Source organism: Triticum urartu, chromosome 4A (genome assembly GCF_056163025.1).
Source record: "Triticum urartu cultivar PI428250 chromosome 4A, HENAU_Tu73, whole genome shotgun sequence".
In the NCBI taxonomy this organism is placed as follows: Eukaryota; Viridiplantae; Streptophyta; class Magnoliopsida; order Poales; family Poaceae; genus Triticum; species Triticum urartu.
In genome coordinates, this window is record NC_141876.1 from 391,066,706 (window position 1) to 391,138,794 (window position 72,089).

Genomic DNA, 72,089 nt, shown 5'->3' on the forward strand with positions numbered 1-72,089 from the left:
TACTGGTGGGCGTCCGGTGGGTCCCTGCTGTCAGGTGGAGGAATAATTATTTTCCACGTAATAAGGAGGCACTTCCTTGCGGCTGCCGTGGACCTAGCTGTCAGCCTCTCCACGTACAACATTCTTCCGATGGAATTCGGTCGTTGACCACATTGACCACGCCGCGCCGACAGCACCACGGCGGTGGATGACGGCGAGGCCTAGGAAGGGGACGACGTGGAGCCAGGGAAGACGCGGCAGTGGATGCCCACGCGGAGAGGAGTAAGAGGGTTCACTGGTTCGGCTGCGCTGTCGTCGCCGCAGAATAACAGGGGGTGTGGGTGAGTGGAGTAGAGGGATGGCCTGGCCAGCGGTGGGAGTAGTATGGGGGCGGTGAGGCCTCCGTGGCAGCACAGCCGGCCACGGGAGGCAGGAGCAGGTGGCACGACCGGCGCTACTTTGGGTGGCTGGAGCAAGAAGGCCAGAGGTTGAAGAAGCACTACGACCGTTGGATGGACATCGTACGGTCAGTCGAGCTAGAATCGTGCATATTGACTAAGTTGACAAAGCCCTTCGTCCCCATCAACTTAGTAGGCCCACTATACTGGGTCCCAGCTAGCAGGGGGTCTTCATTTTTTTGTGCGTAATAAGGAGGCACTTCCTTGCGTGTGAAGATATAGCTGGTGGGTCCGAGCTGTCAGCGGCGGTAAAGTTTTTTCGTGAAATACAGAGGCCCTTTCGGTGGGTCCCGGATGTCAGCTGGAGGAATCATTATTTTGCGCGTAATAAGGAGGCATTTCCTTGCGTGCAGCCGTGGACCTAGCTGTCAGCCTCTCCACGTATAGTCCACTTCAGATGCATGTCGGTCGTTGACCACGTTGACCAGGCCGCGCCGAGAACACCAGGGCAGTGGACGACGGCGAGGCCTAGGAAGGGAATGACACGGAGCCAGGGAAGACTCGGCAGTTGTTTCCCACGCGGAAGAGTACGAGGGTTTACTGGTTCGTTTGTCGTCCCTGGAGAATAACAATAGGTGTGGGTGAGTAGAGGGATGGCTAGGCCAGTGATGGGAGTACGGTGGGGCAGTGAGGCCTGCGCGGAAGCATAGATGGTCACGGGAGGTGGGAGCAGGCAGTCCCGCCGGCGCTTGTTTGAGCGGCTGGAGCAGGAAGAGCAGAGATTGAAAAAGCACGACAGTCGTTAGATGGACATCCAACAGTCACTGCTCTCGTGTGCATTATTTCTAATAATGTACAGCCCATTTGCTAATTCTTAAGAATTTTTTTGGAGCCCATCTTCTTTTTGTTAGCATTAGACCCCATATTGTGGCCATGGTTAAAAAGTATACGAAATTTTGCATATTTCGATGCGGTCAACTGTTTTTAATCCCGAAATATCGATTCACATTCAAACTAGTTTGAAAAATAATTTAGATAAATATAAAATCCAAATAATTATCCACGCATAAAAATCAATGGAATTTATAATCTTGTAATGAAAAAATTGAAACTAATTCCCGGCTTGATGTGTTTTAAAAATGTACAACCTATTTCTGGGCAAACCGAATGAAACTCTCCTCGTCTTGAAAGATTTGCAGCCCAGCAGGGCTGATAAAGCAAGTAGGCCTCGTTTGGGTATTTCTTTAAAAAAAATAGAACTGGGCTGGCCATTTTCAGCAAGTAAAAAGCACAACTGGGCTCATGATGTGGTAAACATAAATAAAACCCTGGCTAGACGGGCCACAGCCTCCGCACAGCCCCGTTGTTACCCTGATCTGTCGCTAAAACTAGTATAAATAACAACTGCTTGTTCCTAAAAAAAATAAACCGCGCGACCTGCTGGGTCCCTGGTATCAGCCGCTCGTAGTGTAATTCTCTCGTTTATTGACTACGTTGACAATGGTGTGAGCCCCAGATGTCCAACCATTAGGAGGAACCATATTTTTGGGCTTGTAATATAGAGGCACTTGCTTACATACGTCCATGACGCTGGTGGGTCCCTACTATCATCCTCTCCACGTACAGTCATTTCCTTGTTCCTCCCGGTTGTTAACGATGTTGACAACGCAAGAGGGTGGCGAGCAAACCAAGGCCGCAAGGCGGAGGACGACGGTGAGGCCTCGGACGGAATGAATAGGAGCCGTGGAAGATGCACTGGTCCAGTCGCAGGCGGAGGGGAGTATGAGGGTTGACTGGTTCGGGTGCGGGTGCGTGTTGGGGCTGACGTCGCTAGAGAATAACAGGACGTGTGGGGGAATAGAGGGAGCGATTGGCCAACATTGGAGGGTACGTACGGTAGGGCGGCGGAGGCGCGGCTAGCCATGGGAGGCGGCAGCAGGCGGAGCCGACGGGGTCGTTTGGTTTGGGTGGCTGGAGGAAGAAGAAGAGAAGAGATAGAAGATACACGACAGATGTTGGATGTCAATCCAACAGCTGCTGGCAGAATCGTTTGTTGACTAGCTAGTAAGTCGACACCACCTTGGATAGGCTATTTCCTCGTGGGTCCCAAATGTCAGAATCCAAATCTGTCACGGTCATGCAGCCTTTCCTATGAAAATTTATAGCCCATTTGATGTGCTAGTTCGAAATAAGTTTGTGGGTGCTGGTGGGGGCTAATCACTTGGCTTCTGTAATGCACAGTGAGCTCAAGCAGCCGGCGAGAGTGATGTTATTTCCCTTGGTTTGGATTTGTTAGTTGTTACAATATTTCACTCTAAATTAAACGACTGGCAAGCCATTTTCCTTGCTTCAAAGAAAATATGACAGTCACAGCCGAGTTGAAAAGGGCAAGAACATCTAACTCCATCTTACAAACTGTACGAAAGCACGAGGGTTAATTGTTCATCTGGTTTACAAAGAAACCCAGGTTGAAAAGGGCAACAACATCTAACTCCAGCACTGTTTTCGGCAGTCACAGTCAAATGGATCGGTCAGGTCCATAGAATGAACATCTTGGGTCGTAAAATTTACTGGATTATGACCACAATATGTTGTAAATAGAAGCCCGGCACGTTCAGTAGCTCTTTTGCCCACCTGAAACTCCTTTTTTTGCTCTTCCACATACCCATCCGTCAAAACCATGCTGCTGATAAACTTAAGCCTGATGGACAATAGTAACCTCGCGTTCAACAGGAAGAATGTGACAAATCTAGTGTTTGCACGGTTGGCTACATATCGTTCTAGCATTATTGTCTTCAATCGAGTCTCATGAGAAGTGAGAAAATCCCAATGCTTACGAATCCATCGATTGGTTATAACTTTCTTACCCCGTCCTGTTGCCTAAATAGACATGAAGATTGAAAACAGTTAAAGTCTAAAAAAAGAGTGTCGAAAGAGCAACAGCTGACCGGTTAATTCTAGTACACTATATGCGGGCTTCCAATGTGTGTGAAATTATCACCTTTATATACAACTTCTCTAGACATGGAAAGCATTGTAGCAGGCCAATAATCTTGTTCAGATCAAAACTATTCATTTGGATATATAAGATCTTGACAGAATCCAGCACCATTGATAGGCCATCCATGGAAAAACTCTTCACTGAGCATAGAACATTATATTAGTACAAAATGTGTACTCCAAGATGACATATAACTTATGCGCAGAAATTTAAAATGCAGCTTATGGTTACAAGTGCGGATGATAATATAAAGTACCTGAAGAACTGTGGAGCCAAACACCATATTGAAATGAGCACAGAAATCATGTATTACACCCAAGGTCTCTAGTTTAGGATCAGAGAGGACGGTTATTTGCAACGGTGAATAACTAGAATCAAGGATCAACCTTTGAAGTGAAGGGGCATCTTGGATGATGAGCTGCCTTCCGTCAAAAGAAATTCCAATTCTTACAAGGTTAGGCGACTTTATTTGGAGACAACCGATTCTAACTGTGAAAACAAGCACCAAGCACTCCAGGGCGGGGCAACTAGAGTGGATGATGTTGTGCAATGAGGCCTCCGATATACGAACCCGCACAAGTGAAAATTTCTTGAGAAATGGGAGTCGAAGGTTTAGTACCAGATTGTCTGGTAGGTCGCACAACGCAAAGGTGGCGGTGTGGAGAGAGGAGGAAAACCGCGAGATGGACATCGGTGCTGAGGGCACAGGTAGATGGCGTTCGGTATCTGGTAGGTGATTTCCACGGGAATAGTAGAACTCAAGCAACTATAGTTCTATGAATTCAGGGGATTTCCGCCAGGCGTCCACCATGCAGGGCATGGTATGCTTGCTCAGGTAGCATGACGGGATGCAGAGGCTTTGAACGGAGCCCTGGTGGGAGGAGATGATGGCTCTAGGGATTTCAAAATCATTGAAGAGAGATAGCTGACAATAGTCGAGATTAAGGGGCACCCCGCGCCATAGAGGGCGCCACCGAATTGAGAGGACTTGGTTGCGGCAGCAATCCTTGGTGGGGAGAAGCGAGATTATCTCCCCAAGGACGGCGTCCGGGAGATCACTGATGTGGTCCACCCGAGATTCTACTGGTTCCTGGGAAACGATGGGGGTGGGGTCGCCGCTTCTCCCCGCGCTGCCGGGTGCGGGATATACAATAGGCATCACCGCTGGCGGGAGCCTCATCTTCTTGGCACTGGGGTTAGCCGACTCCATTTTCCTCGAGGGCGTCGCGTTCACGGATTTGAGCAGAGTAACGAATGACGAGCCTAGTTGTAGTGCGAGTGAAGAAGAAGGGGAGCTGTGGTTTTTCTGTAGTAGTGAGGAAGAAGGGGAGCTGGGGTTTTCTGTAGGAGTGAGGTGAGGAATTTGGGGGTACGAGTGGAGCGAGTTGACGTGAGGTGGGTGGGAGTGAGGAGGAAGAAGAACACCTAGGTTTTTTTGGGGGGGGGGGCGGTGTGCTGGGTGTGGGTAGCGCCTCTTATTCAGTAAATATATGGACTTTTGAATTGATTTTACTATTTACTAGGGTGGATGGGCTGTTTTGTCTTGGGCCTAGATAAACAATTACTACTAGTACAGTGGAGACACTCTACAGCTACCCAGAAAAACAATTACTACTAGTACAGTGGATACAATACCGCTTCTGGCTCCTCGTAGGTCATCGAAACGTCTCCCTCTGTTGAATGCCGTTATACTTTTGTTCACCGACATGCGGGCCATGCAGCGTGCGGGCCCAAATGCCATCCACCAAATTAGAAGGCAGTATGCAGGCGGAGAGTCACCCCGGTCGTAGCGCGGCAATAACGAGCTGTCGTATCACAAAACCCCACCTCCCCGTAGTCTAAGTTTGACGGACAAAGCAACCATCATTTCACTCTTCGCTGAATCCCCTCCTCCCGCACCGTCTTCAAGAAAGGCAACACTCGCATCTGCCACTGTTCTTCTCTCCCAACGAAGGGAAGGTAAGTGGATCTGTGATGTTGGTATATTTTCATTCAGAGAAAAAAAGAACTTTTGCAAAGCAGTAACCGATCCTCACTCTCTTTTTTGTTTCATTTTCATTGCGTTTGTGTTTTCCTTTCAGTGGTCTCCTAGTATTCATCAGTTTCATGATGGACCAAGGAGAACCAGGCAAAGATCTACCAATATTGGAGCAGACGCGGGAGGCTGATCCCCACGAGACAGAGAGCTCCAAGAAGATGGAGGCAGCCACCGTGGCACTGCAGGAGCAGTTTTCCCCCTTCGAGGATGTGTCCCCCCCCCCCCCCGCTGAGCTGCCCAAGGTGATTTTCTTCTTTGCCGATCTCAATTGTGGTTTTTCATTTAAGTATGTGGTGATGAATAATGCAAAAAAAATTTAGCTTCGAGGCCATGCTATACATAGTGGTTTAAATAACTTGTGTTTCTTATACTAGAAAGTAATTCAGAATTTGTTTCTGTTTCAATTAGAGCCTTGATGCAGACAAGGATTGTGTGGTTGTACATGTCACTCGCTATGAGGCGGATGACCTGAATATACGCACTGGGAAAACAAAGTTTTTAGGCTGTTGGATCCTGGAAGCCATTTGCGCTTATACCAATGAAGAGTTGTATTCCAGCCTCACTGTTGTCAGGCATGTTGTCCAGGGTGTACTGAAGCACAAGAAGTTCAAAGCTACTCCTTCATTTGTGAGGCATACTGTTCTTGTCAAGCTTACGCAGGAAGATGACGTGACAAGTTAGGCTCCTGAGTCGCGATACTCAGGAGTCCCCCTTGGCGCACGAATAGCAAGTAGGGAGGTATGATGTGGGTGGATCTACCATTCTACGTCTGCAGAGCCAGGCCGCGCGCATACCTCAACCGCCGTTAGCCTTTCGGAACTAAGGAGTGAGGGGCTACGTGACCAGTTAGGCTCCTGAGTCGCGATGCTCAGGAGTCCCCCTTGACGCTCAAACGGCCTTCGTACCTTGGCTCCGCTCGGGGAGAGACGCGCGATGAACCAGGCCCGGGGGGGCCTGGCTGGGTGGCGTGCGTCTGGGCGTGACCCAGGCGCAGCCCCCGTGCCCAGCCCCCTCGCGCGGCACTCCCGAGGGGAGGCGTTACGATGAGGCTAGACACTGAGCTTTGGGCTCCCTGAGGTTGATGCGGCCCGGGGGCCACCCTTAGTTGTTTATCACCAGCGGGGAGCATAGCGCTTCCGTATGTGTACGGGCATAGCCGCTCCTCGACAGTGTCGTCAGCCAGCGCAGAGCATGGTGCTTCCACTGGTACGTGGGAGGGGGCTCCCCTCCGGGAGGAGCCCCCGGGGCGTGTACAGCCCCGCCCTGACACGTGGCTGGCACGGTAGGGCCTGGCGAGGTGTATCTGGGTACCCGTGAGCCAGCGCGGGACTCACGGGGCCCTACCTCTAGGCGGGTTGCGCCTGGCACTGGGCCTTATCTTGTGATGTGTCCCTGCAAATTTGGTTAGGTGCCGGCACTCTACGTCCTCGGGTCCCGGCCCTCGAGCTGGTCTCAGCCGTCGCTGGTATGCCAGGTCGTGATGCCGTGAACAAGGCCAGAGGGTGAGGGCTGGAGAGCCAGTAAGAGCCCTGAGTCGCGATGCTCAGGTACCCCCCCCCCCCTTTAACGTGCAAGTGGTCGGCATGGAGAAGAAGAGGTGCCGTGGACAGGCATCAAATAATCAAGCATGGTGGGTCGAACGCATAGCCAGAAATAAACGCAAAAGGGGTACATGCCGCTCGGTCTGGCCCGAGCAACTTGGGGGATGATGCAGCCCGAGGGGCGCCCCCAATAAGGTAAGCTAACAACATGGAATAAAAGGGATACATGCCGCAGGGATGGAGCCATGCGGCCTGGGAATAATGCAGCCCTAGGGGGGCGCTCCCAGCTGGAAGTGAAACTTGAAAGATGTCACCTGATGATGTTGAGGACGAAGGAGTGTTGGTGTAGCAGACTCGGTGGGTTGCGGAAGCCGATCCTCACGAGCCCCCAGGCCCAGGGGCCTCGGGAGGCTCCGGAGGCGCTGGTGGTTCCTTGCGGACCATCTCCATCTCCGCCAGGGCTGTGGAACGCCTGGCCTCTTGAGCCTCCATGATGCCCCTCGTGAGGCGCTGGTATGTGGCAGCCGCGTTCGGCAAGCCGTAAGGCATGCGAACGTAGCTGTGGGGTGGACCTTCGCAGCGCCCCACTTGCGAGGGCCAGAGGCGCTCCAGAGAGGCGACTCGATTGAGCCCTGGTATGTCAATGCAGACGCGCAGCCCACCATCCTCGCCTGGATGGGGAGCCACAGCTGGTAGGCGGCGGCCGCCTCTCATGACCCTTGACTCCTGTAGCTCCTGAATGGCCTTGCTGACGAACTCCTGAGGGTCTGGCTCTCCTTGCTTTACTCCTTCCTGAGGGAAACGTGCTTCGAAACACGCCTCCATGTGGTGCCCAAGCGCCTCCCTCATGACCTTAGCCAGGTCGGTGGCCCTCCAGGGGAGAGCCCCCGAGCCCTTCCTGAGGAGGGCGCTGGGCGCGCTTTCCTATGCGATGGAAGGAGGTTCCCCCTGGGCAGGCGCGGGCCCTGAGGGGCCTGCCTCCTGAGGGGCCGGGCCGGATGATGTCTTCTTCTTCTTGGGGGCGGTCTCGGGAAGCCTCCTGCTTCCACGATCCGGGTCTTCCAGTGACGCGTCCTGAAAGGCTCGTTCCAGGGAACAAACCGCGTCCTTCTCTTCACAGGGCACCATGATGACTCCACCACTTCCTGGCATCTTGAGGACGTTGTAGCCGTGGTGAGTTACGGCCATGAAGTTGGCCAGCGCTGGGTACCCAAGGATGGCGTTGTACGGCAGGCGAATGTGAGCGACGTCGAAGTCGGTAGTTGTCGCATGTCCCGAAGGTGACTGGGAGGCGGACCTGCCCAATTGGGACCGTGGAGCCGTCGGTGACTCCGGAGAAAGGCTTGGTCGGCTGAAGCTGGTCGTAGGGCACTTGGAGATTGTTGAATGTTTCCACGGACATGACGTTGAGCCCTGCCCCGCCATCGATGAGGGTCCTGGTGACCACCACGTTGCTGATGATTGGGGAACAAAGCATCGGGAGGACTCCGGCTCTAGCTGCACACTTGAGCTGATCTGCTGAGCTGAACGTGATGGCGCACGCCGACCACCTGAGAGGGCGCGTGGCTTCCAGCTTGGGGAGGACTGCATTCACTTCGCGGGCGAACTACTTGAAGATGCGTTGAGAGGCTGGGGCTTGAGTCCCGCCCAGGATGCAGGTGACTGCGCGCGGCTCCTGGAAGCCCCCAGCCCCCTCATCCTGATGGCGGTCCTCGTTTCTCCTTGGCTGCGGTGGCAGCGGAGGGAGGCCTGCGTTGAGATGCGGGTGATCCTCGCGAGGCTGATCCCTCCGGTCTCCCTTGCGAGGTGGGTCTTGCCAGCGATCCTCGCGAGGTTGATCACGCCACCCTTGGCGCGGGCCGCGGTCTTCCCAGCGTCCTGCGTTCCTTCCTCCTCCTCGACCGTAGCCCCGGTCACCGCGGTCGGGGCGACGGCAGATCCTTCCTTCTCGCACGGCTCAGAGCTCTTGACATTCGTTGGTGTTGTGGGTGTGGAGGTCGTGGTACACACAGTACCGACTGCCCTTGGGAGGTTCGGGCAGATCTCTGCCCCGCTTGCTGTCTGGTTCTGCCGCGAGCACGGCAGCCCCCTTGCGCTTCACATCCTTGGCCTTGGGCTTCTTCTCTTCTGAGTCTGCGGCAGGCAGCTCGAGGAGGGAGAGACGCCCTTCCTCAGCCCCGGCGCACTTGGTTGCCAAGTTGAACAACTCCAAGGAAGTGCACAGGTCTTCATGCATCACCAGCTCCTCCTTCATCTTGACATCGCGCACGCCGTCGGAGAAGGCTGAGATGATGGCCTCCTTGGTCACCTTGGGAATCTTGAGGCGTGCATTGTTGAAGCGCTGGATGTACTTCTGCAGGGTCTCTCTGGGTTGTTGCTTGATGCGGCGCATGTCGCTCACGGCGGGTGGCCGGTCGCGAGTACCTTGGAAGTTGGCGATGAAGAGGGTGCGCATCTCATCCAGGGAGGAGATCGTGCCTGGAGCCAGGTTCAGGAGCCAGGTGCGGGCCCCGTCCTTGAGCGCCATGGGAAACCAGTTCGCCATGACCTTCTCGTCTCCGTTGGCAGCTTCGATGCCCAGCTCATAGAGCTGGAGGAACTCCGCAGGGTCGGCCGTGCCGTCGTAACGAGGAGGCAGGTCTGGCTTGAACTTGCCGGGCCACGCGACGCTGCGTAGCTCGGCGGTGAATGCACGGCAGCCTGCTGTGGCCACGGGAGGCCTTGGGTGACGAAGAGCTTGGTCTTGCATGCCCCCACGCGCTGCAGCTGGGAGCAGCGCGGGGTCTTGACGCGCGGGAGCAGGAGCATGGTCGCGACGTGCTGGAGCAGGGAGCGCCCGGGCAGCTTCTTGCGGGCGAGGGACTTCTTGGCAGCTCTGCTCTTGCCGCGCTGGCACCTGACGGAGCGGGTTCCGCCCAAGGGCCACGCACCTTGGAGCCATGGCGCCTTCTTGAGGAGGAGGCGGCCGGGGCGCCGCCGGAGCTTCGTCGCCCGCGCGGGGCGGGGTGTAGTGCAGCGGAACGGACGGCGCAGGAGAGCCCCCTGCGGCGCGGACAAGCTCGGCAACGCGGTCGACCCATTCTTCATAGACGTCGTCGACGGGACGGTAGCGCAGGAGCTCGTTTGCCGCGATGAGCGCAACTCGAGCCTCCATGGGTGCGCGGGACGAAGAACCAGCTGGGGTGAGCGAGGGAGTAGCGGTGCGGCCATCTTGCCGCACGGACGGATGCTGAGACGACGCTTGCTGCTCGTCCCCCGCCGGGCCGGTGGCGGCGTTGACGGCGGGTGACGGCGAATGGCGAGGAGGCCCGCCGACAGGAGCCGTCTGGGCGACACGGGAAGCGAGAGCGGCCCGGCGCTCGGCGCGGGCCCGACAAGCATCAGACATGGACGCGATGGTCGGAGGAGAACGGGGTGGTGGAAGACGAATTCCGGCGCACCCCTACCTGGTGCGCCAAATGTCGGATTTCGGGTTCCAGTAGACCCTTGAGGTTCGAACACTGGGGTGCGTGTGGAGATTTCGCCTTCTACCTACCTGCACCCCTCCGCCTCGCAGAGATCTAAGCTATGGGAAGAACAGTACAAGAGACACAGGGTTTATACTGGTTTGGGCCACCGTTGTGGTGTAATACCCTACTCTAGTGTGTGGTGTGGTGGATTGCCTCTTGGGATGATGATGATGAGCAACACAAGGAAGAACAGCCTCGCGAGGGTCTATTCTTGGCTGTGGGGATGAACTGCTAGGAGGAGTTCAGTCACCCTTCTCTCTCTGTGTGTGATGTTACTCGATCCGATTTTCCCTTCTTTTACCCTGTGGGTGGCTAGTCCTATTTATAGGCAAAGGCCCTGGGCCTCTTCCCAAATATTGAGCGGGAAGGGCGCCAACAATTGGCCATTTTGAAGGGGAACATCTGGTACACTTATCCTGACAAAAGTTAGTCCTCGCCTGCCAAAGACTCTGGTGGTGACGCTGGCTTGGGCTCCACAATGACTTCCTCCCTGCTGTTGGACTAGTCTTGGTCTCATTGCACCGAAACGGGTGCCTTTGCTTGATGCTCTCGCCTGCGCTTGATCCCTTTGCACCAAAGAGGAAAGGAGGACACTGCGCGGGCTGGCGCCCGCCTGGCGCCCTTGGTCGTCATGGCTTGCATCACGGGCACCTCATGAGGTACCCCGCCTTGATCTCTCCGCCTCCTCGCGAGCCAGCCTGATGTGGCCATGCCTGAGGAAGCTCCATGTCGTCCGCCCCGTGAGGCTTGGCCCCTCGCGAGGGTCTTGGGTCTGTGTCGATGAAGACGGGTCGTGCTGGGCCCCCTTTGAGCCACGCCGCAGGCCGCAGGCAGGCAAGTCTAGGGACCCCCGTTCCCAGAACGCCGACAGTGTGTGTGAGAGAGGGGGGCACATATCAATGCAATGCATGTGTCCGTAAATCATTATCCGACAAACGTTCACCACAAGCCTTTTCCTGACAAACGCCGTAAGAACTATTAGATCGGCATCCGACAGTATCAGTTTTGCCATGTCATTTAACGGAACAGCCACTCCTCCTACACACAAATCTTCCATGTGAGTGTTAGCAACTGCCATATGCTCCCTCCATTCCAAAATGCAGTGCATATAGCTTTATTGAAAATTCGAACCTCGCAAACTTTTTACCGAGTTTTTGTGTACCAAATTGCACATGTAGAATACCATGTATATATCATTTCATTCATCTTCGAGAGGTAACGGTAAAGATGTGGGAGGAGTCTACAAAGAAAGACCATCGTATCACTTGCAGCAATTTCAACCATCCTTTGGTGTGGAGGAATATCATAGGAACACTATATGATATGATTTTTATAGGATTATTTCCTTTAGAGCCAATTGTTTCATAGGAATAGATTTATATACTCCATATTTCAAAGGAAATAAACATGATATCATTTCTATAGCTTTAGAGCCACTTGGTTCATATGAATGGATTCCTATACTCCCATAATTTCAAAGGAAAATAAACATTAGCGTATATTCAATAGAAAAGTTCCTATGATATGAACCAAATTACATCTCTTTTTTAATCCCTCCTCATAGGAATTGAGATACATGTCATCTCTAGATTCAATAGAAAAGTTCCTATGATGTGAACCAAATGACATCTCTTTTCCAATCCCTACTCATAGGAATTGAGATACTCGATGTCATCTCTTTCCCTACAACTTCCATGTATACATCTTCTATTCCTAAATAGCTAGTACAAACCACTAGTAGCTTTTTTTCCAAGACATGCAACTATGGCACAAGAACTATATAGTGTGCGAATAACTTTGAAAGATGGTCGCTGGATGAAGCTAATCTGACGGTGTAGAGATGGCAAATCCGAGCACTACTGGTTGTTGGATATCATCAACATTCCACCAGATCTGCCACATGTACAATTTACAAGACTCCATGATTGAACTTAAGCATAATGCACAAACCTCAAAACACAAGCACTTCTCCTTTGTTCTAGAATCTTCCGTATCATAATTGATTTTTTTTCTAAATGAATTGCCATTATTTGTTTTTTATTTTATGCTTTCCAATGCACAACCCCATGAATCTTAACATTTTTATAAAACTAATTGATTTTGTATGAGATGAACTATAAGAACTAAACGAACATCTACATCATGCATATATGACTCAAAGCTTTACATGCTATAGTGTGTATTTTTTTTCATAATTTGGTTTCGAAATCTCATGCGTTCAATGCATGTGTACCTTACTAGTTTTGAGTAGAGTAGCAAATTTCACATGCCCCTGGGTATATCAAAATGCAGGGCCCATGCATCATTGCCTTTCGATCGAACCTACGTCCACAATTTTTTGTACGTACTATATCTCCATTGGTCCTCAAACCCAAAATGTTGCCTTGTTCCCCTAAAACCAAGCGGCCCACACATATTTAAGGCGTCGACTCGAACTCAATCCCTCTCCCGTTTACTACGACATGGCCCCGCACGCCATAGTAGTACTCCTACAAACCCTACCGCCGCACGCATCATCGGTTTTCTTCAAGAGGACGAGGGAGAAGCCGATTTGTAGTGGAGGCGCTTTTAAAAAAACAATCTGTACTGGAGACCCCTACCCTAGGGTGCCCTAGGTAGCTACCGCACGCATCATTGGTTTTCTCTTTCCTTTACGCTCTTGTGCCCTAGAGTGAAATGATGGTTGCTTCGTCCGTCCAACTTAATGCGGGAAAGGTGGGCTCTGTGATTTGACCCCTCATCGCTCATTTTCTACTACTGCGGCGCTACGACTGGGCTGCCTCCAATTCGAACCGCTGCTCCGAACTGTAATTTGGTGCAATGCACGTGGAATAAGACGGTGGATGAGCCACATGTCGGCCAAAGGGGTCCTGTTAAGTGTGTCGCCATTTCGTGTGCGGTCTGACCCTGCTTGAGTTGCTACGCCAACACGACAGGTGCAGCCTACCAATTGGTTTTGCTCCTTGGTGAATCCCGACTATATTGATCTAAAAAGATACGTACTGAACTACCCTCTCCGTCTCGTTTTTTAGGCGTCTCGGTTTATAGGGCGTGCACGTAGTTCTAGGTCATCCATTTGACTAACTAAATATGAGTTACTATGTCATAAAAAGTATATCATTGGATTATTAAGTGGATGTAGTTTCTAAACATATACTGTTCATCACATATATAGCCAGTTAAATTCTCAACCTAGAACGACGTGCATGCCATGTAAACCGATACGGAGGAAGTATAGTAGTAAAAATGAGGTGATTTTACCGAGCGATCGGCGAGGCAGCATGGCCTGTCATGCGGTCCCACGTGTCATGATGTACCAAGGCGATGCGTGTGTCCCTCTTGAGGTGGAAGCAATACTACGTGGTTTGAGATGATGGCGAACCGAAGTGTGAAATAATGGTTGCTTCGTCTGTCTGGGAAGGTGCGGCATTGTGATTTGACGTCTCATTGCTCATTACTACTACTACTGGGGCGGTACGACTGGGGTGCGTCCCCCCTGCTGTTCTGCACTGTTATTTGGTGCTTGACACATCGACCCGGTTGCTATATGTCCCACATGTCGGCGACAGGAAGTACAGAATTCATGAAAGCGAGCGTCGACGGAGGAGTACAAGACACGGCTTGGGTTTTTGCTACTTCGTGCGATCCATCGATACAAACTCAGACTAAAAAAGGCGAGGGCGGGTCTTTTCATGTGCGGCAGGCAGGGGAGTTTGGCATAGTCTGTTTGAGGCAAGGAGGCAGGAAGGGAAACAAGCAAATAAAGGTTTAGCGACTTAGTTTTGGGAAAACTGACTTTACGGAGTACGTACCCACTAGGGTTTATAGGGCTCATCTTAAAAACATTTGTTTTTCCATATTATAAGTCTCAATTCTACTACTAGTAGTAGTACCATCACATGTTCGATTTCGAGGTGCGTTAGATCACCCGATGCAAGCAGTGTCAAGAGAAAACTCACCAATGCATGTAGAAGTTCATGGAAATTTAGTGGTCATTCATGCATTTGTTCTAATTAATGCCTCGGTAACCATAACTTCTTGAGAAAAACGAGCGTACTAATTACTTGTGCAAACTAGGAGTACGAAATTAATTCGACCACTCACTGTCTACCTTGGTTGGAGAGATTTTGAAATTGAGCCATAAACTGGAAAGGAGGGAGTAGTAACTTTTGTCTCGATTACTATTTGTGGCCTTGTATAGATGCAAAATGTATTTTTTATAGTGGCATTGTATAAGTAAATGGAGGGAGTACTAAAGGACATATATATTCCAACCAATATGATAATCTCTCTAACCAAGGTAGTAGGGATGAGGAGTAAACGGAGGGACAAGTAAAATTTTCTCCTTGTCCTGCGAGCCACCGCGCGCGTGGGCGAGGGAGCGGGCGTAAGGCGTACAGTACTACTACTAGTAAGCAAGCTTCACCTCATCCTGCGAGCCACCCCGCCCGTGGGTGAGGGAGACGATGTACTAAGCAAGCTTCTCCTCGTTCTGCGAGTTGACGGGACACATCAAAAGTACTCCAGTGTATAGAGGCTTGCCTCTAAGGTAGGCCCCACATGGTTTGCCTGTTTTTTAACAGAACACGTCAAGTCGCAATTCGTTTGTTCACCCATGCTAGACGATCCTCCCTCCAACAAGTGGACAACCAGTACACGGTCAAATTACCACTTGCGCTGCCTTTTCATACCGAAATGAGCTCCACCGTGTACCCGCGCGGGTGTGGTTGGGAAAGAGATGGGAGTGCGTGCGCCGTGCGTGCACCTCTTCTCTTCATGCACGTCCCCCACCTACGTGGGTGTGTGTGAGGGATACAAACCTAGACAAATGGCTTGTGCGGAATAACTACTCTTCGTAAGCCATTGTAAGAGTGGACAAAATGGTGAAGGGGGGATATGGGAGCGGCGGAGGTGTGCGATTATTGGCCGGCGTTTGGCCTCGTTTAAATAGGAGGTTAAATAGATGGCGGACGGAACGAGCTCGGCCGGTGTTGCGTTTAATGTCGGACGTGTGTCCAGAGTGGGTTTCTCGGCTTCCACACGGGCGGGTTTCATGGAGGCGTTTGAATGCGGCAAGGAGGCGTGTTCAGCCCGGAGTACAGCGAGTGGCGCCCTCGACTCTGAAGTAGGACACCGCGCCGTTCTTCCACTGACGTGTGGGCTCTTTGGGTACATGGCCTGCATGTCAGTGACCCAACACAGGCAGCGCACAGCAAAGGAACCTTTGGTGGGCCAGGGCGGTCAGAAGCGGGCATTTCATAAACCGATGATTGTTTATTGAGTGTGATGTCATCCTTTTCATGTAGATAAGCCTACTATGTTGATAGCCCGTTCGATACGTTGTGGTTCATAAAGACCGCTGCAAACATCAATGTTCTGCTTATCACAGATAAGACTGATTAATACCCGTAACAATCCATGTCCTTAACAAAGGGTGCATGCACGTATAGGTTGAGCGTGTGTCTTGCGTCGTGTGCTGCGTGCATGCAGGCGTGCGAGTGTTGCGTGCGTGCAAGGGTACGTTTCAGTGTTGCATGCATGTGTGCGTACGTGCGTGTGTTCATGACTGCATGTGTACGTGTCAGTGTTGCACACCTACATGCATGCGTGTGTTCGTTACGTGTACGTGTCAGTGTTGCACGCCTGCATGTGTGCGTGTCTTGCGTGCGTGCATGTGTACGGGTGGGGTGAGGCTACACGTCAGTCGGCTGACTTTTTCATCTCTGGTCATTAGATTTTCCAGCCGCTGGATACGAAATCAAGGGCTTGTAGTTTATCATCAAAACTCCACCCCCTTGAGCAGCCAGCCACCACCGGCCGAACCGCCGGCCCCCGCCGCCCGCGGTCGTCCCCTGCCTCCACGCCGCCCCAAAACCACTCCCCACCGTCGGTCCACCGCCGCACCGGCCATCCCTCTTGGCCCCCCTGCGCCGAGCTTTTTCTCCGGCGATCCCCACCCCACCACCCAATCAACGCCCCCCCCACCGCCGGCGACTGCCAACTAGAGGTCTCACGACTTTGAGTACCCACCGACCACTAATTTATTACCATTTCTATCGTTCATATACGCGCTGACGGGTGGGCCATATGGTAGTGTCCGCTGCTGAATGTGGACCGTTTGACTAGTCAATTGATCGTGCCATCAACAAATTACGGAGTTGTATGGTGAGCCAGTGACCGTATGATCACCCTAAAATGTATTTTATTAACACAGTACAGACTCAAACTACCATTTCTTTCTTTCATATACAGGCTGACAGGTGGGCCCCACGGTTATGCGCCCCGATGGTGCAACACTAGTTGCGCCACGTGGAATGTTTGACTGGTCAATTGATTGTGTCATCAACAAGATACGGAGTTGTACGGGTGAGCCAGTGACCGTATAATCATGACATGTATTTTTTTAACACGGTACAGACGCAAGGGCTCATATATACGCGCAAGCACTCACCGCTATAATCGCACACACGCAGACCCTACCCCTATGAGCACCTTCGAGAGAGTGAGCCAGCATATGATCTTGAGATTTTACAAAGTCACCATAGGTGCCTCGTAGTCGAGTGGAACGTCTCCTCCCACTGAACGCACATCGTCGGGAAATACTGAAATTAACCCAGGATAAATACGAGCACCGGGACTTTAACCCTGGTTGGCTCGAGAAAGCACTGTCCTCCTAACCATCCAACCACATGTTGGTTAGCACGACAAAATGTATGTGGTGACCGTGATGAGCTTATTCTGAAGTCCAGTGACCATATCGTGCTTTCGCTTCAAATACAATGATCATAAGTGTCATCAACAAAATACGGAGCATGCATCAAATGCAAAGTCCGTCAGTGTCATCAAGAAAATATGAAGACGTATCGTGAGCTAGATACCGTATGATCACCACGAGAATGTATACGGTGACCGTAATGAGCATATTCTGAAGTCCAGTGGCCGTATAGTGCCTTATCTTGAACTACAGTGACCGTCGTGCGTGAATGTGTCATGGGCATCCATACTTTTAGAGGGCCGAGAGATAGTTTGTGTGCTTATGTGAAAGTGGTGTAGAAAGAGGGGGTGTCCGATGGAGACAAGGAGAGATATGCCCTTCGTTTCTCTTTCCCGTGACTAATATTTTAGGAGAATATATAAACATTCACAATGCAGAAAAAATATTTTTGGATGCACCATGCAATTAACTTTCATGTATAACATTGTACTATTGTATATGCTTATTTTCTTAGTGGCCTATTGCGTGTGTGGTGTGGTGGGCGCATCATTTCTAGTTGTGGTGGGTCAACATGAGGCTCATGGGTCGGTTCCATCCTGCGCCACATAGGTTGGACCAAGACGTGTTATACGAAGACCCATGTGGAGGACTCGACATACAATACGAAGCTAGCTACCAGAGTCGCGGAGGACTCTATCCCCACTGGTGATAAGCCAACTATATATGATTTGTAACCCTAGTCCCCCAGTATGTTATAGAAGCTTGGGGGCTAGTTCGTCGATAGTATACACACACGCATAATGCCTGGTATTCATGTGTACTTTGTACACACCCCTATCCCTTATATACAGTACGAGGAGTAGGCTTTTTCCTCAACTGCAAGGGTCCGAACTAGGGTAAAAATTTGCCCCGTATTACCATCCAGCCTAACAGTCAGGGATATCCTACCGAATGATATGATGGAATCATATCTGCCAACTACTAAGAGAGAGGTGTGTCTGGGGGGGCAATGTGTGCGAGAGAGGCCTAAAGATAATGTGCGTGCGGGAGACATGTAGGCACATATATGTGCGTATAGAGGGCTAGTAGAGACCGTGCGTGTGTATATATGCATGTGAGAGAAATACTGTTTTCCAACTGAGATTAGTGAAAAGAGTTGTACATAGTAGTCAGAAAAAGAGAGAGGGAGAGAGAGAGACAGATACAGAGAGAGCAAGTGCGTGAGACTCCCCGACACCCCGAGAGAGATTGTGAGCATGTGCGAAAGAGAAATTCCGATGCATATAAAGTGTGTGCACTTATGCGGTAGATAGAGAGATATATAGCGCGTTTGTGAGAACGGGCCGAGGCATAGTGCATCTACTTGTAAAAGGCAGTTCTACGCATTAAATTAAAATATAAATGGAATTATTATTTTTGGATGAGATCATGAATTTTGCAAATTGCGTATGGACGAAAATCGGTCTATCAGACACCCATACTCTATTGAATTCTAGCATGTGCATGTGTTTATTTCATATTATCGATCCATAGAGTGAGAGTGGTTTGAAATACAGGCAATGGATGCTTTTGCAATTCATAGATAAACATTAATTAGTGCACTCCATGTTGTTAGTGTGAAGCACTTTATACATTTGTCACTTGCATGGATACATTCCAAATTGCTAGCTACGAAATAGAATACATGTCGAATTCAACATAAAGGGGGTTTCGAAGATTCGAATTCATAGGAAGTGCGTTCATCTATTTGAACCCGAGATAATGGCATTTGTAAATCAAATGTAAAAGGGGGCATCAATCTTTGTTGTGCGTTTGAACATGCTATATATATTCATACGCATGTCTAACTTTTTTTTGCAACCAAGGAGATTATATCTGGAACCATGCATGAACTGAGGTAAGTTGCATATTTTTTAATATATACTCGTGTACAATGTATATTCAAATGTACCCCCTCCATTCCAAAATAATCGTAGCTTTAGGATTTTCAAGAGTAAAGATTTGTGAAGTTTGACAAATCCTGAAAGTTCAATTCAAGAGAATCGAAAATGTTAATGATTTTGCTCCCAAATATTGAATGAAGCGCCAAATAGGCCTCTGGTCAACCCAAACCGCGCGAGACTAATGTTTGGTGGTAGGAAATTACTGTCCTGACTCTGGCCCGTGTAGCCTATCGGCCCGATGTCCAAAAGTATAAACCGAGGTAGGTTTGTAACTTCACCACGACGCTAGTCTCAACCGCCTCCGAGAAGCATTCATATGCCGTGGGCGCCTAAACACCCATGCACTCGGCCGAAATCTATCCCGCCCACATTTGGGACACCTGAGATTACCATCCTACCCCCAACCCGCAATATGTCCAAAATTTTAGATGGGGGCAAAGTTTGTAACTTTCCCCAAATTTCAAACAAGCGCGTCCCAAACCGAAACATTGTTCCCCCTTAGTTCCTTGCCTCCCTCCGTTTCCCCATTCATACTCCGTGGGCGCCAAAACGCCCTCTCCACCAGTCGCGAAACACCAGCCTCCTCCGTCCTCCACCCCATAGCGCCCAATCCACCGCCGCCCTCCTCCATCACGCCAGAGCCGGTACCCCGACGTCGTCGTCCAATGCAACCGCAATTGCAACGCCCTCAAGGACTTAGCAGCTGAAGCCGAGGTAGAGCTGCCTCCACGACACCGACGCCGACGTGCGTCGTACCAGAACCACTCCGACCACGTCGTCCTGCGCCTCAATGATGTCGCTCCACTATCGCAACCGTCCACCGCACCGGAGTTGTTCTCGCTATGTCGTCGTTCGCCGCCTCGGTTCTGGTTCCCCGCCGCCGACAGACGGCCACTGCACCACACTCAACAACTTGGCCATGGGTTCGTCCAAGGCTCCACCGTCCTCCACAACTTCTCATTTCTAGCGAACCACAAGAAGATCGTTGGAAAAACAGAAGGAGGACACAACACTGCCAGCAGAAAGAGGTACTCCTCTTCCCTTATTCGTGCAAACCTTACGTCTCTGCTCACACCGTAATCATCCCACGAAAGAAACTAGTTGAGCGCTTCTTACTGCATCTTCTTCGTGATACTAAATGCACAAGGTTTCCCCCCTTTACTATTTCACCTTTGCTAGAGGTCAGTAGCCCGCCTGGATTTCACTCCAGGGTCAGTCGAACCGCAATTAAAAGAAGCAGCACCCGCTTAGGCGCGCGGAGCACCTAGTCCGCCTATTCGCCGGGGAAGCGACGCATCAGTGTCTATCATAGGGGTTTGGGCGCAGGAGCTGCTTGTGCCCGATCTGGAGGTCAGCGGGGCTTGAATGGATGGCCGGGGCGATGCCAAGCACAGCGGTGCAGTGAGGTCGAGGGGAGGGCGCAGGCAGGGGACTGGGCCGGTGGTCGCTGGTGTTTCGAGGAAGATCGTCAACACTGACTGGCTGGAGGTAGATGAAGGTGATCAGCTCGTTCTTTGTACATCGGACAGTGCAGAAAAAATGGACTGACCTATTTGTTTTCAGTCGACTATTATTTTCATAGAATCATGTAGTAATTTAGTGTGCCATGCATGTTGTAGAGCTATCATATGTCTCCCGTCATTTATTTCTCACCGACCTGCTATCTGCTACCTTTACACTGTACTATTTGTCCACACACCTCACCCATACTCACACTATTGTTTTTTATGCATGGGTATTTCAGACTCTGACGCAGTGTTGATGAATGCAGAAAAGAAAAGACAGAAGTCGCTCCAGTGTAATTCGAAGATAAGCACTAAGCGTTTCAGCGCTCTAAAGGGTGCAGTGTCAGCAGTTGGAGACAGTAAACGTAGCTCTACAGTTGATGATCTCAATTGCCACACACAACCATCCCAGGTGCTTGCTTTAACTTCATGCTGTCAAATGTGGTTGCATGTTGTATATGATGTCTAGCCTGTATTGCTTCCAATTTGGTTAAATTGCATCTGCTTACTTTACACATTATACCTTTGATAATGACATGCCTTCCTGTTTTTAATACATACTACATATGTCTAATAACCATGTTCGTACATCAAACTAATGCTCTTTTGTATCCCTCGTCAATCACTTATGATGAGACAGTCACCCCAGTGGGTTACTGTGAGACGCCATACTTGTTTAAAGAGTGTAGTGTCATCCTCCCCACATGATTCTCAAGAAACAGCAAGGCTAAATGAAGATAGTCAACATAGCTCTCTAGTTGATGACCGCAATTCCCTCACACCACCATCACAGGTGCTTGCGCTAACTTCGCAGTGTGATATGTGGTTGCATGTTGCATACGGTGTCAAGCTTGTAATGCTTCTAATTAGGGTAAATTGCATCTGCTTAGTTTACACATCATACCTGTGAATATGACATGCCTTCCTATTTTTGGTACACACTACATCTATGTGTTAACCTTGTTCTTACATGAAACTACCTCTCTTATGTATCCTGCATCAATCACTTACGATGAGTCACCTTTATTCGTTGCATATTGCATATTATTTCTAGCCTGTTGCCATGTATTGCTTCTAATTTGGTCAAATACATTTGTTAGGACACCCTTTTAATTTGGCAGAGTGATATTGGTTTCATCTTTCATATGGTTTCTAGCTTGCATTGATTCTAACAAGTTCGAGCACCTTGTGCTTAGTTTACACTTTATACATCATACATGTCAATATGTCACGCCGTCCTGTTTTTCATACATATTCCATCCTCCTATCATGCGGCTGCCTTACATGAAAGTAGTGTTCGTCAGTATCATGCATCAATGAGTTCTAAAGAGCAAATTTTATTCCTTTTTCTTGGGGGTTTGACTTGACAAGGCAAAATCAAGAAAGAGGAAGGAAAAGAGTAAGGAAGGCAATGATGGTGGTCCTCTGTAGCAACGTAAACGGAGCATCTGTACCGATTCTCCTTGTACTGATAGTGCATTACAAGGTCCAAGTCTCCGCTCCCCTACTCCACCATCCAAGGTGCTTGCTCTAACTTGGTAGTGTGATATCTGGTTGCATGTTGCATATGGTGTCTAGCTTGTATTGCTCCTAATTACTGTAAATTGCATCTGCTTAGCTTACACATGATATGTGTGAATATGACATGCTTTCTTGTTTTTGGTACATACTATATCTGTCTATCACACCATGTTCTTACATGAAACTACTCTTCTTGTGTATCCTGCATCAGTCACTTATGATGGGACACCTTTAAGTTGGTAGTGTGATATTAGTTTGCATCTTGAATATGATTTCTAGCATGTACTGCTTCTAGTTTGATGAACGCCACCTATGACGAGATAGTTTTAACTTGGTAGAGTGATATTGATTGCACCTTTCATATGGTGTCTAGTTTGCAGTGCTTCTAATTTGTTGAAGTTCCTTCTGCTTAGTTACCACATCATAGGTGTGAATATGTCAAGCTGTCCATTTTGTCATACATATTCCATCCTCATATCATGACTTTGCCTTTCATCAGAGTAGTGTTCGTCAGTATCATGCATGAATGAGTTCTTAAGAGCAAATTATATTCCTTTTTCTTGTCGGTTTGACCTCACAATGCAAAATCAATAAAGTTGAAGGAAATTGGCAAGGCATTGGATGATGGTGGTCCTTCCGAGAAACTGAAATGGAGGTTCTCTACAGATTCTACTCCTCCATCCTCCCAACAAGATTCGCAAGACAACGCAAGGCTAGACAGTCAACGTAGCTGTGTAGATGATGAGCATATCTCCCCTATTCCACCATCATAGGTGCTTGCTCTAACTTGGCACTATTATATGTGGTTGCATGTTGCGTATGATGTCCAGCTTGTACTATTGCTTATAACTTTGTTGAATTGCATCTGCTTACTTTACACATAATGCCTGTAAATATGACATATGTTCCTGTTTCTAGAACATACTATATCTGATCACATGATGTTCTTACATCAGACTATTGTTCTTGCATATCCCGCATCAGTCACTTATGATAAGGCACCTTTAAGTTGCCACTATGATATTGGTTGTGTCTTGCATATGATTTCTAGCATGTACTGCTTCTAATTTGTTGAAACGCCATACAGTTTGAACTTGGCAGAGTGATATTGGTTGCATCTTTCATATGGTGTCTAGCTTGCAGTGCTTCTAATTTGTTGAAATGCCTTCTGCTTAGTTACCACATCATAAGTGTGAATATGTCACGCCATCTTGTTTTCATACAAATTCCATCCTCGCATCATGTGTTTGCCCTTCATCCGAGTAGTGTTCGTCAGTATCATGCATGAATGAGTTCTGAAGAGCGAATTTTATTCCTTTTTCTTATCGGTTTGACTTCACAATGCAAAATCATTACAGCTGAAGGAAATTAGTCCGGCAGTGGATGATGGTGGTCCTTTGGAGCAACTCAAACAGGGGGTCTCTACAGATTCTACTCCGCCATCCTCCCAACAAGATTCGCAAGACAACACAAGGCTGGATAGTCAATGTAGCTGTGTAGATGATGAGCACATCTCCCCTACTCCACCATCACAGGTGCTTGCTCTAACTTGGCACTATTATATGTGGTTGCATGTTGCGTATGATGTCTAGCTTGTATTGCTTCTAACTTTGTTGAATTGCATCTGCTTACTTTACACATAATGTCTGTGAATATGACACGTGTTCCTGTTTCTAGAACATAGATGTACATGATGAGCACATCTCCCCTACTCCACCATCACAGGTGCTTGCTCTAACTTGGAACTACTATATGTGGTTGCGTTTTTCATATGATGTCTAGTTTGTATTGCTTCTGATTATGTTGAATTGCATCTGCGTAGCTTACAACTTATACCTGCAACGATCACTTACCCATAAGACACATTTAACTTGGGACTGTGATGTAGGTTGCATCTTACATTGTCTTCTAGCTTGTACTGCTTCTAATTTCTTGAAATGGCACTTACGACGAGACACTTTTTACCTGGTAGAGTGATATTGGTTGCATGTTCATATGGTGCCTAGCTTTCATTTCTTCTAATTTTGTTGAAATGCCTTCCACTTACGGTTTTTCCATACATATTCCATCCTCCTATCGTACGTGTAAATATGAAATGTTGTCTTTTTTGTATGTATTCCGTCCTCCTATCCTGCACTTGCCTTACATCAAAGTAGTGTTCGTTTGTATCATGCATCAACCAGTTATGCAGAGCTAATTTTATTCATCTTCTTGTGGTTTTGACTTCATGAGGAAATATCAGAAAATAGGAAGGAAAAGAGTAAGTTAGGGGATGTTGGTGGTCCTCCGCACCGACGTAAACAGAGACTCTCTAGATTTGCCACTGCTACTGCTAATAAAGTTGAAGTCCCAAATATACATGATGAGTTCATCTCCCGTACTCCACCATCGCAGGTGCTTGCTCTAAGTTGATAGTGTGATAATTGGTTTCATGTTGCATATGTTGTCTAGCCTGTATTTCTTCTATTTTGATTAAATTGCACCTGCTGAGTTTATACGTTATACATGTGCATATGACATGGCATTTTGTGTCTAGAATACACTACATCTATCTATCATACCATGTTCTTACATCAAAGTACTGTTGTTGTGTATCCCGCATCAGTCACTCATGATTGGACGCTTTTCACATGGCAGTTTGATAGTGGTTGCATCTTGCATTGATTTCTATGTTGTACTGCTTCTAATTTTTCGAATTGCCACTTATGATACGACACTTTTAACTTGGCAAAGTAATATTGGTTGCATCTTTCATATGGTGTCTAGCTTGCATTACTTCTATTTTCTTGAAAATTCTTCTGCTTAGTTTACACATCGTAGCTATGAATATGTCATGCCGTCCTGTTTTTCTTACATATTCCATCCTTATACAGTTGTCTTACATCAAAGTATTGATTGTCTGTATCATGCATCAATGAGTTATGAAGAGCGATTTTATTCTTTTGTGTTGTGGGTATGGCTTGACATGGCAAAATCAAAAAAGATCAAGGAAAATAATATAGTAGGGAGTGGTGTTACTCGTCGAGAGAAACGGAAAAGGATCTGCCGTCCAGATTCTGCTGGTACTTATAGTGCAGTAGAAGGTCCAAGTCCACCGACTAAATCTGCAAACACAGTATCACCTGCTCCACCAGCTGCAGCATCCGCTTCAACTATACCAGCATCTCAACGAGTTACTCGTTCGTTTGCTCCGGAACTGGCCAGTTCCCAAGCTGCCTTCACACCTAACACTACTTCCAAAGCACTGCTGACACAACAGGACTTGGCAAGATCAGATGAACCTCTTGAGCATCAACACCAAGACGGTACCTGACCGAGTCAAGTTGCAGTTGCATGCTCCTTTATATGTACTCTCACAGTTTGATGTACACTAACACTTTCCATATTCGTTGTCGAACTAGCACCATGGCGCAAGCGGAAACAGACATCAGGGATAATGCTTGACAGATTAACAAAATCTAAAGGAGGAAGAATGGAGATCCATTTTGAGGCAGGTTTAAAAAGGCCACGTGATGCTACAGAGGCAGCCAAGTTAGTATCAGAGGTAGTCGTTGCCATTAGGTGTCATGCATGTATCCTCCCAACGTGGATCCAGTACATGAATGAGAAAGACAATACCAGTTTAACTCCTTCCTTGACCATTTATCCATAAGTAATGTTATTCATCGCAATTAGTAATATTGTCTTGCTCTGTATCATACTTTCTAGCTTCCTCCTAATAAGACTCACATTCTATTTTCAATAGATGAGGTTCAAGTTTGATCCGAAAGATGATGCAACTAAACAAGCATGCACTCATGTTTTTCAATCTGCTATGCGACAGTATCGGTACCACCTTAGAAAATCTCACTTTGAAGGCAGGGCTAATAATGAAATCGCCCAAACATCTCTAGTGGAATATATTACAGATGAAGACTGGACAGCCCTCGTTAAACACTAGTCTGATCCAAAGTATCAGGTAGGCCATATGTGTTTGATCAGACCACATATTGAACTTGTATTTATGTATGTGCCTTACAAGTGTATCTTCTTCTAGGATAACTGTTTGAAGAACAAGACCAACCGTTCTAAAGTGAAATTCCAACAGACAATAGGATCTCGTCGCTATATTGCACACTACGAGGCTCTTGTAAATAGCTGCTACTTCCTTCTTTTTCCTGTGTCGTATTATCGTATCTATATTGACTTGTTCCAAATACAGAGGAAAGCATGTGCGGACCAAAAATAACCTGAACCGAATGCAGTGCAAATCTTTAAGGATTGCCACACCAGCAAGATGAAGGGCATGAGCACACCAGTTCAAGCCGCTGTTGTAAGTCCTTACTCCTCCTACCTTTGAACTGATTGGTATTGTGCTGTGTACATTTAACTACTTGGTTTGCAGCCAATGTCAGTTACTTTGTTCACTTTTATACACAGTTGTCTTAACGTATCATTTCACCATACATGGTTTAAAAGAGATGAAGGATATTCTTTTGGTCCTGATCTGTAATCTAGTTGTTATGTTCACGTGTGCACACAATGATAAAATAGCCTGTTTGTTTTATATATGTTTGCCCATGATATGAATGATGTCATACTATGTTCATCCTACTTTAAACCATGTCTCTTTATCCTTAGATGTCAACGAATGTGAGGAAATAGACAATACAGTAGGCATGCTACATGGACATATGTTCCGAAAGTGATTTTATTATGTAGTTGGCACTACAATACATGCTAATGTATTACAGTAGTTCACCAAAATAATTGATGTATAAACGTGTGACCTACTTTGTTTGTTATTATCTCATTAGTAACTTATCTGGTACACTAATCTACAAGTTCAAACTTTCAGGAAGCTATGGAACAAATGATTGAATAGCCACAACCACCTGAAGGTGACGAGGCTACCACAAGCACAATGTCACCTCTTGCTGCAGTGCGTCAGTATCTCTCCACTAACAGTGCAAAAAGCACCTTCCTGCGTAATTCTGGGTTGGTTGTGAAGGTAACCTCGTCCAAATCGCCTACTGAACAAAATCTTCCTGCTAGACAGAGTGATATATCTGTGCTCCAGACACAAGTCCAATCCCTAATGGACGTCGTTGTGGAAACAAGAATAGTGCACTACAAAAAAAAGACACATCCGTGACATTTTGGGCCAAACGAAAAAAAATTCTGTCATACATATGACACTTCTATGACGATAATTGTGACAAAACCCGGTATCATCATAGATGTGGTGGACTCCTACTTCTATGACAAAAAATCATGACAGAAAATGAGCTTTTCGTCCTGGGCGGGCCTGAGACGCAGCTGCATGACATTCTTTGGGCCGTCCATGGCGGAAAAAACCGTGGTAGAAGCGAGGGGGAGGAAAATTTCGGGGAGTTCCCGGTTACGGTGGGAGGTCGAGGGCCGAGCGATGCGCATTTCTCTCATACACGTACGCGCGTGTGTGCGAGGCATTGTCTCTAATTGAACCCGAGCGAGGCGTTGGGCTCTAACTGAACCCGAGCGATTGCACTGCAGGCTACGCGTTACTGAACCCGAGCGATCGATCGATGGCTGTTAACTGAACCCGATCGAGCGATTCCTTGGCTACTACTGCTAACTGAAGCCGATCGATGGGATGAACAGTGAGCGTTGCGTGGGGGGTTGGATGAACAGTGAGCGGTGGCATTGCCTCTGGATGAACAGGACCCCGTGGTGTGGTGAAGGGCTGGATGAACAGTAGACGGTGGAGGGGTGCCCGTGGAGGGGTGGATGAACAGGACCCCGTGGTGTGGAGGGTAGGATGAACAGTAGACGATGGAGGGGTGCCCGAGGAGGGGTGGTTGAACAAGACCCCGTGGTGTGGAGGGCTAGATGAACAGTACACGGTGGAGGGGTGGTTGAACAGTAGCCGGTGGAGTAGCGCGCGGTGGAGGCTAGATAAACAGGAGCCCGTGGAGGCTGGAGGAGGTCGACGGTGGATGAACAGTAGCTCATGGAGGCTGGAGGGGGTCGACGGTGGAGATGAACAGTATCCCATGGAGTCCCGTCTTGCGGTACGCCACACCCCTCCCGATGAACAGGACCCCCGTTTCGACCGTAGCGCTCCAACACAAGTCCGTTTCCTCCGTTTTGCGGTACGCCACACCCCTCCCGATCAACAGGACCCCCGTTTCGACCGTAGGAGGTCCGTTTCCTCCGTTTTGCAGTACGCCACACCCCTCCCGATCAACAGGTCCCCCGTTTCGACCGTAGGAGGTCCGTTTCCTCCGTTTTGCGATACGCCACACCCCTCCCGATCAACAGGACCCCCGTTTCGACCGTAGGAGGTCCGTTTCCATCGTTGTGCGGTACGCTAGGCCTCGTTTCCATCACCTCTTCCGTCCAAGCCCTCCCTATGAACACGACCACGCATTCCATTCCGACCCATGAACACGACGACGACGCTGTTTCTCCGTTCCGACCTAGCTATGTACACGAGCCCTCGCCGTACGTATGCGCGAGTAGGCGTTCGAGACCCCGCCCGTATGTACACATACGTGGTCGTATTTTCTTTCTTGCACCCTGGCCGCCTCTACTACGACACGTGTGCGCCTCTACATCACCCGGTATATATGTACGTACACGTTCGCGACCAGAATGACAACGCTACGTATGCTTCGACCAGGTGGGTCCTGACTGTCAGGCACTTCCTTGCGTGTGAATGTGTAGCTAGTGGGTCCCAGCAGTCAGGGGGGAAACATTTTTTTCGCAAAATACGGTGGCCCGTCCGGTGGATCCCTGCTGTTAGGTGGAGGAATCATTATTTTCCACATAATAAGGAGGCACTTCCTTGCTGCCGCCATGGACCCAGCTGTCAGCCTCTCCATGTACAGTCCACGTCCGATGGAAGTCGTTCCTTGACCACGTTGACCATTCCGCGCGAGAGCACCAGGGCGGTGGACGACAACGAGGCCTAGGAAGGGGACGACGCGGAGCCGGTGAAGACGCGGCAGTGGATGCCCACGCGGAGAGGAGTATGAGGGTTCACTCGTTCGGCTGCGGTGTGAGGCTGCCATCATCGCAGGGCCTGGCCAGCGGTGGGAATAGTAGGGGGCGGTGAGGCCTCCGCGGCAGCACAGCCGGCCACAGGAGGCAGGAGCAGGCGGCACGACCGGCGCTGCTTTGGGCGGCTGGAGCAAGAAGACCAGAGGTTGAAGAAGCACTACGGCCGTTGGATGGACATCGTACGGTCACTGGAGCTAGAATCGTGCATATTGACTAAGTTGACAAAGCCCTCCGTCTCCGTTAACTTAGTAGGCCCACAAGTTAGCCTCCCACCAAGGTGGGTCCCAGCTAGCAGGGGGTATTCATTTTTTTGCGTAATAAGGAGGCACTTCCGGTGGGTCCGAGCTGACAGCAGGGGGAACGTTTTTTCGCGAAATACGGTGGCCCATTGGGTAGGTCCCAGCAGTCAGTGGCAAACGTTTTTTTCGCGATATACTGGTGGGCGTCTGGTGGGTCCCTGCTGTCAGGTGGAGGTATAATTATTTTCCGCGTAATAAGGAGGCACTTCCTTGCGGCTGCCGTGGACCTAGCTGTCAGCCTCTCCACGTACAGTATTCTTCCGATGGAATCCGGTCATTGACCACATTGACCACGCCGCGCCGACAGCACCACGGCGGTGGATGACGGCGAGGCCTAGGAAGGGGACGACGCGGAGCCAGGGAAGATGCGACAGTGGATGCCGACGCAGAGAGGAGTAAGAGGGTTCACTGGTTCGGCTGCGCTGTCGTCGCCGCAGAATAACAGGGGGTGTGGGTGAGTGGAGTGGAGGGATGGCCTGGCCAGCGGTGGGAGTAGTATGGGGGCGGTGAGGCCTCCACGGCAGCACAGCCGGCCACGGGAGGCAGAAGCAGGCCGCACGACCGGCGTTGCTTTGGGCGGCTGGAGCAAGAAGGCCAGAGGTTGAAGAAGCACTACGACCGTTGGATGGACATCGTACGGTCAGTGGAGCTAGAATCGTGCATATTGACTAAGTTGACAAAGCCCTTCATCCCCATCAACTTAGTAGGCCCACTATACTGGGTCCCAGCTAGCAGTGGGGTATTCATTTTTTGTGCGTAATAAGGAGGCACTTCCTTGCGTGCGAAGATATAGCTAGTGGGTCCGAGCTGTCAGCGGCGGTAACGTTTTTTCGTGAAATACAGAGGCCGTTTCGGTGGGTCCCAGATGTCAGGTGGAGGAAATCATTATTTTGCGCGTTATAAGGTGGCATTTCCTTGCATGTGGCCGTGGACCCAGCTGTCAGCCTCTCCACGTACAGTCCACTTCAGATGCATGTCGGTTGTTGACCACATTGACCACGCCACGCCGAGAGCACCAGGGTGGTGGACCATGGCGAGGCCTAGGAAGGGAACGACCCGGAGGCAGGGAAGACTCGGCCGTTGTTTTTGTTTCCCACGCGGAGGGGAGTACGACAGTACGAGGGTTTACTACTTCGTCTGCTATCGCCGGAGAATAACAACAGGTGTGGGTGAGTAGAGGGATGGCTAGGCCAGTGATGGGAGTACGGTGGGGCAGTGAGGCCTGCGTGGCAGCACAGCCGGCCGCGGGGAGGAGGGAGCAGGCAGTCCCGCCGGCGCTTGTTTGAGCGGCTGGAGCAGGAAGAGCAGAGATTGAAGAAGCACGACGGCCGTTGGATGGACATCCAACAGTCACTGCTTGTGCGTCAACCTTTTTTTAGGAAAGCCTCAAATCTGTGGAGAACATCATACATCCCATCTGCCATTATTTCTAATAATTTTCATCCCATTTGCTAATTCTTAAGGGTTTTTTGGAGCCCATGTTCTTTTTGTTAGCATTACAGCCCAAATTGTGGCCACGGTTAAAAAATTATACGAAATTTTGCATATTTTGGTGTGGTCCGAACTGTTTTTGATCCCGAAATTTTGACTCACATTCAAACTGATTTTAAAAATAAATGTATATCAATATAAAATCCAACAAATTCTCCATGCATAAAAATTAATGTAATTTAAAATCTTGAAATGAAAAAATGATATTTGAAACTAATTGCTGGTTTGATGTGTTTTAAAAATGTACAGCCCATTTCTCATTACTAATGGGCCATTTTCTCGGCCAGTCGAATGAAAGCTCTCCTCGTCTTGAAAGATTTGCAGCCCAACAAGCCTGACAAAGCGACTTGCTTGGCAAATCACAAAAAAAAACTGGGGTGTGGTCGTGGACCCAGCTGTCAGCCTCTCCACGTATAGTACTCTTCCGATGGAAGTTGTTCCTTGACCACGTTAACCACGCCATGCGGAGAGCACCACGGCGGTGGACGACGGCAAGGCCTAGGAAGGGGATGACGCAGCAGTGGAAGCCCGCGCAAAGAGGAGTACGAGGGTTCACTGGTTCGGCTGCGGTGTGAGGCTGCCGTCGCCGCAGGGCCTAGCCAGCGGTGGGAATAGTAGGGGCGGGGAGGCCTCCGCGGCAGCACAGCCAGCCACGGGAGGCAGGAGCATGCGGCATGACCGGCACTGCTTTGGGCGGCTGGAGCAAGAAGACCAGAGGTTGAAGAAGCACTACGGCCATTGGATGGACATTGTTATTTTGCGTGTAATAAGGAGGCACTTCCTTGTGTGCGAAGATATAGCTGGTGGGTCCGACCTATCAGCGGGGGGAATGTTTTTTTAGTCCATTTGGTGGGCTGGGTGAAACAATGATGTAGCATCTATGCAGCCCGTTTAAATCCCATTTGCATTTTTCTTGAAATCCGCGGACTTGCTGAGCTGCGTGAAAATATCATGTTGGGCTAGACGGAGAAATGTTATAAAAACATAAACACATGATTGCACGTCAGTAAAATCTTTGCAAGCTTATGTACGCAATCACTTGGAGTTAACTTGCCAAGTTATATATAAACAATTATTATTATTATTATTTTGTAAGAACTTTTAGCTTACGAAATAAAATATCATTTTAATTTGATGAGTTAATAATACGTGGGGTATTATTATTTTGTAGGCTAGACGTGGGCAGTTGAGTTGGTTCTAGGGGAAAGTACTGGGAGAAAACTCAGTTTACATCAAAAAAGAAAGTGGGAGAAAATTTAGAGACCTGCTGGGTCCACCTGAGGAGGGGAATATGTTGGGAGGAAGGAGATTCAAAGCACGGCAGCCGAGTGAACTAGTTTTTTTACGGACAAGTGAACTAGTTTACATACAAAAGCAAATAGCCACTAAAAATAGCAATCAGGTTAATGGGTTCTTAAAAGAAATATTTCGGACAAAACAGATAATTACGACACATAGGCTAATGCATGAAACACTCAGATGATAAAGGTGCTTATAAACAGATAAAGTGCAACATCTAGACCTTCCTGGCACGCTTGATCATGACGCTGCGGCTGTCCGTGTACTCGTCGGTTACGGGAAGCAGACATGCCCTCATGTCCAAGATCTGCCTGTACATGTCGTAGCATGCGTATGCATCCTTGGCCGCGTAGGTTATGTAGGCTAGATTCAGAGGTACCTCCCACGTGTTCAGGTCGTCTTCTTTCATGTTGGCGTATCAGGGGTCGATGATGGTCTCAGCGGGGTCAACCACGGAGTCCTTCTCCTGCCCGTTGCTGATGATCTTGTATTGCTTCTGGATGTCGACAAGCTTGTTGCACCAGATGGCTGAATCGTCGCGTTCTTCCTTCTCTCCACCGTAGCGAAGGTGCAGTCGGCACTGCCGATGAAATGGGCGAATGCTCCAGAACCTGGTGCAGCCATAGGACTGAGGCGAGGCAGAGCTTCACCGAGTCCATATCGTTGGTGTACATCACATTCAACTTGGTGCAGCCATAGGACTGAACGGGGAACTCAAAGGGGAACCCCTTGCTGAAGTCCATATCCAGCAGGCTCACCCCTCGGGTCGCCATTGGAGTCTCTTCGAGTGAACGAGTGTGTAGGCGGCGGCAGCAGTTCGTTTTTCAGCTCCTGGGGAACTAGATTCAACAGTAAGCTGAGTGTGTACAGGCGACAACAGTTACTACCCCTCCCTCATCTGCTGCACGCCCGACAGAAGATGCACCCTCGGCCACACGTCGGTTCACGAGCGGGTCTATATTGGTACTATAATAACAGGAGTTAGTGGTGACTTTACTTAAATTTAATTAGCTCTAATAGAAATTTATACTTAAAACAAGCAATGCATTCGCTCGTTCTATCAGTGCCACAGGATCAACATGCACAACAATTAGAATTATTATTCTCAAGACGCACACGATCAGCACATTTGTCGCACTTTCACAAAGATAATACTACAAAGTTTGAACTGTTTGTTATGGTTGTTGTCCTCTGCATCATCATGCCATGTTTCCCAGCTTGGAAGATTCAGAACCAACAAATAAGATCCAAATAATAAGTACAACAAAGATGCCTACACATCTCATTGATTCCCAGCTTGCAAGATTCAGAACCAACAAATAAGATCCAAATAATAAGTACAACAAAGATGCCTACACATCTTATTGATTCCCAGCTTGCAAGATTCAGAACCAACAAATAAGATTCAAATAATAAGTACAACAAAGATGCCTACACATCTCACTGATTCCCAGCTTGCAAGATTCAGAACCAACCCATTAGAGCCTTTTGATAAAGTGAATATCAGGATTAAATCCATCTTCGCTAGCCATGTCATACAATCAAAGAACTTGGCGAATGCTCTTGACCATCACAACATCTGTAGTTGAGTATTCTTGTTTGCATAGCACAAACCAGGAGAGCATGATTTCACTTTAATAGTGGCCTCCTTTACTCAACCTGCAGCTCCACTCGAATGAAGCCTGCCTGGACTTCCATGATTCAATTCATGCACCTTTTTCTGCAATTCACCTGAAATGAAGCAAAGATTGCATCATTCAGCTAGCAAGAAGTGCTTGCTCTCGTGAGTTGGCAGGTTCTTCTTTAGTAGTTGCACAAAAATTGAGGAACATTAAGGTTGGCTGTCCGACTCATGTAAGGTGCAACTATAATTTTGTTATCCTTTTGTGCAGTTCCACTAAAATAAAGTGCCATTGTGGTGACAGTGATGGCTCATCTTGCAAAGGCTAATAAAATGTTGCACGAGATTACCAGCAGAACTAGACGGAGATTTTGGAAAGTCCAATCACCACTTTGTGCAGTTCCACTAAAATTGAGAGATGTTGCCCACGTGACATTTTATTGAACTACACAAGACACTCATTCCAAAAAAAAGTGTTTTGTGCAGTTCACCAAAAGGTCACAATAGCAACAAGGTGAAATGGATATCCCTATCTACACAAAAAGATAGAAAGTAAACAGTTGCTGGTCAGTAAGAATATAAGAAACATATACAAAATGAAAAGAAGCATCTTAATTATGTTCATGGCAATCACGCAAGGACAGTAGAAATTTTAAAATGTCAGCAATGCTTCATGTTACCAGAAGCATTACGATCAACAATGAGATTCCTCAAATATGGGATTACTTTAATGGTGGCATTGCTTGTTCACCAGACACAGTAAATCAACAGCAGCTAAAGAGTTGGTTTAAGGGCATGGGACCGTGGGGACACCAGGACACTCAGCAGCGTAAAGGAGCAACTTACTTCTCATACTGGGGAAAACAGCAGGAGTGCCATTTGTAACACAGTTTAATTGCATCTTATCACTGGAGGCATTAGATTAACAATAACACTGGTTAGACATGTCCCTAAGGTAACAGTGTGATCACTTCATTTTACATGCGCCCTTACATTAACAACAGCAAAAGGTTGGTATAAGGACATGCGACAGTGGACGCATCAGCACAATGTACCTACAAGGAGGCATAAAGTGGTGATGCCGAGTTTGTTCATGCTATGTGAGGGCAGCAAACCTAATCCTGGAGACCTTGTACTATGTGAGGGCAGCAGATCTAATCCTGGAGACCTTTTACATGTGAGGGCAGCAAATCTAATCCTGGAGACCTTTTACTACGTGAGGGCAGCAAATCTAATCCTGGAGACCATTTACTATGTGAGGGCAGCAAATCTAATCCTGAGACCTTTTACTATGTGAGGGCAGCAAATCTAATCCTAGAGACCTTTTACTATGTGATGGCAGCAAATCTAATCCTGGAGACCTTTTACTATGTGATGGCAGCAAATCTAATCCTGGACATACTCTGTTGACTTGTCCACCAGCCGCCACTTCCTATCCTTTTTTCAACCAATAATAGATCTATTCCTTATCCAGTTTGTACTGCGTTTTCCCATTATTTCCCTTTTCAGCCAAGAGACCGGTTGGGTATCCGGTCTCTACTACTTTCACCATATTATTTCCTCTTTGAATCAAGTCCTAGATTCATGCTACAACTTTCCCCCCTTTCTTCGTTGTTTGAATAAAGCCCTAGATTCGAATGCATGAAGTAGCTTTACCTCTAATAATACTAAAAATTTAGGTGGCTTTGGAGAAGCTGATGGGAGTAGAAAAAGATGCACATGCAGACACGTGGGGAGCTGGGGCAGTAGAGCAAGGCCGCTTTCGAAGAACTTATATCTGAGGGTCGCCGGGATGTCGGCGGTGGCAGGTCGGATATGCGGACAATACGGCAGGGAGGAAGAAGGGTCGGAGGACCTCACGAGCCGGCGCTGTGTCAGAGAGAATGGCACGGGCAGAGGATCGGGCCCCTCTGGTAGCTGTGGGTTTCCTCCCTCGGCGGTAATGACCGCGTGAACGATGCACCTTTTAGTCCTCTACACACAACGGCCGAAGGGATCCGGCCGGATCTATGACCAGCGGTGAGCAGAGAGAAAATGTCGCTACCGCTGTCTTGTTTATATCTGGAGAGGATGAGAGAATGAAGAGAGCAACCCTAGTAAAGCAAGCGCTCAGGCCCCTGCGTCCATATATAGTGGAGTGATTGTCTTTTTTCTCTCCACAACAAGCGTTTCAATTTGTGTATGTGGCATTAAAGAAAAGAAACTCTCTATTTAAGGTCACTACTGTACGACTCCTACTTACTACTACTAGTAGTACTACAGTATTGTTCACTTGTGCTCCCCGCCCCTCCATTCATTGAACAACCCCACGGGTGAATAAACATACAGTACTTACTGTATTTATATAGAACAAACAAGCTCGAACTATTTTTGTGTAGTTAAAAGTTGAGGGCGGGGCCTTTCCCGGGCAGTACGTGCTGCAGTTTTCGGGTAGGCAGTTTGACAGAGAGGCGAGGAGGGTGAGCGAGTGGGGATGTGTGATTTGACAGCGCGTTACTGCTGGAAAGACTTGTGATATGACCACTCACTATAGTCATGAATTACTCGCGCTCCGACTGGGGTGATGCCCCCCTTCCGTTCCGCGTTCTAATCTGGTGCATGACACGTCGACCCGGATGCTGGCGGCCACATAGCATGGAGCCGACCCCAACGATTTTAAGCTTACAGGCACGGTACACGCTATCCTAGACTACTCTACACATGAAACTGCCACACAAGCGTCCGGGCTGCGCTTGGCTCTTCGCCTCTTCGGGAAGTCGAACAATGATGGAGTACTACTGCACTGGAGGAGTACTACAGTACGCTTCTGGCCATCTGACACCGATTGAACTGCTGCATGTCCACCGCGTGCGGGAGGGAGAGCGTGTAGCGAAAGCTTCTCCTAATCTTGCCAGCCACCACGCTCATGGGCGAGGGAGGGACGCTCCTGCCTTTGCGTGTATGACAGGTGGGCCCGACAGGTGTGTGGCCAACTGAAGGATCGAAAGTATGTCTAGAGGGGGGGTGATTAGACTACTTGACCAAATAAAAACTTAACCTTTTCCCAATTTTAGTTCTTGGCAGATTTTAGCTATTGTAGGATAAGTCAAGCAATCATCACACAATTCAAGCAAGCATGCAAAGAGTATATTGGTAGCGGAAAGTAAAGCATGAAACTTGCAAGAATGTAAAGGGAAGGGTTTGGAGAATTCAAACGCAATTGGAGAAACGGATGTTTTTCCCGTGGTTCGGATAGGTGGTGCTATCCTACATCCACGTTGATGGAGACTTCAACCCACGAAGGGTAACGGTCGCGCGAGTCCACGGAGGGCTCCACCCACAAAGGGTCCACGAATTAGCAACCTTGTCTATCCCACCATGGCCATCGCCCACGAAGGACTTGCCTCACTAGCGGTAGATCTTCACGAAGTAGGCGATCTCCTTGCCCTTACAAACTCCTTGGTTCAACTCCACAATCTTGTCGGAGGCTCCCAAGTGACACCTAGACAATCTAGGAGACACCACTCTCCAGGAAGTAACAAATGGTGTGTTGATGATGAACTCCTTGCTCTTGTGCTTCAAATGATAGTCTCCCCAACACTCAACTCTCTCTCATAGGATTTGGATTTTGTGGAAAGAAGATTTGAGTGGAAAGCAACTTGGGGAAGGCTAGAGATCAAGATTCATATGGTAGGAATGGAATATCTTGGTCTCAACACATGAGTAGGTGGTTCTCTCTTAGAACATATGAGTTGGAATTGTGTATGTGTTCTGATGGCTCTCTCCACGAATGAAGAGGAGGTGGAGGGGTATATATAGCCTCCACACAAAATCCAACCGTTACACACAGTTTTCCAATCTCGGTGGGACCGAATCAACAAACTCGGTCGGACCGAAAAGGTAAACCTAGTGACCGTTAGAGATTTTCGGTGGAACTGACATGCAACTTGGTAGGACCGATATGGTTAGGGTTTGGGCATAACGTAATCTCGGTGAGACCGATTACACAAACTCGGTGAGACCGAGTTTGGTAATAAGCTAACCAGAGAGTTGGTTAGGCAAACTCGGTGGGACCGATTTGCTCTTTCGATGAGACTGAAAAGTTACAAAAGGGAAACAAAGAGTTTAAATTGCAATCTCGGTGGGACTGATTCGCTCTTTCGGTGAGACCGAAAATTTACAGAAGGGAAACAGAAAGTTTGCAATCCCATCTCGGTGAGACCGAGATCCCTATCGGTAGAACCAAATTGCTAGGGATTGGCAGTGGCTTATGACAAGTGAAACTCGGTGGCGCCGGATAGAAAGAATCGGTAGGATCGAGTTTGTCTTAGGGTTTAGGTCATTTGTGGAAGTGGGAAAGTAGTTGAGGGTTTTGGAGCATATCACTAAGCACATGAAGCAAAAGGCTCATTAAGCAACACCTCATCCCTCCTTGATAGTATTGGCTTTTCCTAAAGACTCAATGTGATCTTGGATCACTAAAATATAAAATGAAGAGTCTTGAGCTTTTGAGCTTGAGCCAATCCTTTGTCCTTAGCATTTTCAGGGTTCCACTTTCACATCCATGCCATGCCAATCATTGAGCTTTCCTGAAATAGTCATCTTGTAATAGCATTAGCTCAATGAGCTATATGTTGTTATGAATTACCAAAACCACCTAGGGATAGTTGCACTTTCAATCTCCCCCTTTTTGGTAATTGATGACAACATATAGATCAAAGCTTCGACAAATGATAATAAGCATGAAATATATCATCGCTTTGAGAAGTATGTGATAAGTAAGAGCTCCCCCTAAATTTGTGCATATTTAAAATTTGCTTTGGACTGCAAATGCACAAAGAATTAGAATCATGGGTTACTCTTCCATGTCACATACATCTTGGTGGAGCGCTTAAAATGATAAGAATGAAATACATGCACTCATCACCAAGAATAGTGAATGATCACATAAGATAGATAAGATGATAATATTAAGCAAACATTAAGTGTAGCTTATGATCAAACACATGATCATCAATGTCTCACGAGCAATGACATAGTATCTCACACAAAAGCAAACAAAGTTCGAAAAACCACCAAATAAAACAAGAGAGAATAAAAGCAACACTCTCTCTCGAAGCCTATGATCTATACATTTTCTCCCCCTTTGGCAACAAGTTACCAAAAAGTTCCTAGAAAATGCATAGTGCTAAGTCGACACTCAGGCTTGATCTTCAGGTGGTGGTGGAGTCCGAAGCACTCCAAGGACGAAGCCTTCTGTAGACGTGGTCGGAGTCGAGGCTGAAGTGGACGCTGGAGCTGGTGGAACTGAGGCTGTAGCTGGTGCAGACGTGGTGGCTCTAGGGTCAGCAACTGGCACTGCAGACGACCTCGGACCTCGTGGCACTCTGTCGAAGGCATCAGTTGTAGTCTTGCCTCTCCTCTCCTGCATGTCATCCTGGAGCTGCTCCACTGCAGTCTGAATCTCTGTCACTTTGACATCCAAGTCATAGAACTTTTGTTCCATGATCCTCTCTAAGCTTGCCTGGTTCTGAGTTAGGGTGGCTAGTCCTTGCTCAATCCGCAGGGTGGATGCAATCAAGTAACCAAGCTGCTCTTGTTTGGTTTTCAGGAAATATTCAGATGCCTCCTCTTGAGTAGGCATCTTGGCAGCTTTCTCCTTCCTCGCCTTCTCCTTCTTGGCTTGTGCTTGGGCAGATGATGGCTCATTCTCAGTCATGACCACTTGATTATCTTCAAAGTCTGGACGGATGGGCAGGTGTTCCTTGTCCAATAAGTATATCCCCGTGCCCATCTTAGAGTTGATGAGCTCCTGAATCTGTGGGGCATATCCACAGCTCCTCTTCTGGTCTGCTGCTGTCCTCTTGATTGTTTCAATCATAAGGCTCATGACTTTGAATTTCTGTGGCACGTCAAAGATATGAAGCAAGTTGATCACGTGGCCCCTGATCATCTTGTGATCTCCAGACTTGGGAAATAGGGTGTGCCTAAGAATCCAGAAGATGGTTGGCAGCCCTGACAGAAGATAGTGTACTGAGCCAAACTTGAACGTATCAAGTGCTTCATTTGGAATCTCCTTGTACATGTTTGACATTGAGTTGTGGTCCATCTTCTTCTTGGCATAAATGTCCAAGTCATCGTCATGCTCTTCTGGGGCATTAATCAGCTGAGCCCATTCAGCAACTGTAGACTGGTACCTCGTACCCTCTAACATCCATACAATCCTGCCATCTGGATAGAAATGGGCTGTGGAGTAGAACTGCATGATGAGTTCCTCGTTCCACTTTGTGAGCTTCTGCCCAACAAAGTCCTCTACTCCACATGCCTTGAAGCTGTCCTGCACTCCAGGGTAGTACTCTTCGTTGTCCTTGATGTATTGCCAATCAACCCATCTCATATCACAGACAATTGGCTTCTTGTCTAGCAGCACTGTCTCATAAAAGTCTTGCTGCTCCTTGGTGTGAAACCTGTAGTCAATTGCAGTCCTTCTCCTTGAAGCATACGGGTCTGCTTCTCTCCACTTCCGGAGCCCTGAATCTCTCCTGAGTTTCATATCCTCAGCCACAGGATGAGCATTGTTGTGGTCTGGGATCTTGGGCTTGAGCTTTCTAAGAACATTCTCTTCTTCTTCTGCAGCTTCAGGCATTGGGGCCTTGTTCTTCTCAGTAGCTGGGATGCTTCTTGTGTTCCTCTTTGGCTTTGGCTTTGGAGCTGGCTTGGCCTTGGAAGCAGCTGCCCCTGTTCTTATGGCATCACCCATCAGCTTGGGTGCCTTAGGTGCTGGTGCAGCTACCTCTTCTTCCTCCTCCTCATCTTCCATGATGGAAGCCTTGCCAAGCACTCTGGCTACAGTTTTCTTCACCCATTCTTTCCTCTTCTTGCCTTCAGCAGCAACTGGCTCAATGGGAGTGGGCTTCTCAGTTGAAGCTCTGGCCTTTGACATAGGCTGCCTGCCTGCTGGCCTTTTGATCTTCATCCCTGGTTTTATGCCCTGTGCTGGCTCAACTCTCTTGGAAGTTGCTTCCTCTTCTGCCACATAATCCTCATCTTCTGAGTCTGAGGTTCTCTTCTTTCTCTGTCTTGTGGCAGCTTTAGGCAGATTGCTAGGGGTGCTCCTGCTGCCATCATCTGAGGAACTTGAGGGACTAGTGCCCTCACTCATCTGCACTTGCTGCTCTGACAAGTTCTGGCCATCACTTTGGTCTGACATGATGCAAACTCTGACTGCTGACCCTGTGAATAGGTTATAGATGAGATAGAGTGGATAAGCATCACAAAATGCAGAGATTTTTGCAAAAGAATAATTCAAAAACTTAGTTTTAGTTTCCCACTGAAAGCATCTTGGATCTACCGATTTCTAAACTCGGTGATACCGAAGCAGTTTTGGCACCGAAACTAGTGAACTTGGTCAGACCGAGTCACAGTTCGGTGGCACCAAGACTGCTAGGATTTCACAGAGTTCCAAAATCGGTCACACCGATAAGTAATTCTCGGTCAGACTGAGTCTCACTTGTGCAATGGCATAAGCCAAATCGGTGGGACCGAGTTTTTCAACTTGGTGGGTCCGAGATGGTTTCGGCGGAAACCTAACCCTAAAATTTTCGAATTAAACCTAATCTACGAGTTCATTGACAGGATAGAAGTTTAAAAAACATGGCAAGAATCATGACGATCACAATGTGCTAAGAATCGGATTGGGGAATAGCACAAAGATCGAGTCCATACCCTAGTTCGGCGGAGACTCGCTACGGCGGCAACGGCGGGGTTGAATTTCCGTTGACGGTGAAGGAGACCAGCGACTAGAGGTGGCTGGCGGCGAGGAGACGATCCGGAGACCAAGTTGGCAGAGCAGGCTATCGCGCGAACGAAGGGGTTCGGAGAAATTTCCAAATTTTTGCATGTGACTATATATAGCCCGACCCTGTCGGTGTGACCGAGTGGAATAACTCAGTGGCGCCGAGATGCAAAACTGTATACAGTTGTTGCAACTCGGTGTGACCGAATGGTTCAAATCGGTTGCACCGAGATCGAAAACCTAGATCAACTTAATGATCTCGGTAGGACCGAAAGTAGGGTATCGGTCAGACCGAGAATCATAAAGAGGTTTTGGGAGTTTAAGTCTATGACGAATCGGGGACTCCGAGCGCTCCTCACACAGTGGTTCGAATCTGACTTGATCAAATTTTGTGATGTAGCATGAATAGAGTTTGAGACGAGAAAAGCATAGATAGCTAGAGGAGGTTCTTAGGCATTCTTGTCCATCCACTTGGCAAAAGGAAATAAAACCAAACAATCAAAACAACAAGTGGATGTCCTCGAATGAGTAAAATATGCAACCAGCATGCTCACACAATAAGATGGCAAATGAAATATGTGACAAGGCATGCATAACCAATTCTAGCACCTATCAAGCAATTTGCGATGACAAGGTCATCTATATATGAGTATATTGACTTAGGAGTCAAGTGAGAACACTTGATCATAGGTCATACTCATCGTTTAAGCTCAAGTGGGGTTACCACTTTTACATAAAGCATTGTTGTGTTCACATCTTTAGAGTTGCTTTAGCTCAAGTCTTAGAGTAAAGCTCCCCCTAGATGTGATATCCCCCCTTAGAGGGATGAACTAACCTCGGGTTTTGTCGAGGATGACTTCATGTAGATGTTGAAGATGTGGATGCTCAATGTTGATGTAGATCACTTGGAGCTATCCATTTGAGTGAATTGCACTTTCAATACCTACATGGGTTAGTCCCACAAGGAACAAACAAGGATATCCATAGACACAGAGTGATGCACACACAAGATGATGTCCATGAAAACTTTTAGGTTACCTTGTCCCTTGTCTTACCAACAAGAGGGTTTGTGACTCCTTGAACTAGTGCAAGATGTGGAAGTTGATTGCACTTGTTCTTGCCAAAATGATAAGAGTGAAGTATGTTGGCGGAGTCACCCTCAAGAACTCTCTAGTTCTTCTTCTTTTGGATCCACACCATCTTGATGGGAATCCTTGGAGTTGTAGTCGTACTTGATGAAGTGGAACTTGAAGTAGTCTTGGGAATCCACTTGACTAAGGTCTTAGGAGCTTCTTCAAATGCATCAATTTCCTCTTGAAGCTTGTCCTTGCCTTTTTGCTTGTAGTCTTGTGGTGGAAGATCATCTTGAGCTTGTGTCCCCTTGAAAGAAGTATCATACTTCTCTTGTTGAGGAACAAACTTTGTCTTGGGGTATTGATCTTCTTCCCACTCAACTCCATTGGCATTGAACTTTCGTTCAAAACCAACACCTTGATTCTTCCGGTGCATTCCTTGCTTGTGCACAATTTCCTCGAATTGCTTACTCCCGGCAAGGCTTTTGTACACTCCTTTCTCTATAATTCCCTTCAATAAGCTATTTTCTTGCTCAGGTGTAACTTGGCTAAGAGAATCATTAGTGGAATCAAGAGAACTACTAGAAGCAACAATATTGGATTTAGCATGATCATTGTTACTTCTAGAGGTAGAATCTTTCTTGTTCTTGTTACTAGACTTGACTTGAGGCATGTAAGTGGATAAGAGTAAACGATTGGCAATGTAAGAAGAACTTTTCTTGCGGAGATCATCATTGATTGCTTTTAAGAACTCATGCTCTTGCTCAAGATTGAGCTTTTCAAAGCGTAATTTCTCATGAGCTCTTAAAAGTTCTCGATGATCTTCGAAGATAGTTTCATGAGCTAACTTAAGAGTGTTTAGTTCTTTAGTTAGAGCCTCAATCTTCTCCTTATCATTGTCATTCGTTTTATCTTGATTAGCATGATTAATTGACGTTTCATCATAGTATTCATCACTAGAGTTGTCAACAAGCAAATCATCACCTAACAAGTCATCTTCATCACTATTGAAATCAACATACTCGGGGTGTGTTACCTTAGGACCTTTGGCCATGAAGCATCTTCCAATTCCTTCATTTGGTGAGTCAAATATGTCGTAGGAGTTGGTTGACACAAGTGCTAGACCGGCAACACCTTCATCTTGAGTATCTTCGGAGTCGGAGTGATAACTTCTCTCGGAGTGACTGTCGGAGTCGGAGCCGGATACCCATTCACCAACATGAGCTTGATGTCTTCGTTTTGTGTAGCTCCTTGATGATTTTTCCTTCCTTTCCGAATCCTTGCTTCTCCGTGAGTATCTTCGTTCATAACGATCATCTCTACTCCTTCTCTCTCTTGGTGGTGATTCTTTGCTTCTTCTTTTTGGAGAATCTTCTCTTCTCTTGTAGGGAGCCGTACACTCATTGGAATAGTGTCCGGGTCTTCCACAACTGTAGCAGTTTCGCTCTTGACTAGAAGATCTTTTGTCATTGTAGGACCTTGACTTGAAGCTTCTATCTTTGCTTCTACTCTTGTAGAACTTGTTGAAGTTCTTCACCATTAAGCTCAATTCTTCATTGAAGTTTTGTTTCTGACTTGATGATGTAGAGGCTTCACATGAGGCTTTGTAGGCACCACTTGATTTGTTGTGAAGTTCCTCTTTATCCTTAAGTGACATCTCATGAGCAACAATTCTTCCAATCACCTCCGTTGGCTTGAGATCTTTGTAATTGGGCATCATTTGGATCAATGTGCACACGGTATCATATTTTCCATCCAAGGCTCTTAGAATCTTCTTGATGATGAATCTGTCGGTCATCTCTTCACTTCCTAAGTCGGCAATCTCATTTGTGATGAGAGCAAGCCTAGAGTACATTTCAGCGACACCTTCACCATCCTTCATTTTGAACTTGTCAAGTTGACTTTGAAGCACATCCAACTTGGATTCCTTGACGGAGTCGGTACCTTCGTGCATATCAATCAAAGTGTCCCAAATTTCCTTTGCATTCTCAAGACGGCTGATTTTGTTGAATTCTTCGGGGCACAATCCGTTGAAGAGAATATCACAAGCTTGAGCATTGTATTGAAACATCTTCAACTCATCCGCGGTAGCTTCACGGTTTGGTTCTTTCCCATCAAAGAAGTCACCTTGCAAACCAACACACACAATAGCCCAAACGGCGGGGTTATGTCCAAGAATATGCATTTTCATTTTATGCTTCCAACTAGCAAAATTAGTACCATCAAAGTAAGGACCTCTACGGTGATAATTTCCCTCGCTAGACACCATACTCTCCTAGGTTGTGAAACCAAGGCTATGACCACCAAAAGCTATGGAGATCAAAGCAAATGGAGACCAAAGCTCTGATACCACTTGAAGGATCGAAAGTATGTCTAGAGGGGGGTGATTAGACTACTTGACCAAATAAAAACTTAACCTTTTCCCAATTTTAGTTCTTGGCAGATTTTAGCTATTATAGGACAAGTCAAGCAATCATCACACAATTCAAGCAAGCATGCAAAGAGTATATTGGCAGCAGAAAGTAAAGCATGCAACTTGCAAGAATGTAAAGGGAAGGGTTTGGAGAATTCAAACGCAATTGGAGACACGGATGTTTTTCTCATGGTTCGGATAGGTGGTGCTATCCTACATCCACGTTGATGGAGACTTCAACCCACGAAGGGTAACGGTCGCGCGAGTCCACGGAGGGCTCCACCCACGAAGGGTCCACGAAGTAGCAACCTTGTCTATCCCACCATGGCCATCGCCCACGAAGGACTTGCCTCACTAGCGGTAGATCTTCACGAAGTAGGCGATCTCCTTGCCCTTACAAACTCCTTGGTTCAACTCCACAATCTTGTCGGAGGCTCCCAAGTGACACCTAGCCAATCTAGGAGACACCACTCTCCAAGAAGTAACAAATGGTGTGTTGATGATGAACTCCTTGCTCTTGTGCTTCAAATGAAAGTCTCCCCAACACTCAAATCTCTCTCATAGGATTTGGATTTTGTGGAAATAAGATTTGAGTGGAAAGCAACTTGGGGAAGGCTAGAGATCAAGATTCATATGGTAGGAATGGAATATCTTGGTCTCAACACATGAGTAGGTGGTTCTCTCTCAGAACATATGAGTTGGAATTGTGTATGTGTTCTGATGGCTCTCTCCGCGAATGAAGAGGAGGTGGAGGGGTATATATAGCCTCCACACAAAATCCAACCGTTACACACAGTTTTCCAATCTCGGTGGGACCGAATCAAAAAACTCGGTCTGACCGAAAAGGTAAACCTAGTGACCGTTAGAGATTTTCGGTGGGACTGACATGCAACTCGGTAGGACCGATATGGTTAGGGTTTGGGCATAACGTAATCTCGGTGAGACCGATTACACAAACTCGGTGAGACCGAGTTTGGTAATAAGCTAACCAGAGAGTTGGTCAGGCAAACTCGGTGGGACCGATTTACTCTTTCGGTGAGACCGAAAAGTTACAAAAGGGAAACAAAGAGTTTAAATTGCAATCTCGGTGGGACCGATTCGCTCTTTTGGTGAGACTGAAAAGTTACAAAAGGGAAACAGAGAGTTTGCAATCCCATCTCGGTGAGACCGAGATCCCTATCGGTAGAACCGAATTGCTAGGGTTTGGCAGTGGCTTATGACAAGTGAAACTCGATGGCGCCGGATAGAAAGAATCGGTAGGACCGAGTTTGGCTTAGGGTTTAGGTCATTTGTGGAAGTGGGAAAGTAGTTGAGGGTTTTGGAGCATATCACTCAGCACATGAAGCAAAAGGCTCATTAAGCAACACCTCATCCCTCCTTGATAGTATTGGCTTTTCCTAAAGACTCAGTGTGATCTTGGATCACTAAAATATAAAATGAAGAGTCTTGAGCTTTTGAGCTTGAGCCAATCCTTTGTCCTTAGCATTTTGAGGGTTCGACTTTCACATCCATGCCATGCCAATCATTGAGATTTCCTGAAATAGTCATCTTGGAATAGCATTAGCTCAATGAGCTATATGTTGTTATGAATTACCAAAACCACCTAGGGATAGTTGCACTTTCACCAACCTGTCATACAGCCAAAGGCAGGTGCAGTTAAGTCGGCGAGGGAGAGGATAATCAAACTTCTTGTTGATGTACGAGTTGACGCGACACATCAAAGCACTGCACTCGATATATTTCAATAATTTGCGTTTACCGATGCATTAATTACAACGCATGCATGCATGTCGTGACTCTCCTTTTGATTCTTGCATGTGTTGATTTAATGCACCTTGAAGTAGTATAAAATATGTGACGGTAAAGCTTTGTAATACCCCGGCTCAAGTCGAGAGATGGTTGTGCACGAGGAGGGCGAGATCATGCAGACCGAACAGGACCCGACGATGGAGCTCTCTAAGGTCTCGATGGACCTCACCGTGCTCCACTACCCCTTGTGCCTCCGCCGCTTGACGCCTCTAGTGTATGAGGTTCGAATACACCTCGTCCGTTCGGCTGATTGAGCAAGGTGCAGGTTTCTTGATTGATGTGTTGTTCGATTGATTTCTGCAGTGCAAGGGAGGGCACCTGGCCTGCGCGGACTGCCGCGTCGAGCGCCCCAGGAACCAGCGGCAGTGCCAGAAGTGCGAGCGCGACGGTGGCTTCGACGTGCGGAACACGGCGGTGGACTCCGTCCGTTCATCGGTGAGGGTGGAGTGCCCGCACGAAGGCTGTGGGCTCTACGTCACTTACCACAAGCTCGCCGATCACCAGAGCGTGTGTCCGCTCGCGCCCTGCAAATGCCCCGTGCCCGTCTGCGGCTACGAAGGCCCGCCGCCGGTGCTCTACCACCACATCAGCACCGCGCATCCCATGCCCGTGCACAGGATCCAGTACGGCAAGGTGCTCCAGCTGCAAGTGCCACTGTCGGAGCCACGGCTCTTGCTGTTCGCGGAGGAGGACCGCCGCGCGTTTTTCTTGGTCGGCGGTGTGCTCGACATTGGCACGCCTATCGTCGTGTCGGTCGTCTGCATCAGAGCGGGGGCGTCCCCACTGCCGCACTACGTGGCCAAGCTGTGGGCGAACGGCCCATCGGGGGAGCCCAAAGGCACGACCGACGCCGTCAAGGTGGAAATGGAGGTGACAAGCAGCAAGGATCCCGGCGACGTCGATGTGCAGGAGCTGACCTTCTTGATAGTTCCGCCCAAGCTGCTGGTCGGGGCTAAGCTTGTGTCCCTCCACATTCAGATTGACAAGCTCACGTCCTAAATGTTTCTATAGTGCCTTCTGTTTATCTTAGTAATATGCAAATATAGGGATTACCTTGGTCTACTTTAGCTTAAGAAATGGTGGGTTTTGGTGGCGATAAAAATTTATGTTTATCAATGCATTAATTGCAATGCATGCATGCATAAAGTACATGCATTGGTCAATTTTCTCTTAATACTTGCATGCAATGATTTAATGCACCTTGGAATCTGAACATGTGTTGGGGAACAACCAAATTGAGCCTTATAAAATGGAAAAACTAAAATTTTGAGATAAGCCCTATAAAACCGGAAAGGAGAGAGTAGAAAAAGAAGTACTCCATCCGGGAATAGTGCCGCCCTTCGAAACTTGAACTGTCAATAAATTTTGAGCTTGCGTCTCGTCACATTCCAAATTACTCCATGCTATATTGAATTGCAAACCTGTTCACACCGATCACAACCTAAACGGTTTCCCACTTAGGAGCGTATTAGTACTCGGTTATAAATACTAGTATGCCAAGATGACTGCGCATTCCTCCTTAACTCCTCATCCACAAAAACAAACAAGCCATTCAGCATCCTTCCCTTGCATCTGCCATGGCCAGCGTGAGTTTTGGGTCGAGAGATTGCCACCAGGGAGAGGCGAGTATAGAAGCGGAAGCACGAGAGATGTCCCACCTCGCTGCAAGAGCAGCTGACATGTCCCGCCACGCGGAAGTAGCAGCACAGAGGTCCCGCCACGCGGAAGTAGCAGCACGGAGGTCCCGCCACGCCGCTGAAGCAGCACGGAGGTCCCGCCACGTCGTCGATGCAGCAGACTGGTCTGGCCGCGCCGCGGAAGCAGCAGAGATGTCCCGTCGTGCCACGAATGCGGCAGAGATGTCCCGCCACGCCGCGCCGGCCTGGGAAAATTTCTCGCATGCAGGCGACGACTGTTACAGGCGCATGCATGCGATCATCCATGGCCAGATGGATCAGATCTCCCGTTTTGCGAGGTTGCAAGACGACATGAAAGCCTCGTTTGAACAGGCTATCGGCGCACTAAGGGAGGGCAATGAGAGGCTCCGGGCCGAGCGCGACCTGCTGAGGGAGAAGATCGTCCGAAGTGCAGACCAGCAGGAGGAGACCAGTGCCTTGTTGAAGAGGACCGGCGTCATCGTCAAGAAACTTATGGACGAGAATGACATGCTCCGCAACGAGCGCCAAAGGCTGGTGGAGGAATCCGTGGATGTTCTCAAGCAGTGTATTGAGGACACGAAAGAGCTCATCACCGCTCGCCGCGGAGACTAGTTCCCGCGGCCAGCAGCAACGCATCAAGAAAGTAGAGATCAGCGAGCCAGATCCTTCTCTTCCTTCTTCTTTTGCCCTTGTGTATTTCGGGCGTAGCCGCATGTGGCTTTTTTTAATTATCTTTCTAATTATGTAAGACAATTAATCGTCCTTATCTTTCTGTGGAAGATCAATGTTGCGAGGCTGGGATGAAGAGAACTCTTGCTGTGGCGACCCTAGCGTTGTTGTTCTTCTAGTTGCTGATGGGCTTCCTTCAGTTTCCTGGTTTCTTTTGATGTAATAATCGGTTTAGGATGTGGATTGTGCCGTCGGTTGTAATGTTGGATTCTAGCGCGGATGTTTGTCCTTTGTTGGCCTCTTGGGATGTTGCGATTTCAATCTGGTAGATTTTAGTCCTTCATGTTAGGCTGGAGTTGTGCTGAACTTCTTGTGAATTGTGGTGGTTTTCAGTAATGAAAATCAGAAGGGACAAGCCCTTCTTTGATCAAAAAAAATTAACCGTCCTTATATATTCATCAGTCTTGCTATAAGTCGCAGTAGATGCTATATAGGTCCGTCGGATCTTACATCAAGATCCGTGCTTTTAGATTTTCTTTTTTCTCTCTTAAATCTCAGTTGAGTGAGACATAGCCACGCCATTAAACATAGGCTCGGGCGCCATTAATGGAGACCTTGGGAGAGAGGTGGATGACAGATGGAGGTCAAAGGGCTCTCCTCCCGATAAGCACGCGCAGGGGTCTGATCGCACGCCTCTCGTACTACTCAAATAGCTACCCTGCACGGCGCCTCCTAGCTAATAAAAAATGGGGACGCGTGACGGCACGTAAATGGTACTAGTAAGTAGAACGTCCATGGTTTCAACAATACTTGTGTTTACGATTGTAACGTGACAGCACTTGTTCCAAAATGACTTTGTTGATTGTTAATGTGTGCGCCTTCACAAATCGGACTGCAAATTTACCACAGCATGTTGGTGCCATGTCATGGCACCAAGCCAAGTTTCATTATTTTCATGCATGTTTTGGATTTACAGGAATTAAAAAATTAAGTTTCTCAATGTTTCCAACCCAGCCACGACGCCCAGAATTTTGAATTTCATTCCCATTTCTTGCATGTAACCTAGAAATTTACCCGAGGACACACATGTGATTTTTCAACCAACTTTGGTGCATTGGAACATGTGCTTGTATTTCAAATTTGAATTATGCACACAAAGGTGACAAATTCCCTCCTAGAACCACGAGCCTTCTTGAGAGAAGCTCCGATTTGCAAGAAGCTTATACCAAAATTTGTTTCTATTCGGCCAATTTTTTTTACCACGGCATGGTACTACCATCACATGACACCATGCCAAGTTTCATGATTTTAAAACCAAGTTTCTCAATGTTCTCGACCGAGGATGCCCAGATGTTTGAATTTGATTCTCATTTTTTGCATGGGACCTAGAAATTCACCCGAGGACACAAATGTGATTTTTCAACCAACTTTGGTGCACAGGAGCATGTGCTTGTAGTTCAAATTTGAATTATGCACATTAAGTGACCAAAAACTCAATTAATGTGTAAATAAGGCCAAACGAAGCCGGAATAATTCCAAAATTTAAGAGGGCACTCATGTAGTTCTATGTTGCATTTGTAAATAAACTCAAGGGGGACAACGTATATCGTTTCGCACTCAAAGGTGGCACGTTCCCTCTCGGAACCACGAGCCTTCTTGAGAGAAGCTTGGGTTTGCAAGAAGCTTATACCAAAATCTGTTCCTATTCGGCCAATTTTTTTACCACAACATGGTAGTACCATGACATGACATCCACGCCAAGTTTCATGATTTTCAAACTTGTTTTGGATTTACAAGAATTTTAAAACCAAGTTTCTCAATGTTCTCGGCCGAGCCACGATGCCCAGATGTTTGAATTTGATTCTCATTTCTTGCATGGGACCTAGAAATTCACCCGAGGACACAAATGTGATTTTTCAACCAACTTTGGTGCACGAGAACATGTGCTTGTAGTTCAAATTTGACTTATGCACATTTAATGACCAGAAACTCAATTAATGTATAAAAAATGACAAACGAACCCGGAATAATTCCAAAATTTAATAGGGCACTAATGTAGTTCTATGTTGCCTTTGTCAAACTCAAAGGGGGGGCAGCGTATATCGTTTCACACTCAAAGGTGGCACCTTCCCTCTTAGAACCACGAGCTTCCAAATCGGCCCAATTTTTTACCACAACATGTTATTGCCATGACATGACACCATGCCAAGTTTCATGATTTCCAGGCGAGTTTTGGATTTACATGAATTTAAAATCAAAGTTTCTCAATGTTCTTGGCCGAGTCATGACACCCAGATGTTTGAATTTCATTCTCATTTCTTCTATGGGACCTAGAAATTCAACCAAGGACACACATGTGATTTTTCAACCCACTTTGGTGCACCGGAGCATGTGCATGCAATTCATATTTAGATTATGCACATTAAAAGTCCAGAAACTCAATTAATGTATAAAAAGGCCAAATGAACCCGAAATAATTCCAAAATTTAACAGGGCACTCATATAGTTCTATGTTGCCTCTGTAAATAAAATCAGGGGGAGGCGGCGTATATCGTTTCGCATACAAAGGTGACACGTTCCCTCTCGGAACCACGAGGCTTGTTGAGAGAATCTCCGGTTTTGCAAGAGGCTTATACGAAAACTTGTCCCAATTCAGCCAAAAATTATACGTATGAAAACAGGATTTAGATTATCCCAAACATCTCGCTACCTAGACCAATAATGTACAATGATTTGAATTCAACATAAAATGGATACAAATATTTGAATTGGAGAGCGTATGGTACATGTAGTTCATAGTGAAATATGATTACTGCTATATGTATGTTTTTTGTTATCAAGATAATATTTAAATTATTGTATAACTTGGCAACAATCGTATTCAAATAAGGAAAATTGATTCAAATTTAGTCCATATGGTAGACGACAATATATATGTTCACATGGTGGAGTAAAATGTTCATATATGATGGAAGATCAAAATGTACGACTACATCAATTATAAACCGCAAGGTCACCTAATGATATATTCGAATTCAACATAATGTGGATTCAAAAATTGAAATTCGAGATCATGGCATCTGTAATCATATAAAAAGGGACATTACTCTTTCTTTGGTGGGAATTGATTTGTTTTTTGTTCTTGTTGAGGGAAGTGCGAATCGATTTGGTACTGTGCAGGGTAATCTTGTTCTCCTGATTTTTTTACATTTTTATTGTAGTTTTTTCAATGGCATCTATAGCAATATAGTAAAAGGGGACATGACTCTCTTGTGTCATGTATGAATTGTTTTTTTACACGTTAAGTTTGTTCTGCCGAACAAGGAATCCGCACCTTGTTATCCCGAAATTTTCAAGCTCGAGTATATTTTTTCTCACCTACTTTGAAACTCCCGCTTCTTCAACACGCGCCGCGCCTTGTTATCCCGAAATTTGGACGCGCGCGAGAACTCCCTCCTCCTCATCCGAAATCGCTCCCGCGGCCTAGACACGCGAAATCCCCCTTCTACCCCTCAGCCGGAAATGAAGCTCCACGTCGCGGTGTCAAAACCGGTGGGGGTACGCTGGTAACTTACCCTACATTTCGGACAAGCGCGTCCCTAAGCTTGGCTCCCCCTCCCCCTTCGCCCCCCCCCCATTCGTACACCGAGGCCGCCAAAACCCGCGAAACCCCACGCTCCTCCGTCGGCCTCCCGACCGCCGCCCAGCCGGAGACTCTTCCCTGACTACGTCGTCCACCACAACAGCTTGATGTCCCTCATCCACTGCACCGAACGAGGATCCGTTGTCGATCTCGTCGTCCCTCCGGATCAGCCGCCCCGTCCTCCACCTCTAAGGAGTTGCCCCGACGTTTGCCTCGTCTATCGCGCCACCTCAATCCCCACAGCGCCGTCTTGACCTGCCCCACCGGAACCGCAGCACCCTCACCAATTCCTCCGATGAAGCCCAGGCCAACTCGGCGCAACCAAGGAGGTTCTGCACTCACCGCTACATTTTATCTTTTATTCGATCTCACGGGGCTGCCGGTGCTCGATATCGAGCAGACATGGCATGTCTCCATCGACGGTGCTATCGCCGGCCATATCATCCACGGCGTCTCTCCCCCATGTCGTTGCTTCCTCGGCGGCGACTTCCACAATGGCACTAGCTGCAGCTGCTCCGGCTCTCGCTCGCGCTGCGGCTCTGTTCTTGCCGTCGGTCGCGTTGCTGCACTGCTCCTGCTTTCGTTCGTGCCACTGCTCTACTCTTGCTCTCGCTTGCGCTGCTGCTGCTGCTGCTGCACGACCTCCGGCAGCTACAGGAGTTGCTGCTTTAGCACTCGCTCGCGGTGCTACTGCATGACTTGCTCTCTGCTAGTGCGTTCCCTGCTCGAGCGTCTGCTGATTTAGATCACTGCTTCTCTGCTACTAGTGCTCGAACGCCCTAAACATCTATTGCAATGCTCTGTTACTAGTTCAATCAGTTTCGACAGTAAAATTCAATTTCGACTGTGAAGTTCATTTTCTTCAGTTAAGTTCAGAGTGAACAGTACTTACAGCATCTGTCAGAGTGGCCGTGGCGCGGCTAATGTGTTTTACATCTAGCACTTTTTGGTGATGTATTTTACATCATCTATTGCAGATGATATTAGGGTCCCACTTCAGATTAACGTTGTCTGTCTTGTCATGCTTCAGCCTCATCGCCATACACCTTAGCGGAGCTGCTCCAACGACGGAACCGTCCATCACAGCGGAGCAGTACCCTCGGCGCCGTTTCCAGAGGCCTCAGATCGTCTTCCCCGCCTCCGACAGTCACACCAGCATCATCACCATCCTCCACGTCCAACCCAATGATGCTGAGGTCCACAAGGCTATGCCAAAGAGGTTGTACACTCGTCGCATCACTTTGTTTTTCCATTCCTCTGTTCTTCCAATTCATGTGAGCCAAACACACAGGTTGACTGAAATCCTATGTTTCCAAATGCTCTGTTTTGCACGTGCATTCCTATCCTATTCCTGTGTTTTTCCTATCCCTGCGTTTATAGAATCCTCCAATTCTAAGGAGCCCTTACAGATTTACTTCATTTTTAGATAGGCGTCAAAGAAAACTATGTGTGTTATGTCCTGCTCCTGCCGTGCCGTCATCCATCCCACCTGAGGTGCACCATCGACAGAAGCGTTCACTGCAGCAGAGATCCCCCCTGCAGACTTCCTTTCGCCACCTCAGATCATCTTCCCCGTTGCCGGCAGCCACGCCAACCGCATTACCATCACCGACTGAGTAGATGAACCTGAGGACTACACAGTTCCGGAAGAGAGGTCGCAGTCTTTCGTGTTTGCTTACGTTATACATCGCTTATTATTACCTGCTACTTTATCGTTCAATCTTGAGTTTTGAAATGCCCATGGGTCTCATATCGAGCCAGCAACGAATAGTATCTGTCTACTATGTGGTTCATCTGGGATCTTCTATGTGGATCATGTTGGGTGGGCAACAAACAATAGATGATCCATTGTCTATCTTTTTAAACTGAAGCTATAATCTACCTGGTATCATTAGTTTTGGATCCATCCACTCGTTTGCTACCATCAGTCTTGATATTTTCATGCACCCCTTAGGCCTTACAAAATCTAACTATTTTTTTTATTATGCATGTCAGATATTGTACACAATCGTACTGAACATGTAGAGAAAAAGAGAAGACCGTTGCGTGCGAATATAATGTCATGCAGACGCCGCTCCATGGTGGGCGAAGTCCCCCCCCTCCTGCATTTCCAGATTGTATTCCAGAGGAAGATAACTATTCAGATGGAGATTCAGAAGGAGCCGACCACGCATGTTTACCACCTGAGGTGTTTGCTCTAACCTGGCATGCTGATGTTGGTCATATCATGCATATGGCGCCTTGCATTGCTTACATTATACATCTTATATGTCATCGGCTTAGTTTAGATTTGCTTTGTGTGAATGCCACCTGTTTGGTTTCTATATCATACTCCCACCATTCCTAAATATTTGTCTTTTTAGATATTTCAACAAGTGACTACATACGGAACAAAATGAGTGAATATACACTCTAAAATATGTCTTTATACATCCGTATGTGGTAGTCCATTTGAAATCTCTAAAAAGACAATTATTTAGGAATGGAGGGAGTATATGGGAATTATGCAATGCCATCTTCTTTAGCCAAGCATCATATACGTGAATCATGCAATGCCATCCTGTTTAGCCAGTCATCGTATATGTGAATTGTATCGTGCCATATTTTTTTACATAATGTATTCCATTTGTCAACAATGTTTATACATTCATCTACTCTTCCTATGCATCAGCCATTTGAGTCGGTCATTGGAAAATCTGGAGTGAAAACAAGGTCTTCTGAGCAGTCAGTGCTACCTGTCGATGCAGATTTCTTGCTGGTTAGAGATAGCTCTTCAGAGGAGGATTCAGAGAGAGATGACCAGTCGTATTCCCCTCCCCCCGAGGTGCATACTCTAACTTGGCTGGGTTATATTGCTCATATCTTGCATATCTTGCATTGCCATGCCATCTGCTTAGATTAGACATGCTTTGTGTGAATGCCTCCTGTTTGCTTTCTATATCAGATATGTGAATTATGCAATGCCATGTTTTTCAGCCAGTTATCATATATGTGAATTATGCACCGCCATGGAGCCAAGCATCATATATGTGAATTATCTCATGCCATCTTTTTTTCATTACGTATTCCATTTGTCGACAATCTGTGTATATTGAACTACTCTTCATGTGTATCAGCCATTTGAGACGGTTATGGAAAAATCTGGAGTGAAAACAAGGTCTTCAGAGCAGGCAATGGTACCTGTTGAAGCATATATCTCGATGGTTATAGGGAGCTCCTCAGAGGAGGATTCAGAGACAGATGACCAGTCCTATATCCCACCTGAGGTGTATACTCTAAGTTGCAATATTTATATTTCTCATATGATGCATATGGTGTCTTGCATTGCTTAGTTTAGACATCATATGCACACTATTGAATTCTATCTGCTTAGTTTAGAGATCATACATGCGAGTGCCAGTTGCTTAATATATGAATCAATTATGTCAATTATATCATGCCATCCTGTATACTTAGAGAACATGTATGTGAATTATATCATCCCAACCTATTTTAGAAAGACATCATATAGTTTTGTCATGTCATCCTATTTAGGTACTCATCATATGTTGAATTATGCCATTATATCCTGTTAAGTTATCCATCATATATCTGAAACTGTGTCATGCTATCCTGTTTAGTTAGGCATCATATATGTGAAATTGTGTCATGCTATCCTGTTTGGTTAGACAACATACATGTGAATTACCACATCTGTCTATCATACAATGTCTGTACGTTCAATTTCTTTTCTTGTTTATCAGCCATTTGAATTGGAGGGGGTGATGGCAGTATCTAAGGGAGCAAAAACCCGTTCTTCACAAAATACAGTGCTACCCGTTGATGCAGATAGAACCATGGTTGTACTGGCCCACAAACTAGCCCCACCACACATAATCGAGACTCTTCCAGATTGCACACTTACACCGTTGGGCATAGAACCAGCTACAACCCATCTAACCGCAACCCCAGCGGATAGTAACCCACTTATAGTTGACAAAGCACCATGTCCACCACAGAGTACCCCCACACGAGTAGTTTGTAAAGCTACTGCAATGCCCAAAGCACGAAGACCACCACAGCTAACCCAAACTCCACGTTTAAAGCAGAAGAGCAACTATTCTTAGGTAAGATTCCGTAGCTATGGTCCATACTCCTTTGCTGTTGCATCATTGTATTTACTCATACCAACTACTTTCGAATTTGAAGGATCCAATTGAAACTCCAATGACGCAACAGGTATGTTTTAAACCTATTTCTTTAACTGGATTGTTGTTCTAACTTCTTGCTCTATGTTGATTTCAGTTTAAGTGACATAAACAGTTATGTTCTCATGTGATGCACATTACAAGTGCTGCCAATGTTGTGTAGTTTCTCACACTTATATTCTGTCTATGCTGCTGTGTCTTAAAAATATATGAGTTGAACTGTGTCTCTATCTTGATTAGGGAACATAAACTAGAATGATGTGGACAATACAGTGACCATAGTACATAGATATATGTTTGTTTCATGCTGTTATCATGTCCACCTTACTACTGAACCGGTTTACCAAAATGAGTTTCGTATACTACAAGCTAAACATGTGATGTGTCTGCTTGTTTCTCTTGTAGTATGCAAACAGAATATTGGAGAAGAGCACCCCACTATGCAATGGTAGAGAAAGTAATGCAGATAAGGTTCAAGATAGTGAGACAACCCTGTTAGTCTCCAAGAAAGGTGATAAAAACGATCTTGTAGACAGTGAGAAAACCCCACAGTCCTGTGTTGATGTAGTGTTCGAGTTACTGGCCAGTACCGCTGGCACAAGCTCTTCCAACTCGTTGCCTGAATCACTTCAGCTTCTTCAGTCTCAGCTACAAGCTGAAAGGCATCAGTCAGCTGTGCTGCGGCAACAAGCCGAAGGACTGAGGAAGTCCCTGCAGAATTCAGATGTGTACTTTCTTGTGCAACAGCAAGCGCTGGAGGATTTAAGCGCCAAACAAGAGAAAGTTAATAAGCTTGCTAAGCATCTTGCCAGCATTATGGGTACCCAGGATATTGTTTCTTGAGATCTTCTGAAGTGGTTTCAGTTCTGGACTTGTTTTGCTGCGGCTTTTATATGCTGGTGTGTTCCCTATATTTGCACTGGTGGCGAACTTTGATGCCCAGTGGATGTAATATGTGTAATAGCCATGATAGCCTAGCATAAATTGCTCGCTTATTTATTTCCTTGTTTTGTTTATTTGTTTGCTTGTAGTCAGTGCAGTTCTTTTTCCGCGGTTTGCTAGTGGCTGCAATAACCTATTTTTTAAAACTAGGCCACAATAACCATGGGCTAATATTTACTATAGTGACACTGGGCCTCCTACGGGCCGTAGAAACAGTGGGCCTTCTGCGGGCTGTAGAAACAGTAGGCCTTCTACGGGCCGTAGAAACAATGGGCCTTCTACAGGCCATAGAAACAATGGGCCTTCTACGGGTCGTATCATCAATGGGCCTTATACGGGCCGTATGATCGATTGGCCAAACATGGGCCAATAACAGGCCTCATTATGGCCGTAAACGGGCTAGAGTTGGAATCGTCTATTCATGGGCCGACCATAACGGGCCATCATTAATAGGCCGTATTTGATGACGCTATGAAAATGGCCCAATGAATTAACGTACCACAAACGGGCCGACTATAACCACGGGCTGAATTTGGCCCACAAGCAGAAAATGACAGTAACGGGCCATAAGTAAACGAATGCTGGAAATGAGCCCAAGAATAAATGGGCTCTGAGAAGGCCGAAAGATAACATGGGCTGGAAACGGCCCAATGGAATAACGGGCCGTCAATGGGTATAAAGTGATACACTGTTCATCACGGGCCAGTTTCACCATGGGTCGTTAATGGGTGTAAAGTGATACACTGTTCATTACGGGCCAGTTTCACCACGGGCCGTTAGTAGGCCAAGAGTTACATAGGGCCTCATATGGGCTGAAAGACGTCATGGGCCATACATGGGCTAGAAGTGAAAACGGGCTGGAATCATATTGGATGGCCCAGATGACGCTACTGGGCCTATTTCGGATAGGGCGTAACAGGCCTTGGGTTAGCGGGCTGTAAATGGGCTATATTCGAACAGGCCGTTAACAGGCTTTCCATGGGCCGGACCGCCAGCTTTTGACCAAGTCAAACGGGCCGGCCTTTACACAGGAATGGGCCTCTGTTGGGCCGTGCCACGTGTCGGCCTATCATAGGCACCTATCTGACCCACTGACGAGCTGACACGTGTTTCGTCCGGCCATTAAGAATTTTACACGTGGAAATTTCCCATTGGTCGGGGCTATTAACGGGTTATCGGATCCAAAACCCGACCCGATAGCTTAACGGCGTTCCGTTACGGTGGATGCCACATGTTGGTCACCCTTGACGAAAGCACTTCTGTGACGCGCGATTTATCGTCATGGAAGTGGACACTTCTGTGATGATATTTTTGGTGATGTCATGGAACACTTCTACGACAGCACAGGTATGACTATCTTGATTCTGTCATAAATTTGTCATGGATGTACATGCATGACAAAAAAGCGACCTACTGTGACAAACACGTATCATCACGGAAGTGTATTTTTTTGTAGTGGTGGTTGACAAATGTCGTCAAGATATGAATGGTTTTGAAACCAGACTATCAGACATTCGCTTCGTTGTTCAAGAGCAATGGCAGAAAAAGGTGAAGATCGTGCTGCTCCATCAGATTCTAGAGCCTGAAACATTAGCACGCAGGTCAAATGATCTCTGCTTCTATACATCTGATGGTGCTTTTATCTGCAAGGACTATAAACTTTATGCCAACAGGCCTTTTGTTGTATGGTTGGAATTTATTTTGTTATGATACAACATTTATGATGCTGCCAAAGGCTACAGTAATTACGACGCTATTTTTGTATAGTGTAGGTTTATCTTAGTAATGTATTTGCCGAAAGCTTTGTAGGAGCCCAACATGCCAACATTCGTCGGGCCCATTCCAATTGGGCTAAAAACGATTATGGGCCGAAATTTGCATGTAGCCCACTAAAAATATCTGGGCCAAATCAGCATAAGCTTTCATATTTTTCTGGTAGGCCTGTGCCCATAGTGGGCCTTTAACAGGCCTAAACATAATTTGGGCCCTCGGTAACAATAGGCCATTTACAGGTGTAAATATCTCGAGCCCATAAAAAACATGGGCCTTTAATAGACCAAAAGTGAGATTGGGCCCTGATTGTGCCAGATAACCCACTGGTCTTAGCAGGCCAAAATGGTGGCCCATTTACGATGCGGATCTTTCACAGGCCAAAATTCGGACGGGCCGTAAATGCGCCGACCTAATACACGAGCCTTTAACAGGCCGGAAGTTCGGTCGGGCTAGATTATCTTCATTTTCATATGGGTCATTAATGGGCCCGATGTGACGTTGGGCCACATATGGCCCATGGATTTTGTCCGATGTTAACAGGCCGAAAATCACAATAGGCCGAAAGTAGCCCAAATCTATAGTGGGCCTCTAACAGGCCGAATGTCAGACATGGCCGAATATGACCCAAATCATTCACGATCGTTTATGGGCCAAAAGTTTCAATGGCCTGTAAATGGGCCCAAATGAAGCAGGACCTTTAATAGGTCGGAAATACACTAGGTCGTAATTCTGCCCATATACTTAGCGGACTGTTAATGGGCCAGAAGTGACCATGGGCCGCGATGATGACAAGTTTGGGACAGGTCGTTGATGGGCCGATTTGACACTAGCTGTACGGGCCTTAACTGAGAATGTTGGGCCTTTAGCTGGGCCGACCCATTAGGGTCTGGAGAATCTTGTGGGCCTTTAGCTGGGTTGCCCCATTGTGGGCCGCTAAATCTTGTGGGCCTTTAGCTGGGCCGGCCCATTATGGTCTACAAATTCTTGTGGGCCTTTAGCTGGGTCAGCCCATTATGGTCCGCTAAATCTTGTGGGCCTTTAGTTGGGCCGGCCCATTTAAACTTTATGGGCCACTTTTGGGCCCGTCCACGTGTCAACATATCATAGGCCCATCTCGACCGTTGGATGAGTGACACCTGTGCCAACGCGGAGCTGACGCGTGGTTCCGTCAGCCAATGAGAATTTTACACGCGGAAAATCGACATTGGTCGTTGCTGTTAGTGGGTTATCGGATCCAAAACCGGACCTGATAGCTTAACGGTGTCCCGTTACGGTGGATGCCACGTGTCAGTCACCCTTGATGAAAGCACTTCTATGACGCGCGATTTATCATCGTGGAAGTGGACACTTCCGTGATGATAATTTTGGTAATGTCATGGAACATTTCTACGATAGCACAGGTATGACTATCTTCATTCTGTCATAAATTTGTCATGGATGTACATGCATGAAAGAAAATGTGACCTACTGTGACAAACATGTATCATCACGGAAGTGTATTTTTTTGTAGTGCTTATCTACCAAGTATTTGGGGTAGTCCCGCTACCAGTGACTGTTCCCCTTACAATAGAAGCACTTAGTCTTGGGTTTAGGTTCAACCTTGGGTTTCTTCACTGGAGCGGCAACTAGCTTTCCATTCATGAAGTTTCCCTTCTTGCCCTTTCCCTTCTTGAAACTAGTGGTCTTGTTAAACATCAACACTTGTTGCTCCTTCTTGATTTCTACCTCCGCGGCCTACCGTGAACAACTCCGGGATCATCTCCATCCCTTGCATGTTATAATTCATCGTGAAGTTTTGGTAGCTTGGTGATAGTGTCTGGAGAACTCTGTCAATCACTATCTTATCTGGAAGATTAACTCCCACTTGATTCAAGCGATTGTAGCACTCATACATTCTGAGCACATGCTCACTGGCTGAGCTATTCTCCTCCATCTTATAGGCAAAGAACTTGTTAGAGGTCTCATACCTCTCAACACGGGCATGAGCCTGAAATACCAATTTCAACTCTTGGAACATCTCTTATGTTCCATGGCATTCAAAACGCCTTTGGAGCCCCGATTCTAAGATGTAAAGCATGGTGCACTAAACTACCAAGTATTCATCAGAACGTGTATGCCAGATGTTCACAACATCCATAGACAATGCTAGAGGGGTTGGCACACCGAGCGGTGCATCAAGGACATAAGCCTTCTGTGCAGCAGTGAGGACAATCCTCATACTATAGACCTAGTCCGCATAATTGCTTACAATATCTTTCTACTTAGTCTTTCTCTAGGAACGTATTAAAACAGGGAGCTACAGCATGAGCTATTGATCTACAACATAAATTGCAAAGACAACTTAGACCATTGTTCATAATAAATGAGTTCAATTAATCATATTACCTAAGAACTCCCACTCAAATCGACATCCCTCCAGTCGTCCGAGTGTAACACGATCCACTCCCACTCAAATTGACATCCCTCCGGTCGTCCGAGTATAACACGATCCAAATTCACCAACCCAAGTCCGATCATCATGTGAGATGAGGTGGTTTCAATGGTGAACATCTCCATGTTGATCATATCTACTATATGACTCGTGTTCGACCTTTTGGTCTCTTGTGTTCCGAGGCCATGTCTGTACATGCTAGGCTCATCAAGTTTAACCCCAGGTGTTCCGCATGTGCAAAACTGGCTTGCACCCGTTGTATGCGAACGTAGAGTCTATCACACCCGATCATCACATGGTGCTTCGAAACGACGAACTTTCACAATGGTGAACACTTGGGGAGGACACAATTTTATCTTGAAATTTTAGTGAGGGATCACCTGATAATGCTACCGTCGTCCTAAGCAAAATAAGATGCATAAAAGGATTAACATCACATGCAAATCATAAGTGACATGATATGGCCATCAAATCATGTTTTTGATCTCCATCTCCAAAGCACCGGCATGATCTCCATCGTCACCGGCATGACACCATGATCTCCATCATTGTGTTTCCATCGTGGTTGTCACGCCAACCAAGCTTCTACTACCATTGCTACCACTTAGCGATAAAGTAAAGCATTACATAGCGCTTAATGATTGACACGCGGGTCATACAATAATTAAAGACAACCCTATGGCTCCTGTTGGTTGCCGTATGCATCGACATGCAAGTCGACACAAACTATTACAAACATGATCATCTCATACATCAAATATATTTCATCATGTCTTTGGCCATATCATATCACAACATACCCTGCAAAAATAAGTTAGACGTCCTCTAATTTGTTGTTGCATCTTTTACGTGGATGCTATGGGTGTCTAGCAAGAACGAATCTTACCTACGCAAAACCACAACGGTGATATACAAGTTGCTATTTAACCTTCTAAAAGGACCGCCTTCGTCGAATCCGATTCAACTAAGGTGGGAGAGATAGACACCCACCAGCCATCTTTATACAACAAAGTCACATGTTTGTTGATGGAACCGCTCTCATGTATGTGGACATGTAAATTTGGTCCGGGCCACTTCATCCCACAATACCGCCAAATCAAGAAAAGACCAAGGAAGGAAGCAATCTGAATATCAACGCCCACAATCTCCTTTGTGTTCTACTCGTGATGTCATCTACGCATAGACCTAGCTCATGATGCCACCGTTGGGGAACGTTGCATGGGAAACAAAAATTTTCCTACGCACACCAAGATCGATATAGGAGATGAACGACTACGAGAGGATAGATTGCATCTACACACCCTTGTAGATCGCTAAGCGGAAGCGTTAAGAAACGTGGTTGATGTAGTCGAACGTCTTCGCGATCCAATCATGATCCATCCACAAACTCCCGATCAAGTGCCGAACGAACAACACCTCCGAGTTTAGCACACGTGCAGCTCGGTGGCATCATCTCCTTCTTGATCCAGCAAGTGAGAGCGAGGAGGTAGATGAGATATGAACCAACACAATGGTGTGGTGGTGGTGGCAACGGAACTCCGGCAGGGCTTTGCCAAGCGCGTACTGGTGAAATGTGAGAGGAGTTGGGAGAGGCAATGGGCAAGGGTGAAGGGTTGGCTCCCCCCATGCGCCCTCATCTATATATAGGCTAGGGGGCAGGGGAGGGCATCCAAAACCCATCTAGGGCCGGCCACAAGGTTGAATTCCCTTTAAACTTGGAGATAACATCTTATCTCTAGATTCAACCCTTTAAATTTAGAGATAAGACCTTATCTCTAGATTTAAACAACATGTGCCTTGGGGAACGGGGTGGCCCTTCCTAGGTCATTGGGCCCCACAGTGGAACCCCCGGAACCTTCTAGAACCTTCCCGGTACAATATCGAAAAAATCCGAACTTTTTCTGGAGCCAAAAATTGAAGGAAATATGCCCTAGAGGCAACAATAAAGTTGTTATTTATATTTCCTTATATCATGATAAATGTTTATTATTCATGCTAGAATTGTATTAACCAGAAACTTAGTACATGTGTGAATACATGGACAAACAGAGTGTCACTAGTTTGCCTCTACTTGACTAGCTCGTTGAATCAATGATGGTTATGTTTCCTAACCATAGACATGGGTTGTCATTTGATTAATGGGATCACATCATTAGAGAATGATGTGATTGACTTGACCCATCCGTTAGCTTAGCACGATGATCGTTTAGTTTGTTGCTATTGCTTTCTTCATGACTTATACATGTTCCTATGACTATGACATTATGCAACTCCCGAGTATCGGAGGAACACTTTGTGTGCTACCAAACATCACAACGTAACTGGGTGATTATAAAGGTGCTCTATAGGTGTCTCCGATGGTACTTGTTGAGTTGGCATAGATCGAGATTAGGATTTGTCACTCCAATTGTCGAAGAGGTATCTCTGGGCCCTCTCGGTAATGCACATCACTATAAGCCTTACAAGCATTGTGACTAATGAGTTAGTTGTGGGATGATGCATTACGGAACGAGTAAAGAGACTTGCCGGTAATGAGATTGAACTAGGTATAAGGATACCGACGATCGAATCTCGGGCAAGTAACATACCGATGACAAAGGGAACAATGTATGTTGTTATGAGGTTTGACCGATAAAGATCTTCGTAGAATATGTAGGAACCAATATGAGCATCCAGGTTCCACTATTGGTTATTGACCGGAGATGAGTCTCGGTCATGTCTACATAGTTCTCGAACCCATAGGGTCCGCACGCTTAAAGTTCGGTGATGATCGGTATTATGAGTTAATGTGTTTTGATGTACCGAAGGTAGTTCGGTGAAACGCCCTCGATGCGGCTATATCTCACACGTGTTGAAGCACGACTTAGAGGCATAACCGCATTGAAAGCAATGTCGCAAGTGAGGTAATCTTCGCAAACAACCCATGTAATACAATAGGGGAAAAGATACATAGTTGGCTTACAATCGCCACTTCACACAATTACATGAATAAAGCATTACATCATCCAGATACAATCAAGGCCCGACTACAGAACCAAAATAAAAGAAGAACCCCAAATGCGACAAAGGTCCCCGATCGACCCCAACTGGGCTCCACTACTGATCAACTAGAACGAAACAACATAAAGGACAAGATCTTCATAGAGCTCCTCCTTAAGCTTGGTTGCGTCATCTGCACGGACTCATCGGCACCTGCAAGCTGGTTTTGGAAGTATCTGTGAGCGACGGGGACTCAGCAATCTCGCACCCTCGCGATCAAGACTATTTAAGCTTATGGGTAAGGTAAAAGTATGAGGTGGAGCTGCAGCAAGCGACTAGCATATATGGTGGCTAACATACGCAAATGAGAGCGAGAAGAGAAGGCAAAGCATGGTCGATGCAACTATGATCAAGAAGTGATCCTAAACAACCTACGTCAAGCATAACTCCAACAACCGTGTTCACTTCCCGGACTCCGCCGAAAAGAGACCATCATGGTAACACACGTTGTTGATTCATTTTAATTAAGTTAAGGTTCAAGTTATCTACAACCGGACATTAACAAATTCCCATCTGCCCATAACCGCGGGCACGGCTTTCGAAAGTTCAAATCCCTGCAGGGGTGTCCCAACTTAGCCCATCACAAGCTCTCACGGTCAACGAAGGAATAGACCTCCTCTTGAGACGTTCCAATCAGACTCGGTATCCCGGTACAACAAGACATTTCGACAGGGTAAAACTAAACCAGCAACACCGCCCGAATGTGCCGACAAATCCCGATAGGAGCTGCACATATCTCTTTCTCAGGGCACACCGGATTGCCTAAACTTCTGGTAGGCCAGCCCAGAGTTGCCCCTGGTGGCCACCGGCGGCTGACAAGTTGGACCAACACTCAGAGGAGCACTGGCCCAGAGGGGTAAAATAATGATGACCCTCAGGAGCGCGACTCCCAAGGGAAAAGAAAAGGCTAGGTGGCAAATGGTAAAACCAATGTTGGGCATTGCTGGAAGAGCTTTACTTAAGGCGAACTGTCAAGGGGTTCCCATAATAGCCCAACCGCGTAAGGAATGCAAAATCCGGGAACATAACACCGATATGACGGAAACTAGGGCGGCAAGAGTGGAACAAAACACCAGGCATAAGGCCGAGCCTTCCACCCTTTACCAAGTATATAGATGCATTAATTAAATAAGATATATAGTGATAACCCAACAAGTAAACATGTTCCAACATGGAACAACATCTCCATGTTCCAACAAGGAACAAACTTCAATCTTCACCTGCAACTAACAACGCTATAAGAGGGGCTGAGCAAAGTGGTAACATAGCCAATCAATGGTTTGCTAGGACAAGGTGGGTTAGAGGCTTGGTTGAACAAAGTAGGAGGCATCATAAGCAAGTGGTAGGTATCGCAGCATAGGCATAGCAAAAGAGCGAGCAACTAAGCAAGCAAAGATAGAAGTGATTTCGAGGGTATGGTCATCTTGCCTGAAATCCCGCAAGGAAGAAGAACGAGTCCCTGAAGAAGACAAACGGACGTAGTCAAACGGTTCCTCACAAACGCGACGTTAATCTGAACCAACCCGAAGAAGCAAACACCGGAAAGAAGCAAACAATCATGGTAAACAACCACCACATAAGCATGACACGATGCGCAAACAAGTATGATGCATGTCTGGATTAATGAGGCATGGCATGGCAAAATGCACAAGCAAATTCTACAAAATAAGTGGAGCTCAATATGTAACTCCGTTGCATATTGACGAAACACCACGTGACTTATTAAGTTCGATCTTGTTTATGTACCCAACAATATTAAATGTTGTTAAACATGGCAAGAGGGTGAAGCAAAGAAAAACTACCTATCTAGTCAAGTTTAAATGAGGCCGGAAACAATGAACAACAAATTCCGGTAAATCCCCATATGCATATTTTAGATTTGGTGCTGTTCTGCCCTAAACACAATTTTAGAGTTGTTTAACATGCAAAGTAAAGCCATCATGATAAACTACGCAAAATTCTACCCCAATTACATATAAAGTTTATTTAATTCGGAGCTACGGTTGAATAGTTATGAATTAAATCATTTTAGCATGGCATAGGAGCAAATTTAAACAAAAAATATTTTAAACATTTTAAAATGGATGAAAGTTGCATATTATTAAACTAGGCAAAATTCTGAGCAAGTTTCATATATAAATCATTTTAAACCGATGCACGAATTATGAGTTATTATATGCATGAACATGAGGGTCTTTTCTGTAAAACTGCAGTCTCAGGATAAATAGACAAATTCACAGATCCTGAAAAAAAACATCAATGGGCTGAATCTGGACAGGAAGCCCAACAAAGGGGAAAAAAGGACGGGCACTGGGGTGGCCTCACCATGGGCCTCGGCCCGGCTTGGCAGAGGAGGCCGGATGGGGCGGCGCGGATCTTGGGCTGGCGGAACAGATGCGGCCGCGCTGGGCCTTGGCGGCGCAGTCAACGTACGCGGCTGGGCCAGGCGCTGAGGTGGATGAGGCCGGCTGCTGGGCTGCTCCTGGTTTGAGGCCCAGGGCGCGGTCGCTGTTCACGTTGGCGAAGGAAAAGGGCGGTCAACGGGGCAGCGCTCGGCTCATCCCTGAAGCGAGGCACGAGCAGGCAGCCGATGCGGGCGGCGGCGGCGAACAGCTCGCCGGATCCGCCTAATCCGGGCGAGGCAGCGGCACGGGAGGCCGAAAACGGGCAGGACGACGGCGGGGCACCCAGATCCGGTGGCCCTGGGGTTCCCTGTACAAGGCTGGAGATAGAGAGAGGTTAGAGGAAGGGGGAGAAGGAGATGGCCAGGAAAAACAGAGCAGGGCGGCGGGATCCGGCCTGGGAGGTTCTCCGGCGAGGCTTGCCAGCGACGAGGTCTCCAGAGACCGTACGAAGGCTCGAGGAGCTGCTCTCCTTTGGTGCTGGACCCGCACGGGAGTCGGGAGGGGAGGCGACTGCTAGCAGAGGATGTCGAGGAGCAGGGACGCGCGAGGAGCTGCTGCTGGGCTTGGTCGTCGGCGGAGACGAGGCCTCGGGTAGGAGATCGGCGAGCGGCGCTGGTTCCTCGGCCAGGAGGAAGGAGGAATCGAAGGGAGCCATGGGAGGGCTCTGGTTGGGTGGATCGATGGATTGGTAGGTGGAGGCAGCGCTGTGGTTGGGCAGATTGGAATGAGAGGATCCCGAGGGAGTGGCGGCGGCGCTAGGTAGAATGGGACAAGGTACCTGATTTTTAGGGTTGGACCTTGTGTATTTATGTGGCAGGTGGATTAAGTTGGGGCTATCGGATCCCTCCAATCGTAATCAGGCAGTCGAGAAAATAAATAGTTAGGAGGTCCAAATAAGAAAACGGTGACGTTTTGTAGATGTTTGGGGATGTTCCGGACCCAACGGTGACGACTGCCCGGGTCGGGCCCGGGACAATTTCGGACGCGCACGTGAGGGATTCGATGCACTGTGCAGAGAGGGTTTCGGACCGTGCGGTCGCGTCGGACAACTCCGGAAGCGAAGAGGGGAAGGAGGATGGACTAGGTGGGCTGTGGCGAGACTGCGAGGGGGAGAAAAGAGAGAGAGGGCCCGACACCTGTTCCCGGAGACCGAAAACGTCCGACGTTAGACCGACTATAATGCCGCTATAGTTATCCATTGGGCTATCAAACGAACACCGAATGCGATGAAACTTGACAGGCGGTCTATCTACACTATAATAAGACCACACTCCAACTTTCAACCCATTCCGAGGACATTTCCGGCCACTTATAAAATACTATTTCGGACATGCCGCGGGCGCGTGCAAGTGTGGTTGGACTCAGAACGGACAACTGAAGGAACGGGGAGACCCGGATGGATGCAAGTTTTGAAAACATGATGATGCAATGCACATGATGACATGACAAGATGCAACACGCAAGCGAATGACATGGCAACGACGGCGAATAACTGGACGACAACTGGCACATCGGTCTCAGGGCGTTACATTCGGGGTCCCGGATGTGATCACGGACATGACGAGGAGTCTCGAAATGGTCGATACGTAAATATTGATATATTGGACGGCTATGTTCGGACACCAGAAGTGTTCCGGATGGTTTCGGAAAAAAAACCGGAGTGCCGGAGGGGTTACCGGAACCCCCCCGGGGAAGTATTGGGCCTTAGTGGGCCTGAGGGGGGAAAGAGGGCAGCATCCCAGGAGGTGGCGCGCCCCCTCCCATGAGGAGTCTGAATTGGACTAGGGGAGGGGAGCGCGGCCCCTCTTTCCCTCTCCCTCTCCCTCTCTTTCCTCCCCCCTTCCTAGTAGGACTAGGAAAGGATGAATCATACTCCTACTAGGAGGAAGACTCCTCCTCTCCTTCGGGCGCACCAAGGCCGGCCGGCCTCCCCCCAAGCTCCTTTATATACGGGGGAAGGGGGCAGCTAAAGACACACAAGTTGATTGTTCCAAGCCATGTGTGGTGCCCCCCTCCACCATAATCCACCTCGATCATATCATAGCAGTGCTTAGGCGAAGCCCTGCGTCGGTAGCAACATCATCACCGTCATCACGTTTTCGTGTTGACGGAACACTCCCACAAAGCTCTGCTGGATCGGAGTTCATGGGACGTCATCAAGTTGAACGTGTGCTGAACTCGGAGGTGCGTGCGTTCGGTACTTGGATCGGTCGGATCGTGAAGACGTACGACTACATCAATCGCGTTCTCATAACGCTTCCTCTTACGGTCTACGAGGGTACATGGACGATTGTCATGCCCTCGATGCGGCTATATCTCCCACGTGTCGAAGCACGACTTAGAGGCATAACCGCATTGAAAGCAATGTCGCAGGTGAGGTAATCTTCGCAAGCAACCCATGTAATACAATAAGGGAAAAGATACATAGTTGGCTTACACTCGCCACGTCACACAAATAGCATAAATAACATTACATTCATCCAATTACACTCAAGGTCCGACTACGGAACCAATCTAAAGATCAACCCCCAAATGCGACAAAGTCCCCGATCGCCCCAACTGGGCACCACTACTGATCATCTGGGAAAGACACGTAGTAACGACGAGAGTCTTCATCGAACTCCCACTTGAGCTCGGTCATATCATCTGGAACGGTATCATCGGTCCCTGCATCTGGTTTTGGAAGTAATCTATGAGTCATGGGGACGCAGCAATCTCACACCTCGCGATCAAGACTATTTAAGCTTATAGGTAAGGTAAAGGTATGATGTGGAGCTGCAGCAAGCGACTAGCATATATGGTGGCTAACATACGCAAATGAGAGCGAGAAGAGAAGGCAAAGGCACGGTCGATGAACTGTGATCAAGAAGTGATCCTAGAACAACCTACGTCAAGCATTACTCCAACACCGTGTTCACTTCCCGGACTCCGCCGAGAAGAGACCATCACGGTTACACACGCGGTTGATGCATTTTAAATTAAGTTAAGTTTCAGGTTTTCTACAACCGGACATTAACAAATTCCCATCTGCCCATAACCGCGGGCACGGCTTTCGAAAGTTCAATCCCTGCAGGGGTGTACCAACTTAGCCCATCACAAGCTCTCACGGTCAACGAAGGACATTCCTTCTCAAGACAATCCGATCAGACTCGGCATCCCGGTTACAAGACATCCTCGACAATGGTAAAACAAGTCTAGCAACACCACCCGAATGTGCCGACAAATCCTGATAGGAGCTGCACATATCTCGTTCTCAGGGCACACTCAGATGAGACTAGCTACGAGTAAAACCAACCCTCAAGTTTCCCCGAGGTGGCCCCGCAGGCAGCTCAGTTTGGACCAACACTCAGAGGAGCATTGGCCCGGGGGGTTTAAATAAAGATGACCCTCGGGCTTCGGAAACCCAAGGGAAAAAGAGGCTAGGTGGCGAATGGTAAAACCAAGGTTGGGCATTGCTGGAGTAGTTTTATTCAAGGCGAACTGTCAAGGGGTTCCCATTATAACCCAACCATGTAAGGAACGCAAAATCCGGGAACATAACATCGATATGACGAAAACTAGGGCGGCAAGAGTGGAACAAAACACCAGGCATAAGGCCGAGCCTTCCACCCTTTACCAAGTATATAGGTGCATTAAGATAAACAAGATAATATGGTGATATCCCAACAATAAACAAGTTCCAACAAGGAACGATCTCCAATCTTCACCTGCAACTAGCAACGCTATAAGAGGGGCTGAGCAAAGCGGTAACATAGCCAAACAACGATTTGCTAGGACAAGGTAGGTTAGAGGTTTGACATGGCAATGTGGGAGGCATGATAAGCAAGTGGTAGGTATCGTAGCATAGGCATAGCAAAAGAGCGAGCATCTAGCAAGCAAAGATAGAAGTGATTTCGAGGGTATGGTCATCTTGCCTGCAAAGTTCTCAGAGTTGCCTTGATCCTCGTGAGCATACTCAACAGGATCCTCGTTCACGTACTCGTCTCCCGGCTCTACCCAAGCAAGAACAACAAACAAAAAGGAACACAATCAACCACGTGCAATGCTCAAGCAACATGATGCAAACATGGTATGATATGTGGGATGTGATATATGATGCATATGCATGATTTGGAAAGGAATGATTGAACCTGGCTTCAACTCGGAAATCCAAGAGTTCCACTGGAAAGAGGAGTTGATTTCGGTTGAAATCTATATAAAGATCACCGGAATCAGATGCACGGTTTGGAAATGGTAAGCAAAACAAATATGGCACCGGTCTGTGATTAACAGCACGTAGCCTTCTAAATGCATCAAGATAAATAAGCTACTGCACTCAAACATGACAACAAAATACATGGCAGGGACCCACTCATGATGCTTGACAAAAGATGAACACTGAGCTACAGCT

The 72,089-nt window shown here is 47.3% G+C and overlaps 1 protein-coding gene across 1 annotated transcript; it reads left to right on the forward strand.

The window, feature by feature from the left end:
* The first annotated feature begins 4,478 nt into the window (after positions 1-4,478).
* On the forward strand, positions 4,479-47,951 carry LOC147975935 (putative E3 ubiquitin-protein ligase SINA-like 6). Its single transcript, XM_087520656.1, has 3 exons — positions 4,479-4,573; positions 47,032-47,173; positions 47,256-47,951. Exons 1-3 carry the CDS (start codon positions 4,479-4,481, stop codon positions 47,949-47,951), a joined length of 933 nt encoding a protein of 310 aa, XP_087376782.1.
* Positions 47,952-72,089: the final 24,138 nt, after the last annotated feature.

What these genes read in the sequence shown, in the direction of transcription:
- LOC147975935 (XM_087520656.1), top strand. Translation starts at nt 4,479, where the DNA reads ATGGGGGTGGGGTCGCCGCTTCTCCCCGCGCTGCCGGGTGCGGGATAT. An exon ending in CTCATCTTCTTGGCACTGGG is followed by an intron (nt 4,574 to 47,031) that starts GTTAGCCGACTC and finishes CCCCGGCTCAAG; the next exon opens with TCGAGAGATGGTTGTGCACG. An exon ending in TGACGCCTCTAGTGTATGAG is followed by an intron (nt 47,174 to 47,255) that starts GTTCGAATACAC and finishes TGATTTCTGCAG; the next exon opens with TGCAAGGGAGGGCACCTGGC.